This window comes from Bombina bombina, chromosome 2 (assembly GCF_027579735.1).
Source record: "Bombina bombina isolate aBomBom1 chromosome 2, aBomBom1.pri, whole genome shotgun sequence".
Taxonomy (NCBI): Eukaryota; Metazoa; Chordata; class Amphibia; order Anura; family Bombinatoridae; genus Bombina; species Bombina bombina.
The window spans coordinates 141,422,239-141,494,327 of record NC_069500.1 but is presented as its reverse complement, the minus strand read 5'-3'; positions in this window follow the sequence as shown (position 1 = coordinate 141,494,327).

The window sequence follows — 72,089 nt, the reverse complement described above, 5'->3', positions numbered from 1 at the left end:
TAGCCAAAAGCTTAGATTTAGAAGAAATGTCTGCAGACCAAGACTTAAGCCATAGCGCCCTACGCGCTAAAATTGCAAACCCAGATAATTTAGCTCCCAACTTAATGACTTGCAAGGAAGCGTCTGTTATAAAGGAGTTAGCTAATTTGAGAGCCATAATCCTATCTTGAATCTCCTCCAAGGGAGTTTCAGCTTGCAAAGACTCAGACAAAGCATCAAACCAATAGGCTGCAGCACTGGTTACTATAGCAATGCACACCGTCGGTTGCCATTGTAAACAGTGATGAGTATATATTTTCTTTAAAAAAGCCTCCAGCTTTTTATCCATATTATCCTTGAAAGAGCAACTATCCTCAATAGGGATAATAGTTCTCTTAGCCAAAGTGGAAATCGCCCCTTCCACCTTAGGAACCGTCTGCCATGACTCATTGAAGGAGTCAGCTACTGGGAACATCTTCCTAAAGACATGGGTTGGGGAGAAGGGGATTCCTGGTCTCTCCCATTCCCGGGTAATAATCTCCGTGGCACGGTCTGGCACTGGAAACACCTCCCCAGAAGAGAGGACATCAAAGTATCTATTCAACTTGCTAGACTTTTTAGGGTTGATAACATTAGGCATATAGGAGTCGTCCAAGGTAGCTAAAACCTCCTTTAATAATACCCGGAGGTGTTCAAGTTTGAACCTGAAGGATACCACTTCAGCGCCAGATGAAGGAATTACACTATCTGAGTCTGAGATTTCACCCTCACCGAAGTATCTTCCTCCTCGGATTTATGCAAAAGAGGAGCTCAGTCAGCCTGAACAGAATCTGATACCGTATCTGATTCTTTACACTTCCTCTTACATTTCCCCTGCAGCATGGGAATGGCTGCTATAGCCGTAGATACCGCTGAAGATACCTGGGCTGCAATTTCAGCCTTTAAAAATACTCCATCTGGAGATTGTGAGAAACCACAGGGCACTGCATGTGACATAGCTGCAAATTGGGGCATATTAGAGATAGGCTGTGATAACCCCTGCACAGCATCTTCCTGAGGGAATGGTGGCTCAGAATCAAAAAGTTTGTCTTTATATAGGAGAGTTCTCTCTATATAAGAACAGCAAAAAGGTAAAGGGTGTTCTACATGGGCATCCAAACAGAGTCTGCACAGACTGGGAGGATTAAATCTATTTGCACAAAAAAATTATACACAACTCACTGTTTAATTACTATATAATTAACGGTACTGTCTTCTTAAAAAACAAATTTCAAACTTGCTTAAGAATTTCCCTATAACTTTTGCAAACCAACATTTTTTCCTAACAAAAAAATACTTTAAAACGGGACCCCAGCACCTCTACACCTCAGCGGTATGCTGAAGTGCCCACTTGCTCCTCCCAACACGGATTGCAGCTTCCTTCGATCCGCAACTCAGGATGCAGAGAGCGACAGATGCAGGAGCTAACAGCAGAGCAACTGAATCCCTCACAAAATGGCGCCAAGAGAAACGGCGCACAGCAAGTTAGAGACACGCCCCCATAATGGCGTCATGCCAGGAACCGGCTAAGAAACCGAAAAAAAGTTACCTTAACTAACAGCCACCACAAAAGACGACTGCACAATTAAGCAGTCCACTCTGAGCCACCAATAGAGAAAATAAAATGTTTACTATTCCCAAACTCTACCACCACACAGTACCCTGCCCCTGCCACAAAGTAACCCTGATCTCCAGGATTAACCCAATAGAGCAGATATGTGATGAAGTGCCATAACAAATTATAGAATAAAAATGACAGGAGGACAGTTCCCTGGTATGAGAGGAAGCCGCTCCTCACAGAGACCTGGTACAGAAGAAATGAACAGAGTAAACCTACTCTGGAATTCTGATATAGGGCAGCAAGATGTCAGGAAAACACAGTGAGCCCCACCCCACAAGTTCCTAACTGCTTTAAAGATACCACAGCCCTGCTGAAGAGACTAACGTGGAGTACAGCTAAACCCAGCTTGTGAAGGAAGATCAGAGCAAGCCTGCACTGGCTTCAAAAAATAAAAAATAAATCTTGATAGAAGAATTACACAGACACCTATTGCACTGAAGGCAAAGAGAATGACTGGGGGTTGTGGGAAGGGAAGTGATACTTAACAGCTTTGCTGTGGTGCTCTTTGCCTTCTCCTGCTGGTCAGAAGTGGTATTCCCAACAGTAATTGATTATCCGTGGACTCACCGTGTCTTAAGAAAGAAACATAGATACAGTATATAATGAATATAGAAAATCCAGACACAATTCAGAACTTCATAAATAAAATATGAAAGAACAGAATCAAGGTAGGTAACACTATATAGCACCAGTATACTATGGCTTACATGTGCATTTATAGAGCAATGTTGTATTCTTTACATGGTTCTGGAAAAAAGTCAGGCTAAACTCCTACTGAAACCTAGATGGATCTTCGCTAGACTCTGCAATAAAAAAATAAATGGAACGCAACAGAGAAATGTTTCATATCCATTATTATTGAATAACACTTTTCTTAAATATGGCATGCTAGGTTTATACTATTTCCCAGCACTATTGACTTCAGAAAACAATATTACAAACTTCAAACAGTGTTATGGAATTCTGGACATATTCCCAGAAGAAAAACGTGCTTACCTTCTCTTAGAGGTAAACAGAAGCTGTTGAGAGCTGATGGCACTGTGAGATAAGAAAGAGTAAAGCCACAGATGTTTAGTACATATAGTCCTGGATCACGCTGAATAAGAAAAGCAAATAACAAGTTTCAGTAAAATGCATTAAGTGGTGGCATTAAGTGGTGGCATTAGTCTTTTTCTCTTACGTGTGCTCTTTTTTCTATTGTGATTAAATTTAAGACTCAAGAACATTTTAATAAAATGCAAAATTCTACTTTTACTAACTTGGTGACAGTATAATTTAGCATTTATTAAAGACACAGAGAGGGGTATTTTGCTGTTATCTTTCCTTTACTGCTCTATGCAGCTATTATTAGGGCAGAAAATGCATAATAATAAAGTGAATAAATAACCAGCAAAATATAGAGACCAATTAGAGAAGCTGTAGTGACCATAAAGAGTCCAGCAACCCCCAAATGCCCTCTTTTTCTTCTTTTATGCTGAGTAGAGGAATGAAAACTGAAAAAGGAGCCAAAAATGATAATAGGAAGAAAGGATGAACATAAGCCAATAACCCAAGGTAAGAAACATCACAGCGGCCTGAAGAATGGAGAATTTCTAAAGTATTTTAAATTTAAAGTTCATTTTTATACATCCAGAAGGAGAGAAGATGGAAAATTCTTCAAAAATCCAGGAGTAGATTAATATGGTGTTCAAAACACAACATACTATAAGTAAAATATTAAATTAGTGTAATAACAAATCATGGAGGGTGGTAAAATAAAAAAAGAAAGGGAGGGGAAAATATGTGTTTTTAATAAAATCTAGATTATCCTGTTATTGGAATTTTATTACAAGACCAGAGACTCATATCTTGCTAGTTTAAAGGACCAGTCAATACAGTACATTTGCATAATCAACTAATGCATGATAAGAAGACAATGCAATAGCACTTAGTCTGAACTTCAAATGAGTAGTAGATTTTTTTTAAATAAATTGCAAAGTTATGTCTATTTCCACTCCCCTTGTATCATGTGACAGCCATCAGCCAATCACAAATGCATATACGTATATTCTGTGAATTCTTGCACATGCTCAGTAGGAGCTGGTGACTCAAAAAGTGTAAATATAAAAAGACTGTGCATATTTTGTTAATGGAAGTAAATTGTAAAGTTGTTTTAAATTGCAGCTCTATCTGAATAATGAAGTTTAATTTTGACTTGAGTGTCCCTTTAAAGTAAAATTAAATGAGCAATTAAATAGTAGTAGGTTTCTCACAATTATCCGCAGTAGTGAACTCTGTCAGTTCCGCCCTTGACTGGCATGCAACCTCGCATTATACCCAAAAACATCCGGGCAGCTATTAATGTAACACACACATAAAAAGAGAGCAGTATCTGCAGACGAGTACCAAAAATGTACTGAATACTATTTCATACAAGGGGCTAAAATAGTAAAAATATTTATATGTATATCAATATTTTATTGTCAATTAATTAAAACATGTGCAAACTTACAGTTCAGCTGTGGGCCCACTTACCATAACTTGTCAACTGACGCATTTCGCATACGCTTTCTCAAAGTCCTCATATGGAATAGTATTCTGTACTTTTTTGGTATTCCTCTGTGGATACTGCTCTATTTTTATGTCTGTATTATATTTATTTCAATAGCTTAAACATTGGTCACTCTTGAAAAGGAAACATAATTGTGGCGAGTTCTGCTGAGAGTTGTGGTTAAAAGGACAGTTTTTAATAAGTTAAGCACAAAGGATGGGGGAGTGGAGAAGAGGCGCTAAAAATAGCACTAGGGGTAAAGGTACTATGGATATAATAATACCTTCTCAGTCTGTAGAGAGGTATAAGAGACTTATATATCACCTAGATATTGAGTTTTGTCGGTAAAAAGCCAACGCTGGTATTACGAGTTTTCTGAATGGCTGCGTTAGCGTTGAGCCAAATTTAGCTTCACTTCTACTGTCAATACCAGCGTTGCTTACGGTAGCGGTAAGATGGAAAAACGTGCTCGTGCATGATTTCCCCATAGGATACAATGGGGCTGAGCTGGCTGAAAAAAAACCTAACACCTGCAAAAAAGCAGCGTTTAGCTCCTAACGCAGCCCCATTGTTTCCTATGGGGAAACACTTTCTAAGTCTACACCTAACACCCTAACATGAACCCCGAGTCTAAACACCCCTAATCTTACACTTATTAACCCCTAATCTGCCGTCCCCGGCATCGTCGCCACCTGCATTATATTATTAACCCCTAATCTTCCGTTCCGGACACCGCCGCCACCTACATTATCCCTATGAACACCTAATCTGCTGCCCCCAACATCGCAGACACCTATATTATATTTATTAACCCCTAATCTTCCGCCCCCAACATCGCCGCCACCTACCTACACTTATTAACCCCTAATCTGCTGACCAGACATCACCGCCACTATAATAAATGTATTAACCCCTAATCTGCCCTCCCTAATATCGCTGCCACCTACCTACAATTATTAACCCCTAATCTGCGGCCCCCAACGTCGCCGCTACTATAATAAAGTCATTAACCCCTAAACCTAAGTATAACCCTAACCCTAACACCCCCCTAACTTAAATATAATTTAAATAAAACAAAATAAATTTACTATAATTAAATAAATTATTCCTATTTAAAAATAAATACTTACCTATAAAATAAACCCTAATATAGCTATCCTATTTTAGTATTTATATTTATTTTACAGGCAACTTTGTATTTATTTTAACTAGGTACAATAGCTATGAAATAGTTAATAACTATTTAATAGCTACCTAGTTAAAATAATTACAAAATTACCTGTAAAATAAATCCTAACCTAAGTTACAAATACACCTAACACTACACTATCAATAAATTAATTAAATAAATTAACTACAATTATCTAAACTAAAATACAATTAAATAAACTAAACTATAGTACAAAAACAAACAAAAAACACAAAATTACAAAAAATAAAAAAATATTACAAGAATTTTACACCTAATCTAAGCCCCCTAATAAAATAAAAAGCCCCCCAAAATAATCAAATTCCCTACCCTATACTAAATTACAAAAGTAATCAGCTCTTTTACCAGCCCTTAAAAGGGCTTTTTGCAGGGCATTGCCCCAAAGTAATCAGCTCTTTTACCTGTAAAAAAAATACAAGACCCCCCAACATTACAACCCACCACCCACACACCCCTACTCTAAAACCCACCCGATCCCCCCTTAAAAAACCTAACACTACCCCAATGCGAGGTCAATTCTATTGGCTGATCCAATTAGCCAATCGGATTGAACTTCAATCCGATTGGCTGATTAAATCAACCAATCTGATTTTTCCTACCTTAATTCCGATTGGCTGATAGAATCCTATTAGCCAATCGGAATTCGAGGGACACCATCTTGGATGACGTCATTTAAAGGAACCTTCATTCAGTGTTAGCCGTCGTCAGAAGAGGATGCTCTGCGTTGGATGTCTTGAAGATGGACCTGCTCCGCACCGGATGGATGAAGATAGAAGACGCCGCTTGGATGAAGCCTTCTCCCGGTCCGGATGTCCTCTTCTGCCCCGATCGGATGAAGACTTCTGCCGGTCTGGATGTCCTCTTCTGCCCCATCGGATGAAGACTTCTGGACGGATCGGATGACCAGTGGTGCCCGGCTGGGTAAACACGGCTCAAGGTAGGGTGATCTTCAATGGGGTAGTGTTAGGTTTTTTTTAAGGGTGTGTTTTAGAGTAGGGGTGTGTGGGTGGTGGGTTGTAATGTTGGGGGGGTCTTGTATTTTTTTGTTACAGGTAAAAGAGCTGATTACTTTGGGGCAATGCCCCACAAAAAGCCCTTTTAAGGGCTGGTAAAAGAGCTGATTACTTTTGTAATTTAGTATAGGGTAGGGAATTTTATTATTTTGGGGGTCTTTATTTTATTAGGGGGCTTAGATTAGGTGTAATTAGATTAAAATTCTTGTAATATTTTTTTATTTTTTGTAATTTACGCCTAGATTTAGAGTTTTGCGGCCAAAGGGGTGCGTTAGCTACGCATGCTTTTTTCTGGCCGCACCTTTTAAATACCGCTGGTATTTAGAGTTCACAGAAGGGCTGCGTTAGGCTCCAAAAAAGGAGCGTATAGCATATTTACCGCAACTGCAACTCTCAATACCATCGGTGCTTACGGACACGGCCAGCTTCAAAAACGTGCTCGTGCACGATTCCCCCATAGGAAACAATGGGACAGTTTGAGCTGAAAAAAAACCTAACACCTGCAAAAAAGCAGCGTTCAGCTCCTAACGCAGCCCCATTGTTTCCTATGGGGAAACACTTCCTAAGTCTGCACCTAACACCCTAACATGAACCCCGAGTCTAAACACCCCTAACCTTACACTTATTAACCCCTAATCTGCCGCCCCCGCTATCGCTGACCCCTGCATTTTATTATTAACCCCTAATCTGCCGCTGTGTACACCGCCGCAACCTACGTTATCCCTATGTACCCCTAATCTGCTGCCCCTAACACCGCCGACCCCTATATTATATTTATTAACCCCATATCTGCCGCCCCCAACGTCGCCGCTACCTACCTACACTTATTAACCCCTAATCTGCCGACCGCACCTCACCGCTACTATAATAAAGTTATTAACCCCTAATCCGCCTCACTCCCGCCTCAATAACCCTATAAGAAATAGTATTAACCCCTAATCTGCCCTCCCTAACATCGCCGACACCTAACTTAATTGTAACTTAGGTTAGGATTTATTTTACAGGTAATTTTGTTATTATTTTGACTATTTTAGCTATTAAATAGTTCTTAACTATTTAATAGCTATTGTACCTGGTTAAAATAATTACAAAGTTGCCTGTAAAATAAATATTAATCCTAAAATAGCTACAATATAATTATTCATTATATTGTAGCTATATTAGGGTTTATTTTACAGGTAAGTATTTATTTTTAAATAGGAATAATTTATTTAATAAGAGTTAATTTATTTTGTTAGATTTAAATTATATTTAACTTAGGGGGGTGTTAGTGTTAGGGTTAGACTTAGCTTTAGGGGTTAATCCATTTATTAGAGTAGCGGCGAGATCCGGTCGGCAGATTAGGGGTTAATAATTGAAGTTAGGTGTCGGCGATGTTAGGGAGGGCAGATTAGAGGTTAATACTATTTCTTATAGGGTTATTGAGGCGGGAGTGAGGCGGATTAGGGGTTAATAACTTTATTATAGTAGCGGTGAGGTCCGCTCGGCATATTAGGGGTTAATTATTGTAGGTAGCTGGCGGCGACGTTGTGGGGGGCAGATTAGGGGTTAATAAATATAATATAGGGGTCGGCGGTGTTAGGGGCAGCAGATTAGGGGTTCATAGGGATAATGTAGGTGGCGGCGGTGTGCGGTCGGCAGATTAGGGGTTAAAAAAATTTAATAGAGTGGCGGCGATGTGGGGGGACCTCGGTTTAGGGGTACATAGGTAGTTTATGGGTGTTAGTGTACTTTAGAGCACAGTAGTTAAGAGCTTTATGAACCGGCGTTAGCCCAAAAAGCTCTTAACTACTGACTTTTTTCTGCGGCTGGAGTCTTGTCGGTAGAGGGTCTAACGCTCACTTCAGCCACGACTCTAAATACCGGCGTTAGAAAGATCCCATTGAAAAGATAGGATACGCAAATGGCGTAGGGGGATCTGCGGTATGGAAAAGTTGCGGCTGCAAAGTGAGCGTTAGACCCTTTCCTGACTGACTCCAAATACCAGCGGGCGGTAAAAACCAGCGTTAGGAGCCTCTAACGCTGGTTTTGACGGCTAACGCAGAACTCTAAATCTAGGCCTGTGTGTTTGTTTGTTTTTTTGTACTATAGTTTAGTTTATTTAATTGTATTTTAGTTTAGATAATTGTAGTTAATTTATTTAATTAATTTATTGATAGTGTAGTGTTAGGTGTATTTGTAACTTAGGTTAGGATTTATTTTACAGGTAATTTTGTAATTATTTTAACTAGGTAGCTATTAAATAGTTATTAACTATTTAATAGCTATTGTACCTAGTTAAAATAAATACAAAGTTGCCTGTAAAATAAATATAAATCCTAAAATAGCTACAATGTAACTATTAGTTATATTGTAGCTATCTTATGGTTTATTTTATAGGTAAGTATTTAGTTTTAAATAGGATTAATTTATTTAATTATAGTAATTTTAGTTCATTTTATTTAAATTATATTTAACTTAGGGGGTGTTAGGGTTAGGGTTAGACTTAGGTTTAGGGGTTAATAACTTTATTATAGTAGCGGCGACGTTGGGGGCGGGAGATTAGGGGTTAATAATTGTAGGTAGGTGGCGGGGATGTTAGGGAGGGCAGATTAGGGGTTAATAAAATTTATTATAGTGTTTGCGAGGTGGGAGTGCGGCGGTTTAGGGGTTAATACATTTATTATAGTGGCGGCTATGTCCGGTCGGCAGATTAGAGGTTAATAAGTGTAGGTAGGTGGCAGCGACATTGGGGGGGGCAGATTAGGGGTTAATAAATATAATATAGGTGTCGGCGATGTTAGGGACAGCAGATTAGGGGTTCATAGCTATAATGTAGGTGGCGGCGGTGTCCGGTCGACAGATTAGGGGTTAAATAATTTTATTTTAGTGTTTGCGATGTGGGGGGGCCTCGGTTTAGGGGTTTATAGGTAGTTTATGGGTGTTAGTGTACTTTATAGCACTGTAGTTAAGAGCTTTATGTTCCGGCGTTAGCCCATAAAACTCTTAACTACTGACTTTTATACAGTAGGAGTCTTGGTGGTAGAGGCTGTACCGCTCACTTCTTCCAAGACTCGTAATACCAGCGTTAGGCAAATCCCATTAAAAAGATAGGATACACAATTGACGTAAGGGGATTTGCGGTAGCCAAAAGTCACGGAAGAAAAGTGAGCGGTACACCTGTACCTACCATACTTGTAATACGAGCGGGCATTAAAAAGCAGCGTTAGGACCCCTTAACGCTGCTTTTTAAGGCTAACGCAGAACTCAAAATCTAGGCGTATGTTTCTTAATGGATGACAACAGGATGTAGAAAGTGAATAATAATTTAATACACATATACCTCTTTAAATAAAAGCTCACATATCATGTAAAACACACATAAAATTGAGACTATAACTAAGTGTTGCAACACTGAAATAATTATAAAATGCTTCTATACATTAATAAATAAAATTAATTCTCCTAATAAAAACAAATATCACAGGGTTAAATCTTTAACAAATATCACAGGGTTAAATCTTTAACCATATACCTAAGCCTATATCGTAAACAAAATGAGAGAAAGTGCTTAGCACTGAAAACGTCAAGAAGATGTTGGATACAATGTTTTTGCTAATAATGTTATATCCCCATACTGGCTGTATATCGGATTGCAAATGGTAAATGGCAACAATGTGCAGAGCTGCAAATATGCAAAGTAGCTTGTTGGCGTGAATTCAGTCAGTGTTCCGAATGTTCACATAAATATATGAGTATACAGTTCTTAGGAAGATGTTCTTACCCTTATTTCTGGATAAAAAGAGCTGATATTACTCTCGGTGTCCTGTCTGGCTTCTTAATGCTTACCACAGCTTCTCCTCCGTGTTCTCGGTAGATTCCCAAGGAGAGCAGTTCCGGACGGTGAATCACCTTATGACCCCGGTCTCCATCTGATTTTTCTTTGCCCGTTATAGTAAGGGCAAACACTACAAATTGCGAGATGTTCCTTCTCCTAACTTGCGCAAGTTATTTTTTAGGTAGTCCTCAGTTTCAAAATCACCTGCACTTCAGTACTATACGTACGCAGGTAATAGTTGGTTTCCTTCTGGTGTCAGAAATAGATCACATTTCCATCGACACGTTTCGCCAGGTGCTCTGGCTTTTCCAAGATGTAGTGTGAGCTTAGTATACACCTTCACATAGTGACATTTGGGCTTCTATTGGCTTACTTATCACTTCCATTTTCCACTGGGTCTTAAAGCCGTATCATTTGAATATATTTTTTTTCTTTTTCATTGCCATAACATTTTACCCTTTCTTTGTTATTTCCTTGCAGCTTCCTTTATTCCATATAGTTAGCCACTTCAAAAATTTGAGGGTTCTTTTGATAATTTAATTTCGATTTCATATGCTCTTACAAAAGTCCAAATTAACATTCAGTTATTAAACTTTTAAACCATATACAACTATTATATCCTAATAACTTCATCATAAACATTTACAAATAAAAATATTTGAAAACACACAAGGCTTGCAATTTTACTAAATCAGATTAAGATGGAAAAGTACATAAATCTCAGCCTGTACCAATTTCATGTACTTGATTTCGATAGATCTTACATTCAAAGTGGGAGTGTATTAAAGGTACTAAAAAATAGAGTGCATTCAAGATACTAGAAAAAGGGGGGCTATATATACTAAGGGGAGATAAATATTAATAAAACATAAAAGTGATATGTATAAAAATATAAAAATAAATTTATAGCTACATGATGCTCTAGTGAAAAAATTAATTTTAACTTTTTAATACATTATGGTGGGTGTAAAACATATAACGCCCATGATTACTTCATATAAAAATTAATATTTTAATAAGTGTTTAATAAGAGTTCTATCAGCCAATCGAAATCTAAGGGACGCCATCTTGGATGACGTCACTTAAAGGTACCTTCATTCATCTTTAGTCTTCGAATGAAGAGGATGCTCCGCGTCGGATGTCTTGAAGCTGGACCCGCTCCGTGCCGGATGGATGAAGATAGAAGATGTAGTCTGGATGAAGACTTCTACCGGTCTGGAGGACCACTTCGCCCGGCTTGGATGAAGACTTCTCCCGGCTTCGTTGAGGACTTCGGCCCGGCTTGGATGAAGACTTCTCCCCGGTAAGTCGATCTTCAGGGGGTTAGTGTTAGGTATTTTTAAGGGTGTATTGGGTGGGTTTTATTTTTAGGTTAGGGTTTTGGCGGCAAAAGAGCTAACTGCCCTTTTAAGGGCAATGCCCATCCAAATGCCCTTTTCAGGGCAATGGGGAGCTTAGTTTTTTTTTAGATAGTATTTTATTTGGGGGATGGGTTGTGTGGGTGGTGGGTTTTACTGTTGGGGGGTTGTTTGTATTTTTTTTTACAGGTAAAAGAGCTGATTACTTTGGGGCAATGCCCCGCAAAAGGCCCTTTTAATGGCTATCGATAGTTTAGTTTAGGCTAGGTTTTTTTTTTATTTTGGGGGGCTTTTTTATTTTAATAGGGCTATTAGATTAGGTGTAATTAGTTTAAATATCTGTAATTTGTTTATTATTTTCTGTAATTTAGTGGGGGGTTTTTGTACTTTAGCTAATTTAATTTAATTTAGGTAATTGTATTTAATTTAGTTAATTTATTTAATTATATTGTAGTGTTAGGTGTTAGTGTAATTTAGGTTAGGTTTTATTTTACAGGTAAATTTGTCTTTATTTTAGCTAGGTAGTTATTAAATAGTTAATAACTATTCTACCTAGTTAAAATAAAAACAAACTTGCCTGTAAAATAAAAACAAACCCTAAGCTAGATACAATGTAACTATTAGTTATATTGTAGCTAGCTTAGGGTTTATTTTACAGGTAAGTATTTCGTTTTAAATAGGAATAATGTAGTTAATGATAGTAATTTTATTTAGATTTATTTACATTATATTTAAGTTAGGGGGTGTTAGGGTTAGGGTTAGACTTAGGTTTAGGGGTTAATAACTTTAATATAGTGGCGGCGACGTTGGGAGCGGCAGATTAGGGGTTAATAAATGTAGGTAGGTGGCGGCGATGTTAGGAATGGCAGATTAGTGGTTAATAATATTTAACTAATGTTTGCGAGGCTGAAGTGCGGCAGTTTAGGGGTTAATATGTTTATTATAGTGGCGGCGACGTTGGGGGCGGCAGATTAGGGGTTAAAAAGTGTAGGCAGGTTGCGGCGACATTAGGGGCAGCAGATTAGGGGTTAATAAATATAATGTAGGTGTCGGCGATGTTGGGGGCAGCAGATTAGGGGTTCATAAGTATAATGTAGGTGGCGGCAGTGTCCGGAGCGGCAGATTAGGGGTTAATAATTTTATTTTAGTGTTTGCGATGCGGGAGGGCCTCGGTTTAGGGGTTAATAGGTAGTTTATGGGTGTTAGTGTACTTTTTAGCACTTTAGTTATGAGTTTTATGCTACGGCGTTGTACCATAAAACTCATAACTTCTGACTTTTAAATGTGTTAGGACTCTTGACAGGAGAGGGTGTACCGCTCACGTTTTGGCCTCCCAGGACAGACTCGTAATACCGGCGCTATGAAAGTCCCATAGAAAAAAGACTTTACGAAGTTTATGTAAGTCGTTTTGCGGTAAGGCCAAAAAAGTGTGCGGTGACCCTAAACCTTCAAGACTCGTAATACCAGCGGGCGTAAAAAAGCAGCGTTAGGACCTGTTAACGCTGCTTTTTTATCATACCACAAAACTCATAATCTAGCCGATACTTTCTTGGTTTATTAAACAATATACCTCTATATAAAAATATTTTGTTTTTACTTTTTTGTAATGCACACATTTTAAAAACCACAGAAGTGGGTTCTACATAGTAGAGAGTGTCTTATTTGCACCACGTGACACCAGGAAGTGCTCAGGGGATCCCCTTACTGATGACACTATGGCTATTAAGATATCAGTGTGTGTGGGACTGGATTAGCATGTACAGGCAGTTGTAAAGGTAACAGCTTGAGCAGGGACCGAAGGTGTGTATAATAAATAAGGTGTAAGGGAAGCATCCTCAATTCGAAAAATGCCTCCATGAGAAACGACATTAAGTGGAAACACCGGAATAATGAAATATAATAGAGCAGTGGAGAAATATACAAAGGTAATAATAGAAGAATACCTTAGTAAAGGTTAGTATTGAAAAAAATGTTCAATAACAATTGCTGGACTTTTTAAAATCTATTTTTAACCAAAAAGCAATATAATTATACTTTATAATATCAGACCAATATTAACATTGATTTTTTTTTGTTGTTTTTGGATCTTCTTGGCATATCTTTTTTATAAGCTAGCAAATAGTAAGTAATAACCAAGTGTAGAGAACCTTTCTGTAATTTATATGACAAATCTAAGTAAAAAAAGGTGAGATAAATAATTAATAACTTGATTCAAATGAAATGAAAAATATTGGGGTCCCATATTGTTCTGGACCTCTTTAATAGTTCACTTGTTGAAAAATAGAAACATATGATTAGCATATGATCAGCTTCCCCTTGTATATGTGTACTGTATTATCTTATGCACATTGGCTAATATGTATATACATTTCTAGATATTGTATATGTTTATACTTATACGGTTCGCTTGCACAGTGTTGAATGATTAATTTTTTAATTTAATTTTTTCTTTAATCTAGCAATCACTGTTGCAGGAACGGTAACTTTGGTCTGTTGAGCACCATCCCATTAACTAATAGATAGGGATGTGTTGCTTTTGATTATAAGGCAATTACTGTTGCAGAAAGGGTACCCATTGTACAACACACCATTAGTTATTAGTGTTGAGTTTGGAGCCAATCACTTAACGGAACTAGATTTAAACATCGTAGGTATTGTACCTGTACTGTCTATTTCTGTGGGTGTGTACATCTCTGCCATACACCCTATTGCAATTTCCACTACATTATGGGCCTCTCATAGAGTTCTTATACCCTTGGATACTATTTGAAGGCTGTATCATTTGTATACTTGTCTCCGAGGTAAGACTTAGGAAGCCGTCATTATATCATCATTATACACATCACTTGCACTCATTGGCACTTTAGGATTAGTGTTTGTGAATACTTCACACAGCACTCGGTTGAGAGTGCACACTAATACTATATTTCTTTATAATCAGTTTTATTCATTTTAACATTATTGTTTATTTTTTATTTTTAATAATATGAATTTTGTCTTGATATTTAGTGAACCTATATTGTTATATTGAATTATTTAAATTTTTTATGCAGTTTTGGTATTTACATTTTTGCCACTTATTGATTTATGCTGTATATATTCTAATATCCCCTTATCATGTTTTAAATATTTTGATGGATGTTCCGATACATTTATACGACTGTGTATTTTAAATATGTTCTATGTGACTGCGCCTTATCAGTAGATGTGTCCGCTATGGTAGTCCTAACTGCATCACAACACATAGATAGCCATACTAAACAGCGCTAGTGGACTGGCGACCCTAACTGAGAATCATTAACCGATCTCAGTTATATTGAAGTAGTACTTTTGCTCAGCCGTGAATTTGGAGGTACGTCCAGTATACAGCACCTCATTGGTGCTTACTACTCCAATTGGAACTCCAGAATGCGGACACACCTACACGCAAGCGCAGTATGATTTCTAAGATGCCGAACAGGGTGTTATAAGTTTGTGGTTATTGTGTTTTATTTTACATATATGCACCTGAGGAAACGGTCACGTACTGACCAAGAAACGTTGTGCTAAATAAAGTCTTTTTATTGATTTTAGACTTTTGCCACAAACTTTATTTTATCTTTATCAACACGGTAACACTGCCAAACATACACTTTCTCCAGCGTTGGGTATGGATCTGTTTAGAGTGTTCAGTGTGTTTGATCCACTTGTTTGTTGGGTCTGGAGCGTGTTTGCTGGGTCTGGAGCCCTGCCAGATACATCACAAGTTTGGAGTGCGGATTATCATCTAGGAAAACACAGACTGCACACTAAAGAGGACGTCTAGACTACGAAACCAGTATCCACACCACACAGGAGTGGGAGTTAGCTGGACGACTCCAAGAGTCCAGAAGGCGTTCGTGACACTTCTCAAGTGTCTGCTATCTTGTGAGTATAACAACACTTACAGCAGCGGCGTGTCATGCCTTATTGATTTTGCACTATGTTGGCGCCTTCTTTTGTTTCACTCTACCTGTAGATACCTCGTCTTGGGTCACCAACAAGATTTGTTTAAAGAAGCTGCTTGCCATTTGCCATCTGTTATGTCATCCAACTTGATTTGAACTCTCATGTTGACATCTTGTTTCATACGATTGGATATTAAGTACTATCAATGCACTGTATTGTTTTGATTATTCCACTGAATGCACTTTATTTGTGTGGTTATATTGCTCTGGGATCATTGTATATTCACTTTTGAGTAGTCATTTTACTACCAATCAGTAGATTATTATATTTTGAAGGGGATGAGTTCACTTTTGTTACCTATTTATTAGTTATTCGACCTTTGGCGCACTGATTTTATTTTTGTTTTGTAATAATAATTTGACTTCACAAACTATCCTATCAAGACCATCCAGAAATGTAGCATTTGTAGGTGTAATATTACCTGTAGAATTAGTGGAGCATCTTAAGAAATGTTTTTCAGATAACAGAATCCATTGAAATTGTCCAAGTGACTAATTAAAGTAATACTACTGTGCCATTGGAGTCTGACAGAAGATTTAGGAAAAGAGGACGCAATAGAGGACATCTGAAGAAGGGAGTCAAACCAAGTTTGTCAAGGCAAGAAAAGAGCGATCTTAACGGCATTAGGTGGAAATACTAATGTTGCACAACATCTCCAAGCAGGAATTAATGAGTAGCCACGCTTACCTTAAACTCTTACTGGGGTAACACACTGTAACAAAGTAAAAGAGTGGTATGACCAAACTTGCAAGCCAAACTCTCTCAAATGCTTCTACCAAAAACATATAAATCAAAAGAAACTAATAAATGACAAAAAAAGCATCTATAAGACTGTGCAGATTTGCAGATATGCTTTGGGAGAGATATTCCTCTCTAAACTAATGATGAAAGAAGAACCTGGTAATACTGGAAAGGGCCTTTGATTTGGCGCTGCCAAGATGATTGAGTTGTCTTACAGCTGAAATGGATTTTAATAAAATGGTGGCAAAAGAGCCTAACAGGAGTCACATCACTGATAACGGCATTGGGCACCTCAACCTAACCTAATTTGATTCAACTATAATGCCTGAAACATTCCCAAAAATGGTTGTGCCATTCTAAGCTCCATATTGAAAAGCCACCCAAGAGTTCCTATCTCACTTGCACTGCAAGAGATTTTGTGAGATTACATATATCCCCTACAGAGGCTTAAAATATTAAGCCATTGAAGATCCCTGTAGTGAAGAGAGGCAGGAAACATGGCTTGGATTGGAGATAAAAGCAACTTTACAATCAAGCAAAAGTAAAGTAAAGTAACTTTACAATCTAAGCCAATGAATAAAGGGAATATATTTATTTCTTTTTTATATATATATATATATTTTGGATTTTCTATTTTGGGAGACTGGGGGAAGCTGACATGGAATTTATGAGGAAACCTAGGAAAACAAGTTCCTGAGAAGGTGGAAGAATGGATTTGACTTATAATGAAGAATTTGTCCAGATAAATTATTAGGAAATATAAAAAATACTGTTTACATCTGAAAGCCTTTATCCAGTTCTTTACTGAAGCAAATACAATTAAATGTGTACATATATAGTGAAACAAACAAATGAACAGCACAACAGGCTAGACAAACAAGTTTCTGAGTAGGCAGAAGAATGGATTAAACACACATGAGAAACCAGATTTGCAGGCAGAGACAAATGAGAACTCAGGCATATCCCAAGGGAAAGAGAATAGTCATCAAAACCCAGAGTGGCTCACAGAGAACACCAGGGTGTGAGAAAGTAGACCCAGTTTCAAATCCATGCATAAACAAGCCAGTTTAGCTTTTGCTGGACTACAAAATTAAATTGTAACAATCCCCCCCACACACACATACACCACCAAAAACAATTTAATGTTATCTTTTTGTAAATTGAAAAGTTCATGGGATAAGATGGTGCGTTCATTTTTCTAGTTTTGCTCACATGCAATGGTTTTAAGCTTCAGATTTCATTAACAAACAGTTGAAACCAATGATTTAGCTGTTTTTTCATCTGAATGTATGTATATATATATATATTGTGCATATAAATATTTTTATTATTATTATTATTATTTTTATTGAGGTATGAGGTCAGATAATAAAGATAAAATGCATAACATTTGTCCCATACTCATGTAATGACATGAACAAGCAATAATAATGAAAATGTATACTATATTCATGTTTGTAAAGCATCCGTCAGTGTCGCCAGTTGCGCACGCATCATCAAAGGAATGTTCGCAGCGAGAAGCAATCAACAGAATGTTGGCTGTGTGCACAGCCAAAAGAATTCACCTGGATGCAGCAAAGCTGCATCCCGGTGGATTCCGAAAATGGCCGGGTGGTGAAAGAATCCACTTTGGTGGATTCTTTCACCACCCGGCCATTTTCGGAATCCACCGGGATGCAGCGAAGGCAAACGGAGCATTATATAAAAAAAACGCCTGCAATAAGTATTAAAAAAAAAAAACCTAACCGCCCGTAATAAGTAATAAAAAAAAAAACTAACCACCCGTACGAACTATTAAGAAAATAATAAACTAACCGCCCGCACGAAGTATTAAGAAAAAAATAAATAAATACCCAATAAAATTATTAACCCCTAAATCCACCAACCACAACATCGCAAACTACCTAATACATCTATTAACCCCTAATCCGCCAACCCCCCACAACGCATTAAACCTATTTTACCTATTAACTCCTAAACCGCCAAACCCCACAAAGCAAAAAACTAATTTAATGACTAAGCCCCCTAACCTAACACCCCCTAAATTAACCCCTTAGTTACGTAAAAAAATACTACATTATGTACAGGTCAGCCAGAGAGGGAAGTTTGGGTCTGCCTAAGATAGAAACCTATTATCAGGCCACGGGCTTACAGAGAATCATAGAGTGGCACAGAAATAGGGACTCTAAGGCTTGGATTCCAATAGATTCACATATACTTCACTCCCCCTCTCCGGGAGCTTTATGTTGGATAGCAGGGCAGAATCGACCCCCATGGTTGAAGGCATACCCGCTTTTACACCATGTGTTCGAATTATGGGACACTTTGATAAAGAGATTCCCAGGAATATCAACACTCAGATCACCCATGTCCCCAATTTCCCCGAATGCTGAGCTATTAGGGGGGGTAATGTTTGACAGGAATAACCTGAATAATTGGGAGATGGGTTACACGGTTCCCCTATTTAATTTACTCAGTGAGGGCAAACTCAAAAACAGGTCAGACCTTACAGACATCCTAGGTGGAGTTTTTGTTAGGTGGCTAAAATATAACCAAGTTCACCATTTTCTCCATACCCACCCTCTCAAACAGTCACTTACAAGAAATCTCACACCCTTCGAACAGACATGCGCTATGACAAGTTCAGCACATCACACCTTATCGTGGGCTAAGAGACTCCTATTTAATGCACATAGCTCGAAACTTCCTGATTATATAGAACGCTGGCATAGGGAATTGAATAAGACTATCACAGAAGCAGAGTGGGTTAAATTTTTTAATAACACAAGAAAATCTTCATCCTCAGCTAGATTTTTAGAGACAAATTACAAACTCCTGACTAGGTGGTACTTGACACCTACCAGACTTAAATGCATTTTCCCTGCCTCGTCGGACCTTTGTTGGAGGGGTTGTGGGGAAAGGGGGACAATGACACACATATGGTGGGCATGTCCTAAATTGTCACCTTTTTGGGAGGGCTTACAGAATATCCTACAAGTCATAATGGGGCGGGGGATTCCTATCAGCTAGACCCGACAACGGCCCTACTGAACCTATTACCTAGATGTAAATGTAAATTAAGAATACGACTAATTCAGTTGGCATTGAATTCTGCTAGATCCTTAGTCGCTAGGCTCTGGAAATCTCAAATCTGCCCGACCCTAAAGGACTGGCACTCTCACATGACAGATACCTTGAGAATGGAAGAATACGGTTTCTTTAAATCGAATAGGTTAGGATTCTTTCATGATTTAAAATTCATCTGGGATGAAATCCAAAATGATCTGAGGATAGAAGGGGGGAGCTTTACACAAGTTACAGGAGTGACCTAGGAGGAATGACAGGCCTAGTGTTATCTTAGAGGGGTATGGCTGACGTGGGCCCACCCCTGCCTGATACTCTAATAATGACCTTTTTAGCTTAGCACTTCTCTCAAAGGTTGATAGTTAAATACAAAGTCGAGGGATACCACTAGATGTGTAGAATATATACAAAGTGGTCTTAAATTAAGATATATTTCAGCATAGTTTTGTTGTTGTTTGATTTATGTTTTGTACATTGGTGTCATTGTCAATTACCATGCATTTATATGGAGTGGGGCTACTGTTTTCAAATGGACTTATCACGGACAGTCTAGCTCTACTATTTCATTTTACTATACCTTGAGTTAATTCTCCTTTCTTTTGGAGACTGATGGTTTCTCCCTCTTTTGTTTCTGTTTAAACTTTTGTATCAACAATGACATCCTTTTGTACCATGCTGCTAAATAATGATAATAAAAATTAATAAATAAAAAAATAAAAAAATACTACATTACAATAAAAAAAAAAAAAAATTACATTAATCTAAAATTACAGAAAATAAAAAAGGCTAACATTACAAAAAATAATAAACAACACTATACAAAATAAGAAATTAAACCTAATCCCCATAATCTAAGAATAAACTACCAATAGCCCTTAAAAGGGCTTTTTGTAGGGCATTGCCATAAATAAATCAGCTCTTTTACATTAAAAATAAACACAGTCCCCCCTAACATTAAAACCCCCCACCCACCAAACCCCTCAAAATAAGAAAAAACTAACACTAACAAACCTAAACTACCCATTGCCCCTAAAGAGGCATTTGTATGGGCATTGCCCTTAAAAGGGCATTCAGCTCTTTTTCACTGCCCTTAAAAGGGCATTCAGCTATTTTGCAAATTGCCCAATAAACCCTTATCTAAAAAAACAAACAAAAAAAAAATGTAAAAAAAAACTAATACTAAAGCCCCAAATAGGTACTCATGGTTTCAGAAGTCCGACGGAGAAGGACCACTGCTTCATAACTTCTGTTTCCGGCAAGCCTTCAGGGGCATCAAGCTCCATACGGAGCATGATAAATATGCCCCTCTGTGTTGAGAAACTAGTAAGGTATAAAACAGAAAACACTATCAGGTCATTCACATATAATAATGACAGGTTGATATAACACAAGATCTAATTTCTGTTATAAGGCCAAAACATAACATTAACAGTTTATGTAGCCCCTCAACACTCAAATACAATTGCTCAATATTGTAAGTAAGAAGATAACCATGGCTTTCTTAACATATCAAATTAAGCACTAAACTAATAGAGTTGTCTAGAACTCAGAATAAAGAAGTATATATGATGTTATATCTAAAGGTATTAAACACAGAGCTGCCTCTTAGCAATACACAACTATAAATACTATAAATGTATAAATGTAGGCTGATTACACACATTGCTACTACAGAGCTCAATATGCCTTACTGTCATATATAGCAAAATATAGTAATATATATGGTAAGAATATGTAAACATACTCCCACTCTTTATTTTATATAAAATTAATTGTTTTTCCTCCTATAATCCAAAGTCACTCCTGGACCCCTCTTGTACACTTTGTAATACAATATAGGGGAGGAGTCAGGTTGCGTTACAAGGATGTTCGAGGTTCCAAACTGTTTAAAATAACTAATAAGCAAATTACCTGAATTGAAAAACATTATATACAGTGATATCCTAGATGTCCACAAGATTATATATTCACAACTGGTTAATACTGGCAATGGCACACAACATCATGTATAAATGGACTGACCCTATCTGTCCATTAGAAAAAGAAGAGGTCTCAAACATAAACTAGAGAGATAATTCCAGTTGGAGCAGATCAACTCTGATTGCTATGTAAAAATACATTTTAGGAATATTACCTGCTAATAGAGTATTCTCCTATATGAAAAAAATCAGTTACCTCTCTCTCCAGAATCCTGGTACCCACAGGACTTTTGTAGAAGCTCAAATATAAAAGTATAACAAACTACTGTACATAGTTATGCAAGCAAAACTTATTGTTATTGGATACTGCTACTGACTAATATAAAATTATAGAAACAAAAATAGTGTTATTACACTAATTTATATATATATAAAATAATAATAAACTACAGAGAAAGCAAGTGTGTTCAAGCAAAGTCTATTATATTCTGTCTCAAAACATTAAACTGCTAAACTATCTCACGCCATCCTGGCCGCAGACATCATTACAAATGCAAAACACTCAATGTCACAATAAGAATGAGGGCAGTGCACAAGATAAACAATAACCATAATCAAAAGTTCAATCACAATGCACAATTGCAGCCCTAATAGGTACAAGAGTCTATGGGGCAGATTTATCAAGCAGCGGATGCTGCACTCTACTCCCGAAGTTTCAGGTCCGCCTGAAACTTAAGTTAAGAAGCAGCGGTCAATCATCGGATACGATCGGGATGATTGACACCCCCTGCTAGCGGCCGATTGGCCGCTAATGTGCAGGGGCGGCATTGCACAAGCATTTCACCATAAATGCTTGTGCAATGTTAAATGCCGACAGCGTATGCTGTTGGCATTTAGCGATGTTGGACGGACAGGAACCTGCATTAAACTAAAATCAAGAGTTCAAACTCCCAGCAGTCAGCTTCAGAGAAGCGAGATTTGGATGAAGGAAGGGACCCTGAATCAGAAGGTCCTTCCTCTGAGGCAGTCCTCAAGGTGGAAGAAAAAACCTCTCCACTGGGTCTGCATGCTAGATCCTGTGAGGCCATGCAGGAACTATTAGAACGACCAACGCTCTCTCCTGTTGATAAGATCAATGACTCGTGGAAGGAGAGAAAAATGGAGGAACCAGGTAATCCAACCTGAAATCCCAAGGAACAGCCAGGGCATCTAACAGTACGGTCTATGTATCTATAGAATTCAAACCATACCTAGGCAACTAGGTAATTTGCCTAAATGTTGACAAATCCAACTCCGGCACCCCCATTGACGGTTAAGTTGGAAAACACCTCCAGAAGGAGAAACCACTCCCCAGGAGAAAGGTCTGTCTGCTCAAGAAATCTGCTTCCCATAAATCCACTCCTGGAATGTGGATTGCAGATAGACAACAATCGGGAGATTCCGCCTACTGAATCATCCAAGTCACTTCCTTCATGACTAAGGAACTCCGAGTTCGTCCTTGGTGGTTGACTAAAAGCCTTCAAGTGACATTGTCTGACTGGAACACTACCAAGGACAACTGAAGCCATAGAGCATTTTAAATCGCTCCCTATAAGTAAAAGAGGAGAGCCGACACTTCTGAGTCTAAAATCCCAGCCCTTACACAGACCCAGACTGTTTCCCAGCCCAGCATGATGGCATCCGTGGCTCAACACACAGGAATGTCTCTGTAAGCACACGCCCTGAGACAAAAACTCTTGAGAAAACACTACGAGATAGAGACTCTTGTCGACTGACCTAGATCTATCTTCTGAGACAGATCCGAATATACTCCATTCTATGGAAAATAGCACAGGAAATGATGTCCAAGATAACCATCAGACCAATTCCTTTCATACATTGGGTCAGTGAAAAGAGAAGGTAAAAACAACTGCAGCTGGATCCAAACTCCCCACCTTCTGGTTGTCAAAAGGCTAGACTATTTACTGGACCATAAGATCGCTGTTGGCCGGACAGTAGACTGCAGTGAAAAGAAAAAGGAAAGAATAATCTTTGATTATTTGACCTCTGTTAGAATATTCTCCTATGATAGAGAATTTATTAAGGTCCCTAAATACATCACCCTTGTAGGGACAAAGTAACTTTTCTCCAGATTCATTTCCTATCTCAGAGAAAGAAGAATGGACAAAATCTCTTGAAGGAGAGAGCGAGAGCTCTATGATAAGAGCAACCTTGAAATACCTCAAGACCTAAAATCTTTCTAGGATGACAAGACTCAGAAACTCGAGAAGAGGCATAGGAAAAAAAAAAAAAAAAACCTACGTAAGCATTAGTAATAAGCAGGCAGACAGAACAACAACTCCGTTCCGTTCTCATGCCGGAGAACGAGGTGGAGATAGAAAAAAGTGCTCAGCCACCTCTAAAAATGGTGCTGCTCCGATAATGTGAAGAAGGGGGTGTGGCCAAAACTCGGTACAGAATGGGGCTTCATTCAGACGACTAATCTTCCTCTATTATGAGGGATTCCTGTAGGACAAAAGTTGTATGCATAAAATTTTCATACAGTACACTGGCACCCTCGCACAGCTTCTTGTGCTCTAAAAGCAGAGCTGGGGAAAATCAAAGGGTTAACCGCACTGTGTGTTTTGACACAAGTACAGCTACGCTGCACCTTATAAATGGTGCCAATTGCGCTCTCCTAATAGTCCCTATGTCAATCTTCAGACAAACTCAGGAACTTAACCGGGTTGGCACTTTCAACAAGCAGAAAGACAATAATAAATATAGATCTGAGCCCTATAGATAGTTAACCCCTTCCTTGTTGTGAAGGAAGTTAACCCCTAAGTCTCCAAGTCTCATTGCATAAATGTGCCTGCCCACTGCCGCATTCATCCATAAAGGACTTGTCCTATTTAAAAGCAGAAGGTCCTTAACCCCTTCAGTGCCAGCCTTCTAGCCCCAGAAGAACAAAAGGCACTTACCTGCATTCTAGTTGTCCAGCACTCAGACGACTCACAAAGTATGAGAGGATCCACTCCTCACAGAGACATGTGTAAAAAGAAAGACAGAGTAAACCTACTCAGGCTTTCTATACCAGGGCAGCAACATGTTAGGAAAATGCAGCAAAGCACACTTTACAAGTTCCTGACTGCTTAAAAGCTACCACAGCCCTACTGAAGAGACTAACGTGGAGTACAGCTAAACCTAGCTTGTGATGGAAGATCAGAGCAAGCCTGCTCTGGCTTAAAAAAAAAAAAAACTTGAAAGAAGAATCTTATACAGATACTTATTACTTCACCTCCTCCTTGCACTGAAGGCAAAGAGAATGACTGGGGGTTTTGGGAAGGGAATTGATAGTTAACAGCTTTGCTGTGGTGCTCTTTGCCTCCTCCTGCTGGCCAGGAGTGATATTCCCAACAGTAATTGATGATTCCGTGGACTCACCGTGCCTTAAAGGGACAGTCTAGGCCAAAATAAACGTTCATGATTCAGATAGGGCATGTAATTTTAAACAATTTTCCAATTTACTTTTATCACCAATTTTGCTTTGTTCTCTTGGTATTCTTAGTTGAAAGCTTAACCTAGGAGGTTCATATGCTAATTTCTTAGACCTTGAAGGCCAGCTCTTTTCAGAATGTATTTTAACAGTTTTTCACGACTAGAGGGTGTTAGTTCATGTTTTTCGTATAGATAACACTGTGCTCGTGCACGTGAAGTTATCTGGGAGCAGGCACTGATTGGCCAAACTGCAAGTCTGTCAAAAGAACTGAAATAAAGGGGCATTTTGCAGAGGCTTAGATACAAGATAATCACAGAGGTTAAAAGTATATTAATATAACTGTGTTGGTTATGCAAAACTGGGGAATGGGTAATAAAGGGATTATCTATCTTTTAAAACAATAAACATTCTGGTGTAGACTGTCCCTTTAAGAAAGAAATGTACACAGAGGGGCTGATTTATCAAGGGCCAAATGGCCCCTGATGCCCCTGTTTCCGCGCGAGTCTTCAGGCTCACCGGAAACAGAGGTTAAGAAGCAGCGTTCTTAAGACCGCTGCTCCATAACTCGTCCACCTACTCTGAGGCTGCGGACATCAATCCACCCGATCCTATACGATCGGGTTGATTGACACCCCCTGCTAGCGGCCACAAATCTGCAGGGGGAGAGCATTGCACAAGCAGTTCACCATAACTGCTTGTGCAATGCTAAATTCTGATAGCGTTTGCTGTCGGCATTCAGCGATATCTGGCAGACATTATACGCTACAGCGTATCATGTCCGCCAGACATTGGTAAATCGGCCCCATATACTGAAAATTCAACACTAGGTTAAACTCAGGGTTCACAGATTTACCGATAACATTTAAGTTTATGTTTCAATAAAACACTAAACAAAATAGTGTAGGTGCCTTATTTTCATAAAACGTCCAACATAAATTTACAATACAGTAAACCATAAAATAGACTTTCATGATTTAGATACAGCATGCAGTTTTTTTCCTCTCTAATATTTTTATTGAGGTTATGGGGCCTATTTTGTAATGTGCGAGCGGACATGATCCGATATAGCGGATCATGTCCTCCGCACATCGATAAATACTGACAGCATACGCTCTCGGCATTTATCATTGCACCCCCCCTGCATATTAGTGGCCGCCAGCAGGGGCTGTCAATCAACCCGATCGTATTGGATCGTGTTGATTTTCGGCAATGTCTGTCCGCCGCCTCAGAGCAGGCGGACAGGTTATGGAGTAGCGGTCTTTAAACTGCTGCTTCATAACTTGTGTTTCTGGTGAGCCTGAAGGCTAGCCCGAAACACAGGGCATCAAACTCCATACGGAGCTTGATAAATAGGCCCCTTTCACTTAAATCAAGATAAGCAAAGTTTGCATCACTGTTAAACAGGAATACATTTATAAGTATATACATAGAGCTAGATTACAAGTAGCGCGGTATTACACGTTCCAAAAAAAGTATGTTGCGCAAGCGGTAACCTGAATAGCGCAAAAATCCTAACTTAACCCCTTAGTGACCAGACAATTTTTCAATTTTCTGACCGTTAAGGATCAGGGCTATTTTTAAATTTCTGCGATGTTTGTGTTTAGCTGTAATTTTCCTCTTACTCATTTACTGTACCCACACATATTATATACTGTTTTTCTTGCCATTAAATGGACTTTCTAAAGATACCATTATTTTCATCATATCTTATAATTTACTATAAAAACAATTATTAACTATGATGAAAAAATTGAAAAAACACACTTTTCTAACTTTGACCCCCAAAATCTGTTACACATCTACAACCACCAAAAAAATCCCATGCTAAATAGTTTCTGAAATTTGTCCTGAGTTTAGAAATACCCAATGTTTACATGTTCTTTGCAAGTTATAGGACAATAAGTACAAGTAGCACTTTTATATTTTCAAACCATTTGTTTTCAAAATTAGCGCTAGTTACATTGTAACACTGATATCTGTCAGGAATCCCTGACTAACCCTTCATGTATATATTTTTTTTAGTAGACATCCCAAAGCATTGATCTAGGCCCATTTTTGTATATTTCATGCCACCATTTCACCGCCAAATGCGATCAAATAAAAAAAATTGTTAACTTTTACACTAATTCTAGGTTTCTCACTGAAATTATTTACAAACAACTTGTGCAATTATGGCACAAATGATTGTAAATGCTTCTATGGGAACCCCTTTGTTCAGAAATAGCAGACATATATGGCTTTCGCATTGCATTTTGGTAATTAGAAGGCCTCTAAATGCCGATGCGCACCACGCTTGTATTATGCCCAGTAGTAAAGGGGTTAATTAGGTAGTTTGTAGGGTTAATTTTAGCTTTAGTGTAGAGATCAGCCTCCCACCTGACACATCTCACACCCTGACCCCTCTCAAACAGCTATCTTCCCTCCCCCACCTCACAATTGTCACCGCCAACTTAAGTACTTGCAGAAAGTCTGCCAGTACTAAAATAAAAGTTTTGGGTTTTTTAATCTTATTTTTTTTAAATATACAGTATATAATTTCTGTAGTGTAGGTTCTCCCCTAACCCCCCCAACCTCCACGATCTCCCCCAAACAGCTCTTTTAACCTCCCCCTCTTCCTATTTACGGCCATCTTAGGTACTGGCAGCTGTCTGCCAGTACCCACTTTGCACTAAAATTGTGCTGTTTTAATTTTTTTTAAATAATCTCATATTTTCCGTAGTGTAGTTGCCCCCCTCAATACCCTCCCAGAGTCCTTTCCCAATACTTATTCCCTTCTCCTTCTCCCTCCTTCCCTTATACAGTACTAAGTAGCGAGAGCGCTCCCACCCCTCCCGCGCTCCCGACGCCCTCGCGCGCACTGCCGGAACAGGATCCTCGTTCAGAAGAACTGATCCAGCAATGGGCCGCCCACCCACCTCCCACGCCACCAACAATTGGCACCATCGCTGGCTGATGCAGAGAGGGCCACAGAGTGTGTGCTTAAAAAAGGGTATTGCACGATGCCTCAATATTGAGGCATCGCTGCTATACCCTGAAAGCATCTGGAAGTGCAAGGTATGTCCTTGATCATTAACTACCAGTTTTTGTAGGATGTACCCTGCACATCCTTGGTCATTAAGGGGTTAACTTTTCACATGCATGTATTCCCCCATAGAAATCAATGGAGAAAAAAAAGAAGGAGGAAAAAAAACCTGAGATCGCATCGATACATATGTTAGTAAAATAGAAAGGACATAATGATTTCAAAATGAGTATAGAAAAATAGTCATAATTAAATATTTGCCACAATTACCCTATTCCCATTTTAACTCGACAGCTATAATGTCCTCTAATGTGCCATGTCCAAGTGACCATAAACAGAAAGTACTGAGCCTATAGGGGTCCGCAACTTCGTTAGTCCTGTCTCACAGGACCTCAAAACTTATAGGGCACAGCCATGGAGTTAAAAGATGTTTTTTCACAGTTCCTATTGCTACCTGATCTAAGAGCAGAATGCAGAGATCTTTCATCTTCAGTAAGACACCAGCTATATTAACCATCTCAGGAAATATCACATGGGAACCTGGTCCACTAAACTGCCATGTGAAATCATCGGGGTGTAAATACTCTCCAGAAGAGCTCCCATGGGGCGACGTGCCAGTGAGTTCCTTGATGGGCCATAGAGGACAGACAATCTGTGTATAGATCATTAGCCGAGGTTTCAGCTCTCAAATCATCAAACCTCATGGCAGGGCTTGTCACACGTACCTCTGTAATACTGCTCCCATTCAAAAAGCTTACAAAGACCTCCTTATCTGACCATGTAATGCACACACAGCTACCACATGTTGCTTGTAAACTTCAGAGCTAGGCAACAAAAGCCAAAACACCACCACTACTAGTATGCTCATCTGCTAGGCTAGGGTAGGCATCCTGCATGGAGCCATTAACATTGTAAGGGCTAAAGGCGGCATTCGGGGTGTCAAGATATGCGATTTGGTAGCAGTCTAATAGTTAACCAATCTCAGACAATACAAAGAGGCCAATTTATCAAAGGTCTTGCAGTCCTGAATACGCTCTCCGTATTCAGCATTGAACCAGCAGCTCACAAGAGCTGCTGGTGCAACGCCGCCCACTGCAGACTCGCAGCCAATGGGCCGCCAGCAGGGAGGTGTCAATCAACCCGATCGGGTTGAATTGCGGCGATTCCTGTCCACCTCATCAGAGCAGGCGGACAGGGTTATGGAGCAGCAATCTTTAGACTGCTGCTTCATAACTGGTGTTTCTGGCGAGTCTGAAGACTCGCCAGAAACACGACCCTTCAAGCTCCATTCGGAGCTTGATAAATGGGCCTCATAGTGAGTAGTCTCCATAACAAGCACAGACATATATCAATAACAGGCAAGCAAAGCTAAGGTTAAAACAGGAACTATGTAACAACGGAGTTCTGAAACACTCTGCCGGCAGGTTAGAGGAGAGGCCTCAACCTTAGATAGTTTCAAGTATATTGTAGCCAGCTCCAATCTTAAAAATAGCAGCTTTATTCATAAAAGCTTCTTCTATTGAATATATATTAGGCTTGTTATTACTCGATGGGAAGCATAGAAGTAGATTTTAAAAAGATTGATCCAGAAGGCTGGAGAAGCAAACAATAATGCTGTTGAATAAAGTTCCACCTATAGCATACAGTTTAAAAGAAAATCAAATTTACTCATATTATTTAATTTGCTTAATTCTCTTGGTTTCCTTTTTGTTAAAAATCATACCTAGGTAGACTCAGGAGCAGCAACGCACTACTGAGTGGTAGCTGCTGATTGATGGCTGTACATATATGCTTCTTTTCATTAGTTTACCTGATGTGATCAGCTAGCTCCCAGTAGTGCATTTCTGCTTCTTCATCAAAGGATACCATGAGAATTAAGCCAAATTGTTAATAGAAGTAAATTCGAAAATTGTTTGAGGGAAATCTTACGGGCAGTGATCTAGATAGCTGACTTTGAAGCTGAGATCAAGGTGCAGATAAATCCACTGTTTATGTGCAATTTAAGACCCAATCCATTAGTAATCTATTTGGTTTTGAGATACTTCCCCAATTTCAGTCCTAACTACTGGAACGATAAGGCCTCATGGGTGATGAGCGATTGTGGTCTATATATAACCCCCCTGGTAACCCCAGGTAGAGCAGTCATTAAGTGCCAATCTTGAGTAGAGCGAGCCTCACTCTTTCTTTAAGATGTATACGACAGACTCTTCTAGAAGACTATGTAAAGAAATTATGCAAGAGATTTGACAGCCTTATATTATCCCTGCAGGCAGAGGATGCAGTGGAACACAGTTCACTATCAGATACTGAGACAGCAAAAGATGTTGCAGACCTTCAAAGAATATACAGCCAAACATTATGCAGTCACCTACCTCTTTGCTACCAGAGCTACCAGCTGAGACCAAACTTGGCTAAATTTTTGATGAATGGGAAGACCTATTCTAACTATCCTCCTAATTTCAATCCCACAGGCTTATATAAATATATATATAAGATAAATGTATGTAAGATATTAATATAAATTGTTTAATTACATGTATTAAAGCAACTTTGTAATTTACTTTCTTTATTTTTTTTCTCCTTTCCTGTAATTTAGTTATAAATATTGTGGGCTTTCCAATTCTTTTTACACATGGAAGTGCAGACACTGCTATATTCCACACAGTCATTGGTTGCACACTCTAGTACGCCATTTATAACCATTCCTAATTGGCCTCAGCAGGAAAAGTAACCTAAGTTACAATATGGCAGCGCCCACTGTTTTATCTACAGTAACATTAACTAATATAACTAATATCATTTTTAAAAATACATGTACAATTTATTCTCAGGCTAATCTTTGCACTGAATACATCATTCAAGCAATGATTTAGATTAGAGTTTAATGTCCCTTCAATAGAGAAGCCCCTAGGGGAAGGTGGAGAGACCCCTGTTGCTTTCACTGAGTCTGTTAGTGGGAGACTTCCTGACTGATACACATGGTAGTGTGTTCGCCTCCGTGTTGTGTGATCTGGTGGGCCCTCTACAGTACAAAGAGACAACTTATCAAGAGATTCAGATGAGACAGTTCAAGACTGAATCTCAGAGGTTATCGAAGCAGATTGATTTGGGGGACTCTCCTGAGCAATCTGTTGAAAAAGGAGCTGGGAGCCTTTTGTTTCTATGCTCACAGCATTTATTGGAAGCTGCTCTTGGGTGGACAATGCTTGATGGAGAGTAGGGAGCCGATTTATCAATGTCTGGCGGACATGATCCGCTGTAGCGGATCATGTCTGCCAGACATCGCTGAATGCCGTTGTCGGCATTTAACATTGCATAAGCAGTTCTGGTTAACTGCTTGTGCAATGCTGCCCCCTGCAGATTTGCGGCCAATCGGCTGCTAGCAGGGGTTGTCAATCAACCCGATTGTACACGATCGGGCGGATTGCTGTCCACCGCCTCAGAGTAGGTGTCAGGGCCGGTGCTAGGATTTTTGGCCACACAGGCGAGGATGCATTTTGCCACCCCCCTCCCCATGATTACATACTATCCCCTTTGCTAGTTAAAGGTATATGAAACCCATTTTTGTTTTCTTTCATGATTCAGACAAAGCATGCAATTTTAAGCAAATTTCTATTTTACTCCTATTATCAATTTTGTTTCCTTCTCTTGCTATCTGTATTTGAAAAGTAGGAATGTAAGCTTAGGAGCCAGCCGATTTTTGGTTCAGCACCTGAATAGCTCTTGCTAATTGGTGGCTAGATGCAAATTAAACAGTGGTAGAACTACATAACAAATGGTAATGCCACATAACACATCAAACAGTGGTAGCACTGCATAGCAAATCAAACAATGGTTATGCCACATAACAAATCAAACAGTGTTAGCGCTGCATAACAAATCAAACAATGGTAACCCCACATAACACATCAAAAAGTGGTAGTACTGCATAGCAAATAAAACAATGGTTATGCCACATAAGTCAAATTGTGGTAGTGCTGCATAACAATTATATATACAGTATATATACATATATATATATATATATTTATTTATATAGTGTGTGTGTTATATTTTATATATATATATATATATATATATATATATATATATACGCACACACACACACACACACACATATATATATATATATATAGATATATAGATATAAACACATATATGTATATATATATATATATATATATATATACACACATATATATATATATATATATATATATATATATATATATATATATATATATACTGTATACTGTATATATTTATATATACACACACACACACATATATATACAAACACACACACACACATATACAGTATACAGTATATATATATACACACAAACATATATATATATTTATATATATATATATATATATATATATATATATATATATATATATATATATATACTGTATATATATATATATATATATATATATATATATACACACACACACACACACACACACACACATATATATATATGTATATATATATATATATATATATACATACACACACACAGTTACAAATTATCCACAACAGGTTATAGAGACATTTCCTCATACATATACAACTTTTAGATAGGACTAGCAATAATAATAATATGATTGGAACAGCCAATAGGATGAGAGCTGCTCAAATCCTATTGGCTGATTGGAACCTTTCAGCCAATAGGAATGCAAGGTATGCCATCTTGGATGACGTCACTTGCATTCAAGATCCAGTTTATGGCGGAGACCGTATTGAAGAGGAGCTCCTCGTCGGATGTCTTCAGGATGGACCCGCTCCGCGCAGGATGTCTTCAGGATGGAACCGCTCCTCGCCGGATGGATGAAGATAGAAGGAGGCCGCATGGATGAAGACTTCTCCGGCTGGATGAAGATGGAAGAGGCCGCCCGGATGAAGACTTCATGCCGGCTGGATGGATCCTTCAAGCGGAACTTCAAAAACTGTAAGTGGATCGTTGGGGGTTAGTGTTAGGTTTATTTATTTATTTTTTGGGTGGGTTTTATTTTTAGAATAGGGTCTGGTCAGTAAAAGAGCTAAATGCCCTTTTAAGGGCAATGCCCATACAAATGCCCTTTTCAGGGCAATGGGGAGTTTAGGTTTTTTAGATATGGTTTTTATTTGGGGGGGTTGGTTGTGTGGGTGGTAGGTTTTACTGTTGGGGGGTGTTTGTATTTTTTTTACAGGTAAAAGAGCTGATTTCTTTGGGGCAATGACCCGCAAAAGGCTCTTTTAAGGGCCATTGGTAGTTTATTGTACGCTAGGGTTTTTTATTTTGGGGGGGCTATTTAATTTTGATAGGGTTATTAGATTTGGTGTAATTCTTTTTTATTTTTGATACTGTGGTTTTTTATTTTTTGTAACTTAGAGTTTTTTATTTTTTGTAACTTAGCATTTATTTTTTTGTAATTTAGTAATTTTTAATTGTAGATTTAAATAATTTGAGTAGGGTTAGGTTTTTAAATATGTAATATAGTTAATTTAATTGGTAGTTTAATGTGATTTTAGTATAATAGTTAGGGTAGGTTAATTAAGAGTTTAATATAGTTTAATGTAATTTTAGTATAATAGTTAGGGTAGGTTAATTAATAGTTTAATATAGTTTAATTTATTTTAGTATAATAGTTAGGGTAGGTTAATTAATAGTTTAATATAGTTTGATTTAATTCTACAGGTAAGTTAAAATTTATTATAAAATAGAGATGTTGTAATTTTAATGTAAAGTTAGCGGGTTGTTAAGTTAAGGGATTAATAGCTTAATTTAGTTTATGCAGATGTGGGGGGCTGGCGGTTTAGGGGTTAATAGGTTTAGTAAGTGGTAGTGATGTGGGAGGCCAGAGGTTTAGGGGTTAATACATTTATTTAGTTGCAGTGGGGTCCGGGAGCAACAGGGATAGGGGTTAATACTTTTATTTAGTGGTGGTGGGGTCCGGGAGTGGCGGAATAGGGGTTAATACTTTTATTTAGTTGCGGTGGGGTCCGGAAACAGCGGGATAGGGGTTAAACATTTTAGTATAGTGGCAGTGTTTAGTGACAGTGAGTATAAATAAAGTTGGTAAAAAGTCGAATAGCAGCTAGATCGATGACTGCTAGTTAACAACAGTCCGCTGCTCATCGCCCCGTACTTGGTGCGCTGCTTTTTGCTGGCTTTTTTAGTAAATGTGGAGATCGTATTCAGGTCCGCGGCCGCGATGTTAGGCGAGCGTTTTGGTGCCATTGAATGCAAGAAAGTTGACGGCTTGATAGATAGGCCTCTATATTTCTTGTTGTGGAGCGGAGATTGTACTCAAAAGTTCAACCCAGGTGCAATGTCTTGGTGTCACACTGGATTCTGAACACTACTTCACTTATACAAGCACTTACCATGCCCTGCTATGATCGTAAATGCATATATGCAAATCGTCTATAATCTGCTCCTTCCTTACAGAAGACACCATCATAATATTAATTCACTCACTCATTTTATCTTGGATTGACAACTGCAATCTACTCCTGAATGGCTTAACCCTACTCACACCACTTCCAATCTTTCATAAATGCTTTGGATAGACTTAGCCACTTAAAGGGACAGTTTACTCAAAAAAAAGTATCCCCTTTAATTTGTTCCTAATGTTCGACTTTACCTGCTGGGGTGTATTAAATTGTTTACAAGTATTTCCATTAACCTTATATTAACATTTGAATTAGTTTATTTAGCCTGTGGTATCCCCACCCATCCTGAAAGTCTTTGGCCTCGAGGCCAAGCTGTATTATCACAGTCAGTAGAAGAAATTACACTCCCAGTGGGTTATAGAAGAGATAAGGTAATAAAATGTTAATTTTCCATTGTTCTCTCCAAGTATTGGTGATTGGTTTATGGACAGATATAAGATAAAGAAGCATGTATATGTACACAATGTGATAAAGTAATGAGATCTGATTATACCTACAAGCTCAACCCATTTTATTAGGTTGTGGCATCAAAACACAAAATCAGCTGATTCATAAACACAAATAAGCCTTAAAAAAGCAAATCTCATACATTTTGTATTCTGCAGCTGGTAAAAAAAAGTAATTGGAAACACATAAGGGAAAAACAATTTTATAGTATATTGTCCCTTTAAGCCACTATTCCTCACCAGCTACCCTCTCATCCCTGAACAGCCCTCTTTGAGCAACCTCCTCCGTAAGTCTATCTGCTCCTATCATTGCTCCATCTTACTCTCCCCTTCTGTGCTGGTTCTGCTCTCTGGAACTCTCTACCACACTCCATCCGAGTGTCTCCTAACTTGTATTGCATTAAGCACTCTTTAAAACCCACCTATTTAGAAAGCCTTACTACCTCACCTCTGAACGTTCATCCTGACAAAATTAATTCTAAACTGCCTTGTATCACTACAGATAAAATCCACCTTCTGTTTTCTATCCCATCATCCTATAGATTTTCAGCAGTTTCGAGTAGGACCCTCCTCCTCTTGTATTAGTTTTGTTTAGTCTGTTTTATATATTTCTTTTCTTTTTCCCCCATGAATCTGTGTCATGCCATACCCCTCCACCTCCTCATGTACCCAGCACTACAGACTTTGGCAGCTCTTTACAAATACATTAATAATCACAGTTGCTACATGTTGTGTGGCTGGTTTGGCTGGATGCAAAGAGAAATAATGTAGAAACAGACAAATTGTAACCATAAATGTGTAGCTATGGGATTTCTCTAGATAAAGTGCAGTGTATAAACATTAATACCTTTCACAACATAGTCACAGCTACACTAAAGCCCCCTCTAGTAGTGCCGCACTGCAAAAGGATAACCACACCATATAAAATCTTTTGTGATTCAGACACATCATGCAATTTAAAAAAAGTTTCCAATTTACTTCTATTTTCCAATTTGCTTTGTTCCCATGGCATTCTTTGTTGAAGAGTTACCTAGGTAGGGGTCTGGAGCATTATGGCAGGAAATTGTACTGCCATCTAGTTCTCTTGCAAATGAAGAACATTCTTGCAAAACTGCTGCTATATAGTGCTCCAAATACATCTACGCTCCTGATCTTACACCTCTGCTTTTTAACAAAAGATACAAAAGGAACAAAGAATAAAATGGTAATAGAAATAAATTAGAAAGTTGTTTAAAATGTCATCTGAATCATGAAAGACATTATTTTGTTTCATATCCCTTTAAGCACTCTAAGGTGGGATGAAGTTTTGAATATCTCTAATTTACATGCAATGCTTTGAGAAATAGTGTCACGTTACTAAGTTATTTAAAGGGATAGAGAGGTCAAAACTGAAATGTTTATGAGTGCATTTAAATGATAAATAGAAACATTTTTACAATGTACTTCCATTAGCAAAAATGATTCCAGAAAATGTTATTACTGTTTATTAAGTGGCATATGTAAATATGCTGTAAGAGCCCCATGCCCCAGCATTTAAACAGCACATCTCCTTAGAGTGTCAGCAGTGGCTTCTTCACTGATGCAATTACACACCACAAGCAGCTCTGTGAGCAGGCATGATGTTTATATCCTAATCCTCTGGTCATGTGATTAGCCTGAAAATGAAATATTAGATGTTTAAAAATTGAAAAAATAAATCTGACTATAAAGTTTTAGGAGTAGATTTATCAAATGTCGGACGGACATGATCCGCTGTAGCATACGGTGTCGGCATTTATCATTGCACATGCATTTCTGGTGAAATTCTTGTGCAATGCTGCCCCCTGCACATCCGCGGCCAGGGTGTGTCCCTCATTGCAGTCCGCCACCTCCGAGGTGGCAGACGAGTTAAGGAGCAGCGGTCTTACGACAGCTGCTTCTTAACTTATGTTTCTGTCGAGCCTGAAGGCTTGCATGGAAACAGCAGCATACGCTGCATGATAAATCTACCCCTTAGTGTCCATAAAGTTATGTGTGCCCCCATGTTGTAAGTTTCATTCTTTACTGAGGCCAAATATGCACAGTTTTAAATTATTCATTAGTGTGCAACTAATGACTGTATAAAATATAGCACTGTTAAAGGGACATAAAACCCCAAATTGTCTTTCATGTTTCAGAAAGAGCAAACAATTTAACTTTCCAATTACTCCTATAGTCAAATTTGCTTAATTATCTTGGTATCTTTTGTTGAAAGTACAGCAATGCTCTACAGGGAGCTAGCTGAACAGTTTGAGGAAACCAACGAATAAAAGACATATAAGTGCAGCCACCAATCAGTAGCTGGCTCCTAGAGGTCACTTTCGCATTAAGCTTTACTTGTAATACCAGTGCACATTTGCTTGTGCTGGTATTACTGAGTGGAGAGCAAATATCGCTTAAGCGATATTTTGAGCTCCACTCATAATCTGGCCCTAAATATTTTACAGTTAAATATCTGTTTAATATCCCTTTAACACAACAGTGATTGTATTCCTTTAACTTGTTACCTGATGCAGTCATACGAACGCTAGAACATGCTGTTTTACAATATCCCATTATTTTATTGCCTTTTCCAAGCAAAAGACTCCATATACATTAACAAATCCCCATCTTGCACACCAATGGCTGCCCATATTAGGAATTAGCTGCTCCCCTGTGCATGGAAATATATATATAAAAAAAAACATCAAATATATTGTTTAATAGTACTTTTTTTTGCATGTGATTGGTTTTATTTTCTATATTCCCTGTATAAAAATATGCTAAAAAATAAATAAAAATGTAACAATAAACTACATATAAGAGATAAATCCAACATATTGATCAAAACTTAATTTATAATATATGAATAAATGTAATGTGTATGAGTAATTGTAATACTTCTATCCATCTAAGATTTTCAGCAGGCATTACAAATTAGTCTTCAGAGATTATCTGGCCAAACACAGAGGTGCTGGAACCAGATTCAGCGCAGACACTGAAAGGGAACATTTTATAAATGTATTTTGTAGCCAAAAATATGGAGTTACAATGTAAGATTTTTGCTGTGTTAATCAATCAAAGCTCTGTACAGATCAGCCCCAGAAACAGATTATGTAGAGAGTGATACCCTCTCCGGAGGGATTGCCTATGTAAGTGTGCCAAGTTTTTAATATAAATCTTAACTATCACTTTCATGCTGAGCCAACACCAGCAGAAAGTGAGGTCAATAAAGGTAAACTTAGACAGGGTTTTAATGAATGTACTTACATTTGAAACATTAAATGATTTGAAGTTTTTTTTTCTTCTGTTCACCAAAGCAACTGACAAGGGTTACGGTCTTATGATTCATTATACGTACAATTCAATGCTGCACAAAATTGTATGTGAAGATTAGAATAGATTCACTAAGAATGAAGAATTACATCAATTTATGTAAAGTTATAGACATTTTCTCACTAAAGTCTCTAGGTTTATTGCATCTAGTTCAATGCACAACATTTAGCAAAACGGAAGTGAGATTCACACTTATTTGAATGAATGAAAAAATGACTTACAAACTAATCACCTTAAAGAGACATGGATGTCAGAATTAACCTCTCATGAGTCAGATATAGCATAAAAACTTTAAAAAACAAAAACATAAACAAACTTTCTTTAAAGAGAACAGTAAACACCTTGAGAAGGGCTAGTTTATAAGTGGCAATAAAATATATTGTGCCCGTGCTAACTTGCACTCATATTACAAGTTGAATGTAAACACGACTGCATAAGTGCAAACTTGCGTAAATAGAGCTAAAAATAAAGTTGCACAAAACACAACATATACAGTATACATTAAAATAAAGTGTTTCATTCATACATACACTATCTAATATAAATTATTCAAATAAATCTTTAAAAAAAGTTATAGGGTATATGGTATATAACAAGGCATTTGAATGGAAAGGGCTATATTGTATATAGAAACATAGAAACATAGAATTTGACGGTAGATAAGAACCAAAAAGGCCCATCAAGTCTACCCATATTACATGTTACTTTTTCCTTAGGATAGCCTTATGCATGTCCCAGGCATTTTTAAATTCCTTTACAGTCTTTGTGTTTACCACCTCAAATGGAAGTTCATTCCATGAATCCACCACCCTTTCTGTAAAAAAATGCTTCCTTAAATTTCTCCTGAATCTGCTGCCCTCTAACTTTAGATTGTGACTCCTTGTTTTGGCATTTTTTTTTGTGAAAAATGCTTTCAGCTTCTATTTTATTAAGTCCCTTTATATATTTGAAGGTTTCTATCATGTCACCTCTTTCCCTTCTATCCTCTAAACTATACATATTTAGATCACAGAGTCTTTCTTTGTACGTTTTATATTTTAGACCATGTACCATTTTAGTAGCCCTCCTTTGGACAGCTTCTAGTTTATTTATATCTTTCTGAAGATATGGTCTCCAGAACTGTACACAGTATTCCAGATTTGGTCTAACTAATGATCTGTAAAGTGGCATAAGAACCTTGCTATTTCTGCTACTAAAACCTCTTCCAATGCAACCAAGCATTTGAGTGGCCTTGCTGGCTGCACTGCGGCATTGTGTACCAAATTTTAAATCATCTGAAATAATAATTCCCAAATCCCTTTCTTCTTTAATTACAGTCAGTAATGTACCATTGAGACTATAAATGGCCTTTGGGTTTTTGGATTCTATATGCATAATTTTGCTCTTGGTAATATTAAATTTCAGATCCCATTTATTTGACCAGTCCTCTAGTTTATTAATATCACAGTTCATTTGATCAACTCCTCCTGGAACATCTACCCTGTTACAAATTTTTGTATCGTCAGCAAACAAGCAAACCTTCCCCTTAAGCCCACTTCCAATATCACTTATGAATATGTTAAACAAAACGGGCCCAAGAACTGACCCTTGGGGAACACCACTAGTAACTGATGCCTCATTTGAATGTACTCCATTAATTGAAACCCTCTGTCGTCTATCTTTAAACCAGCATTCTACCCACTTAACAATCTTAGCATCTATTCCAAGGCAATACATTTTGTGAATAAGTTTGTTGTGTGGGACAGTGTCAAATGCTTTGCTTAAGTCTAGATATGCAACATCTACGGCTCCTCCCTGGTCTATTATTTTAGTTACATGGTCAAAGAAATCAATTAGATTAGTCAGGCATGATCTTCCAGCAGTGAAACCATGCTGTCCTTTGTCTTCTAAGTTGTTTGTCTGAATGAAAGATACAAGTCTTTCCTTTAAAAGAGTTTCCATTAATTTCCCTGCAATTGAGGTCAAACTGACTGGCCTATAGTTAGCAGAATCTTCCCTACTACCCTTTTTATGAAGAGGGACTACATTGGCAATTTTCCAGTCTTTTGGAACAACTCCTGTTAGAAGTGACTGATTAAATAAATCAGCTAATGGAGTAGCTATTATGGATCAAAGTTCTCTTAGAACCCTTGGATGAATATTATCTGGACCCACAGACTTATTAACTTTTATTTTTGTGTATGTGTATTATTTTTGTTTATTTTTGTGTAATATGTGTATGTATGTATACACTATATACACGTGTATATATGTGTATATGTGTGTATTTATGTTTATATATGCATATATATATATATAGGGCGCAATCAAATATACAGTGCAGGTTTCGGCGCAAGCGTGGGAACCTGCGCCGTCCGTAATTTTACCTCGCACATCGGGGTATTACATAAACCCTGACGGCAGTTCATAAAGTGCCGTAAGTCTGATAAACTAGCGATGTCCAGAAATGAGCGTAAATACAAATTTCTGGAGTCGCTAGTGACTTACGGCACTTTAGAAACTGCCGGCAACTAAGAAAAGTAAAGCAAATAACAAATCTCCCGTAAAAGTCTAACACGCCTCCCAAAAATAAGCCGACACGTAAAACCCCTATATCCGCAATCCCCCTCTCTCATTACTAATATTAAATGTATTAACCCCAAGACTGACAACCCCCCATAACGCAATATGCCTATTTAAACTATTAACCCCTATATCCGCATTCAGCTCTTTTGCTGCCCACCCTATCTAAATAAAATAAATCCCCCCAAAAAACCCTTAAAAAACACTGTCTAACCCCCAAGTGGTCCTCACCTGTCCTGAAGTTCAGTGGAGAAGGTCCTGTTCCAGGCGGTGAAGTCTTCTTCCAAGCGGCAACCTCTTCTTTCTTCTTCCAGGAACCAGCCGGCTCGGAGCGGAGGGCGGAGTTGAAGACCGGCGACTCTGGAACTGAAGACCGACGACCGCGGAGCCATGGAGCGTGGAGGATCCTCTTCATACGATCTCCGCCGTACACTGAATAGGAATTCAAGGTACGCAATTAAAAATGGCGTCCCTTGAATTCCTATTGGCTGATTTGAGCCTTCAAATTCAAATCTGGTAGGGGGGACTGTGTGTATTTTTTTTGCAAAAGAGCTGATTATCTTGGGGCAATGCCCTGCAAAAAGTCCTTTTAAGAGCTACTGGTAGTTGATTAGATTAGGGGGTGCTTTTATTTTGGGGGGGCTTTTTTATTTTCATAGGGATTAGGTGTAATTTATTTAAAATTTCGTAATTTTATTTTTTATTTTCTGTAATGTTAGATTTTTTATTTTCTGTAATTCTTGCTTAAAGGGACAGTCTACTCCTGAATTTTGATTAGACTGCCCCTTTAATTTATACTTAGTTTATTTGTATTTTATAAGTAGTGTAATTTTTTTTATATTTAATATTAACTTTAGTATTTTGTAAATTAGGTCATTTTAGTTTATTTAGGGGGGGTTAGGTTAGGGGGGTTAGGGGTTAGGTTTATTGCGTTGTGGGCTATGGAGGTTTAGGGGTTAATACTTGATTAGGTTTATTACGTTGTGGGCTATGGCGGTTTAGGGTTAATAGACTTTATTAGTTATTGTGGTGGGGGATTGCGGTTGACAGGTAGATAGACATTGCGCATGCGTTAGGTGTTAGTTTATTTTTGCAGGCATTTTTGGGAGTTACGGTGCTCCCATACTCAGCGCAAGGCCTGCTACGGCTGCCTTTTAAGGCGAGGTAAAAATGGAGTAAGATTTCTCCATTTTTGCCACGTAAGTCCTTGCGCTGGATATTGTATATCGATTTGCGACGCGGCTCTATGTTAGCCTATGGGAGTAATAATTGCGAGCAACGGGTGAAATATACGCGTAACTTGTATGCTATGCTGTATATGTAATACCAAAATCGCGTAAAATCTGGCGGCAGAGGATTTTGTGGGCGACGCTGCATATGTAATGGAGGCCATAGAGAGAGAGAGAGAGATAGATTGATAGATAGAAATACAGTTGTATGCAAAAGTTTAGGCACCCCAGACAATTTCCATGATTTTCATTTATAAATAATTGGGTGTTTGGATCAGCAATTTTCATTTTGATCTATCAAATAACTGAAGGACACAGTAATATTTCAGTAGTGAAATGAGGTTTATTGGAAATGTGCAATATGAATGAGGCATCAAAATTTAGTTGAATTGAATACCTGTAACTACCTAGCACTGATTAACTGGAACACACAATTGGTTTGGTGAGCCCATTAAGCCTTGAACTTCATAGACAGGTTCATCCAATCATGAGAATGGCCAATTGCAAGTTGTTGTTCTCTTTGACTCTCCTCTGAAGAGTGGCAATATTGGGGCCTCAAAACCACTCTCAAATGACCCGAAAACAAAGATTGTTGGTTTAGAGGAAGGCTACAAAAAGCTATTGCAGAGATTTAAGTTGTTAGTGTCCACTGTGAGGGACATAGTGAGGAAATGGAAGACACAGGCACAGTTCTTGTTAAGACCAGAAGTGGCAGGCCAAGTAAAATATCAGAGATGCAAAGGCAAAGAATTGTGAGAATGGTTGAAAACAGCCCGCAGACCCCCTCCAAAGACCTACAAAATCATCTTGCTGCAGATGATGTCATTGTGCATCGTTCAACAATTTTAGCGCACTTTGCACAAGTAGAAGCTGTATGGGAGAGTGATGCGGAAGAAGCCTTTTCTGCACACACGCCACAAACAGAGTCATTTGAGGTATGGACAAGCCAGCTTCATTTTGGAAGAAGGTGCTGTGGACTGATGGAACAAAGATTGAGTTATTTGGTCATAACAAGGGGCGTTATGCATGGCGACAAAAGAACACAGCGTTCTAAGACAAACACTTGCTACCCACAGTAAAATTTGGTGGATGTTCCATCATGCTGTGTGGCTGTGTGGCCAGTGCCGGTACTGGGAATCTTGTTAAAGTTGAGGGTTGCATGGATTCCACTCAATATCAGCAGATACTTGAGAATAATGTTGAGAAATCAGAAACAAAGTTGAAGTTACGCCAGGGGTGGATATTTTAACAAAACAACAACCCAAAACACTGCTCAGAATCTACTCTGACATTTATGCAGAGGAACAAGTACAATGTTCTGGAATGGCCATCCCAGTCCCCAGACCTAAATATCATTGAAAATCTGTGGGGTGATTTGAAGCGGACTGTCCATGCTCGGCAACCATCAAACCTAACTGAACTGGAGATGTTTTGCAAGGAGGAATGGTCCAAAATACCTTCATCCAGATCAAGAATCCAGACACTCATTACAGGCTATAGGAAGCGTCTAGAGGCTGTTAATTCTGCTAAAGGAGGCTCTACTAAATATTGATGCAATATTTCTGTTGGGGTGCCCAAATTTATGCAACTGTCTAATTTTTTTTTGATGCATATTACACATTTTCTGTTAATCCATCTCATTTCACTACTGAAATATTAATGTGTCCTTCAGTTATTTGATATTACTGATCCAAACACTCAATTATTTATAAATGCAAATGATGTAAATTGTCAGGGGTGCCTAAACTTTTGCATACGTTTGTATATACACATATAAACACATATATAGATATACTTTGTAGCCCTTTCCACTCAAATACCTGAAAAAAAGAAAAATCATTTTTAATATATTTTAATATTTAAAGTGATAGTAAACACCAAAGATGTTATTGTTTTAAAAGATAGATCATCCCTTTATTTACCATTCTCCAGTATTGCATAACCAACACTGACTCAAATAATTCCACATGTGTGAGCACAATGTTATTTATTTGAAACACATGAACTAATGCCCTCTATCTGTGAAAAACTGTCAACTGCATTCAAATAAGAGGCAGGCATTCAAGGTCTTAGAAATTAGCATATGAGCCTAACTAGGTTTAGCTTTCAACTAAAAATACCAAGAGAACAAAGCAAATTTGATAATAAAAGTAAATTAGAAAGTTGTTTAAATGTACATGTCCTACCTGAATCATGAAAGTTTAATTTGGACTCTACTATCCTCTTAATAATCTGTTTTATTGTGTATGTACTGAAAATATTTTACATTCTAATGTTCTTCACATAGTGGAAAATGTTCTATATATTATTAACTATATATTTCTATATATGTATACAGTATGCAACAGAACTGAGTACACCCTCCCCAGTGCAATATCACTTAAATGTCAAATGATTCAAAATTGTATAACCTAACAGTAACTGCATTACGTCTAAGTTTTACAGTAGGGTATTTGCTCTTATGTAAAATTAACAGTTTAGATTTTACTATATTAAAAATACCGTCCCCAAGCAGGAAATCAATGCAACTAAACTCATTGCACCTTTCATTACTGAGATTCAAATCTTTAATTTTTTTCAATACTTTGCATGTCCACCTTTATTTTTGATGACATACTCAATCCTCCTTGGCATGGAGGAAACCAGTATCACACAAATTTCTGGAGAGCTGTTCTGCCTATCTTCAGAGATAATTTTTTTCAGCTGCTCTTTGCTGGAGGGGTTGGGTTGCTCTACCATTCTCTTTAAAATACCCCAAAGGTGGTCTACTGGATTCAAGTCAGGTGACATAGGTGGCCAGGTCATAGTTTTCACTTGTTCTCCTTTAGAAACTCCTTTGTGTTTTTGGCAGTGTGCTTTGAATTGTTATCATGCTGCAATATTCGTCCTCTGCCAAACTTCTTGTCAGCCAGTATTTTGGTATATCCCAGGCATTCATGGTGCCATCTATAAATGTCATCTCCCCAACACCTTTTGCAGTCATGCAGCCCCGTATCGTCACACTCCCACCTCCATGATTCACTGTTGGGACAATGCATTCACTATAATAATCCTGACCAGGTTCACACCAAACATGCTGCACCTCATCTGAGCCGAAAAATGGTATCTTGGTCTTGGCCATCTTACCAAATAATGTGCTCCCAGTATTCATCAGACTTTTCATGTTGTTTAGCAAAGTTTAATCTTGCAGTTTTGTGTCGAAGAGCAAGCAAATGTTTTTCCTTGGATGCTGTCCATAGAAGTTGACATTATGCAATGCCATTAGCACTGTCTGAGCCGTCACAGAAACTCCAAGTTCTATCGATAATCCCTGAGCCAAATCTGAAGCACTTGCCTTGATGCAAAGCTGAAGCACTTGCCTGTTGCCTGTTTTTTAGAGCTAGATTGTGCAAGTAGCGCACTGTCCATGACGTAATTTTAGGGGGACAGTGATTTTTGGCACTGTGTATCGATCTATACCTCCCGATTACTGCTGCAACTGAGTTTTGACTGATATTTAGTTGGTTACCAATCTTCCTGTATTCTTTTCCATCTTTGTGAAGTCTCACAATCAGATTTTTAAATTCCTCTGGCAATTCTTTTCCATGTGGAGACATGATGCAAGCTTGCAAATAGACACAGCCCATTGGTCAAAAAATTAGACTGTTTTGGTAACTATGCTCATGCAATTAGGCTAATTGGAAATCATAGGTGTACTCAATTTTGTTTTAGTGATCTAACTTGTGTGTCAATGATCACAGGTGTATTCACTTTTGTTGCATTAAGTTTCTACTTTGTATTTTCAGTATAATCTTTCTAAATTATTTGTTTTTGATTGTATATAATAGGAAATACTCTACTTGTCAACTTAGAAATAAAACAATTATTGAGAGATGATACAATTTTGAATAATTTGATATTTTAATGATATTGCCCAGGGGTGTACTCACTTCTGTTGTATACTGTACCTATATATATATATAGTATCCCACAAAAGTGAGTACACCCTTCACATTTTTTGTAAATATTTTATTATATCTTTTCATGTGTCAACACTGAAGAAATTACATTTTGCTACAATGTAAAAAGACTCAACACACAGCTGTTAATGTCTAAACCATTGGCAACAAAAGTGAGTACACCCCTAAGTGGAAATGTCCAAATTGGGCCCAATTAGCCATTTTCTCTCCCTGGTGTTATGTGACTCGTTAGTGTTACAAAGTATCAGGTGTCAATGGGGAGTAGGTGTGTTAAATTTGGTGTTATACTCTCTCATACTGGTCACTGGAAGATGAATATGGTACCTCTGAGGGTCTGAAAAAAAGAATTGCTGCTCTACTTAAAGATGGCCTAGGCTATAAGAAGATTGCCAAGACCCTGAAACTGAGCTGCAGCACGGTGGGCAAGACCATACAGCGGTTTCACAGGACAGGTTCCACTCAGAACAGGCCTCGCCATGGTCGACCAAAGAAGTTGAGTGAACATGTTCAGCGTCCTATCCAGAGGTTGTCTTTGGGAAATATATGTATGAGTACTGACAGCATTGCTGCAGAGGTTGAAGGGGTGGGGGGTCAGCCTGTCAATGCTCAGACCATATGCCGCACACTGCATCAAATTGGTCTGCATGGCTGTCGTCCCAGCAGGAAGCCTCTTCTAAAGAAGATGCACAAGAAATCCAGCAAACAGTTTGCTGAAGACAAGCAGACTAAGGACATGGACTACTGGAAACCATGTCCTGTGGACCGATGAGACCAAGATAAACTTATTTGGTTCAGACGGTGTCAAGCATATGTGGCGGCAACCAGATGAGGAGTACAAAGACAAGGGTGTCTTGCCTACAGTCAAGCATGGTGTTGGGAGTGTCATGGTCTGGGCCTGCATGAGTGCTGCCGGCACTTGCCAACATGTACTGTGACATACTGAAGCAGAGCATGATCCCCTCCCTTCAGAGACTGGGCCGCAGGGCAGTATTCCAACATGATAATGACCCCAAACACACCTCCAAGATGACCACGGCCTTGCTAAAGAAGCTGAGGGTAAAGGTGGACTGGCCAAGCATGTCTCCAGACCTAAACCCTATTGAGCATCTGTGGGGAATCCTCAAATGGAAGGTAGGGGAGCGCAAGGTCTCTAACATTCACCAGCTCCGTGATGTCGTCATGGAGGAGTGGAAGAGGACTCCAGTGGCAACCTGTGAAACTCTGGTGAACTCCATGCCCAAATGGGTTAAGGCAGTGCTGGAAAATAATGGTGGCCACACAAAATATTGACACTTTTTGGACATTTCCACTTAGGGGTGTACTCACTTTTGTTGCCAATGGTTTAGACATTAATGGCTGTGTGTTAAGTTATTTTGAGGGGACAGCAAATTTACACAGTTATACAGGCTGTACACTACTTTACATTGTAGCAAAGTGTCATTTCTTCAGTGTTGTCACATGAAAAGATATAAGAAAATATTTACAAAAATGTGAGGGGTGTACTCACTTTTGTGGGATAATATATATATATATATATATATATATATATATATATATATATATATATATATATATATATATATATATATATATATATATATATATATATTCTTTGTTTTAGTTTATTAATTGTCAGGTATCCAAACTCACACTGAATTGTCATAAACCTGCAAACACATACACAACATACACAGATCCTTGAAAAATGTACGCTAGATCTATTGAAGGAGTGTAACATTGCAAGGAGGGTCCACAGGGGACCTCAACCAGCCACAAAACGACAACATGGTGGATATTGGCGTTCTCACCAAAGGCCTGATATTCAAAAGCTCGCTGGTTAGGAGAGAATCATACAAAACCTTTGGGATATTTATTAAGATTTCTTAAGACAAGACGTCTTAGATAATCTCACCTGAGTAGCGAGCTTTTTAATATCAGACTCCAAGTAACTGATAACTTGCAAAGACACGATAACGAATTGTTTATCCTTGTGTGTTGGCAGTCAGTATTGTGTTTACATTTATCTCCTGTGTTTTTATAACAGTTTTCATAAATGTTTTAAGAAGCGAAGAGTTTCATTTTTGCCGTGTTTTATGTTAACCATGCTCTATACTTAAAGGGATATGAAACCCCAAAATGTTCTTTTGTGATTCAGACAGAACATACAATTTTTTAAAAGTTTCCAATTTACTTCTATTATCAAATTTGCTTCAATTCCATGATATTCTGTGTTGAAGAGATACCTACGGCTAGATTTAGAGTTTGGCGTTAGCCGTCAAAACCAGCGTTAGAGGCTCCTAACGCTGGTTTTGGGCTACCGCTGGTATTTAGAGTCAGTCAGGAAAGGGTCTAACGCTCACTTTCCAGCCGCGACTTTTCCATACCGCAGATCCCCTTACGCCAATTGCGTACCCTATCTTTCAATGGGATCTTTCTAACGCCGGTATTTAGAGTCTTGGCTGAAGTGAGCGTTAGAAATCTAACGACAAAACTCCAGCCGCAGAAAAAGTCAGTAGTTAAGAGCTTTTTGGGCTAACGCACACACACTTTTGCTCTAACGTACACTAACACCCATAAACTACCTATGTACCCCTAAACCGAGGCCCCCCCACATCGCCGCCACTCTATTAAAAAAATTTTAACCCCTAATCTGCCGCTCCGTACACCGCTGCAACCTACGTTATCCCTATGAACCTCTAATCTGCTGCCCCTAACACCGCCGACCCCTATATTATATTTATTAACCCCTAATCTGCCGCCCCCAACGTCGCCTCCACCTACCTACAATTATTAACCCCTAATCTGCCGACCGGACCTCACCGCTAATATAATAAATGTATTAACCCTTAATCCGCCTCACTCCCGCCTCAATAACCGTATAATAAATAGTATTAACCCCTAATCTGCCCTCCCTAACATCGCCGACACCTAACTTCAAGTATTAACCCCTAATCTGCCGACCGGACCTCACCGCTACTCTAATACATTTATTAAACCTTAAAGCTAAGTCTAATCTTAACCCTAACACCCCCCTAAATTAAATATAATTTAAATCTAACGAAATAAATTAACTCTTATTAAATAAATTATTCCTATTTAAAGCTAAATACTTACCTGTAAAATAAACCCTAATATATCTACAATATAAATTATAATTTTAGGATTAATATTTATTTTACAGGCAACTTTGTATTTATTTTAACCAGGTACAATAGCTATTAAATAGTTAATAACTATTTAATAGCTACCTAGTTAAAATAATTACAAAATTACCTGTAAAATAAATCCTAACCTAAGTTACAATTAAACCTAACACTACACTATCAATAAATAAATTAAATAAAATACCTACAAGTATCTACAATTAAACCTAACACTATCAATAAATTAATTAAATACAATACCTACAAATAAATACAATTAAATAAACTAACTAAAGTACAAAAAATAAAAAAGAACTAAGTTACAAAAAATAAAAAAATATTTACAAACATTAGAAAAATATTACAACAATTTTAAACTAATTACACCTACTCTAAGCCCCCTAATAAAATAACAAAGACCCCCAAAATAAAAAAATGCCCTACCCTATTATAAAATTAAAATAGAAAAGCTCTTTTACCTTACCAGACCTGAAAAGGGCCTTTTGTGGGGCATGCCCCAAAGAATTCAGCTCTTTTGCCTGTAAAAAAAAACCCATACAATACCCCCCCCCAACATTACAACCCACCACCCACATACCCCTAATCTAACCCAAACCCCCCTTAAATAAACCTAACACTAAGCCCCTGAAGATCTCCCTACCTTGTCTTCACCACACCGGGTATCACCGATCAGTCCTGAGGAGCCTCCGAAGTCTTCATCCAAGCCCAAGCGGGGGGCTGAAGATGTCCATGATCCGGCTGAAGTCTTGATCCAAGCGGGAGCTGAAGAGGTCCATGATCCGACTGAAGTCTTCATCCAAGCGGGAGCTGAAGAGGTCCATGATCCGGCTGAAGTCTTCTATTAAGCGGCATCTTTAATCTTCTTTCTTCCGGATCCATGTTCATCCCGCCGACGCGGAACATCCATCTTCACCGACGACTTCCCGACGAATGACGGTTCCCTTAAGGGACGTCATCCAAGATGGCGTCCCTCGAATTCCGATTGGCTGATAGGATTCTATCAGCCAATCGGAATTAAGGTAGGAAAATTCTGATTGGCTGATGGAATCAGCCAATCAGATCCAAGTTCAATCCGATTGGCTGATCCAATCAGCCAATCAGATTGAGCTTGCATTCTAAAGGAACCGTCATTCGTCGGGAAGTCGTCGGTGAAGATGGATGCTCCGCATCGGCGGGATGAACATGGATCCGGAAGAAAGAAGATTGAAGATGCCGCTTGATAGAAGACTTCAGCCTGATCATGGACCTCTTCAGCTCCCGCTTGGATGAAGACTTCAGCCGGATCATGGACATCTTCAGCCCCCCGCTTGGGCTTGGATGAAGACTTCGGAGGCTCCTCAGGACCGATCGGTGAACCCGGTGTGGTGAAGACAAGGTAGGGAGATCTTCAGGGGCTTAGTGTTAGGTTTATTTAAGGGGGTCTGGGTTAGATTAGGGGTATGTGGGTGGTGGGTTGTAATGTTGGGGGGGGGGTATTGTATGGTTTTTTTTTACAGGCAAAAGAGCTGAATTCTTTGGGGCATGCCCCGCAAAAGGCCCTTTTCAGGGCTGGTAAGGTAAAAGAGCTTTTCTATTTTAATTTTAGAATAGGGTAGGGCATTTTTTTATTTTGGGGGTCTTTGTTATTTTATTAGGGGGCTTAGAGTAGGTGTAATTAGTTTAAAATTGTTGTAATATTTTTCTAATGTTTGTAAATATTTTTTTATTTTTTGTAACTTAGTTCTTTTTTATTTTTTTGTACTTTAGTTAGTGTATTTATTTGTATTTATTTGTAGGTATTTGTATTTAATTTATTTAATGATAGTGTAGTGTTAGGTTTAATTGTAGATACTTGTAGGTATTTAATTTAATTTATTTATTGATAGTGTAGTGTTAGGTTTAATTGTAACTTAGGTTAGGATTTATTTTACAGGTAATTTTGTAATTATTTTAACTAGGTAACTATTAAATAGTTATTAACTATTTAATAGCTATTGTATCTAGTTAAAATAATTACAAAGTTGCCTGTAAAATAAATATAAATCCTAAAATAGCTACAATATAATTATAATTTATATTGTAGCTATATTAGGATTTATTTTACAGGTAAGTATTTAGCTATAAATAGGATTAATTTATTTAATAAGAGTTAATTTATTTTGTTAGATTTAAATTATATTGAAATTAGGGGGGTGTTAGTGTTAGGGTTAGACTTAGCTTTAGGGGTTAATACATTTATTAGAGTAGCGGTGAGGTCCGGTCGGCAGATTAGGGGTTAATAATTGTAGGTAGCTGGCGGCGACGTTGTGGGGGGCAGATTAGGGGTTAATAAATATAATATAGGGGTCGGTGGTGTTAGGGGCAGCAGATTAGGGGTACATAGGTATAATGTAGGTTGCGGCGGTGTACGGAGCGGCAGATTAGGGGTTAAAAAAAATATGCAGGTGTCAGCGATAGCGGGGTCGGCAGATTAGGGGTTAATAAGTGTAAGGTTAGGGGTGTTTAGACTCGGGGTACATGTTAGGGTGTTAGGTGCAGACTTAGGAAGTTTTTCCCCATAGGATACAATGGGGCTGCGTTAGGAGCTGAACGCTGCTTTTTTGCAGGTGTTTGTTTTTTTTTCAGCTCAAACTGCCCCATTGTTTCCTATGGGGGAATCGTGCACAAGCACGTTTTTGAAGCTGGCCGCGTCCGTAAGCACCGCTGGTATTGAGAGTTGCAGTGGCGGTAAATATACCTGTACGCTCCCTTTTTGGAGCCTAACGCAGCCATTCTGTGAACTCTAAATACCAGCGGTATTTAAAAGGTGCGGGAGAAAAAAAGCCAGCGATAGCTACGCGGGTCGTTACCGACAAAACTCTAAATCTAGGCGCTAAGTAGGCATCTGGAGCACTAAATGGCAGGAAATAGTGCTTCCATCTTGTGCTCTTGCAAATGGATAACATTCTTACAAAACTGCTGCCATATAGTGATCCAGAAATGGGCCAGCTCTTAAGCATACGTCTCTACTTTTTGGCCAAAGATAACAAGAGAACAAAGCCAAATTGATAATAGAAGTATACTAGAAAGTTGTTTAAAATTGCACGCTCTATCTGAACCATGAAAGAAACATTTTGGGGTTTATATCCCTTTAACTGTGTTACAATATAAATGTTCTGCTTTGTCTTGTTCCAAGGAAACAAGTTTGAACAATAAAGAGGATTCATTTTTCCAGATTACAATTTTATTTGGTGACATTTTATATGTTGAGTGCACAGTGTTATAATGATCACATTTGTTATTAGTACATACTGTACACAGTATATGTTTGAGACTGAATATTTATGATATCTTGCAATAAATCAAACTATTAGGTGAGTGTGAAAAAAATAATGAAGTAACCCAATCTTTGCTGCAAATAATTTTCAGTAGCAGTTTTATTAGCATTGCTTGCTTTGTTTTGCAGTTACTTATCTGATAATCTCCGCTTTGGCCAAATAGGGACGTATATGTAGCAGGGTTAGGCTTGTGGAGCCTGTCGTATGCACGTCTAACCCTCAGAAAACTTAAAGGGACATGAAAACAAAAAAATGTTTCTTTCATGATTCAGATAGAACATACAATTTTAAACAACTTTCCAATTTACTTCTATTATCTAAGCTGCTTCATTCTCTTGGTATCCTATGTTGAAGGAACAGCAATGCACTACTGGTAGCTATCTGAAAGCCAATCACAAGAGGCATATATGTGCAGCCACCAATCAGCAGCTTCTGAGGCTACCTAGGTATACATTTAAACAAAGGATACAAAGAGAACAAAACTAATTAGATAATAGAAATGGAAAGTTATGTAAAATTACATGCCTTATCTGAAAAAATATGGGTTTCATATCTCTTTAATTTTAAAAGGTAAATTACAGGGGGGGGGGAATAAACAATAAAGTTGTTTTACTGCAGATAAACATTATAACAATTTCAATGTGTTTACTGTCTCTTTACATTTCTACAAACTTTTATTGTTGATAAATCTGATTGTTATGGGTGCAGCACCTAATGTGAAAAGTTTGGGAGAGAAAGAGAGAGGATAGAGAAAGAGAGAGGGGAGAGAAAGAGAGAAAGACAGAGGGGAGAGAAAGAGAGAAAGACAGAGGGGAGAGAAAGAGAGAAAGAGAGAGGGGAGAGAAAGAGAGAAAGAGAGAGGGGAGAGAAAGGGAGAGAAAGAGAGAAAGAGAGAGGGGAGACAAAGAGAAAGAGGGGAGAGAGAGGGGGAGAGAGAGAGGGGGGAGAGAGAGGGGGGAGAAAGAGAGAGGGGGGGGGAGAGACAGAGGGGGAGAGAGACAGAGGGGAGAGAGAGAGAGAGAGAGAGAGAGAGAGAGAGAGAGAGAGAGAGAGAGAGAGAGAGAGAGAGAGAGAGAGAGAGAGAGAGAGAGAGAGAGAGAGAGAGAGAAAGAGAGAGAAAGCAAGAGGGGAGAGAAAGAGAGAGGGGGGAGAGAGAGAGGGCAGAGAAAGAGAGAGGGGAGAGAAAGAGAGAGGGGAGAGAAAGAGAGAGGGGAGAGAAAGAGAGAGGGAAGAGAAAGAGAGAAAGAGAGAGGGGAGAGAAAGAGAGAGGGGAGAGAAAGAGAGAAAGAGAGAGGGGAGAGAAAGAGAAAGAAAGAGAAAGAGGGGAGAGAGAGAGGGGGGGAGAGAGGGGGGGGGGAGAGAGACAGAGGGGGGAGAGAGACAGAGGGGGGAGAGAGAGAGAAAGAGAGAGAAAGAGAGAGAGAAAGAGAGAGAGAAAGAGAAAGAGAGAGAGAAAGAGAGAGAGAAAGAGAGAGAGAAAGAGAGAGAAAAAGAGAAAGAAAAAGAGAGAGAGAAAAAAAGAGAGAGAGAGAGAAAGAGAGAGAAAGAGAAAGAGAGAGAAAGAGAGCGAGAGCAAAAGAGAGGGGAGAGAGAGCAAAAGAGAGGGGGGAGAGAGAGCAATAGAGAGGGGGAGAGAGAGCAAAAGAGAAGGATGGAGAGAGAGAGGGGGGAGAGCGCAAAAGAGAGGGGGGAGAGAGAGCGCAAAAGAGAGGGGGGAGAGAGAGCACAAAAGAGAGGTGGGAGAGAGAGCGCAAAAAAACTGGGGGAGAGAGAGCGCAAAAGAGAGGGGGGAGAGAGAGAGAGTGCAAAAGAGAGGGGGGAGAGAGAGCGCAAAAGAGAGGGGGAGAGAGACAGCGCAAAAGAGAGGGGGAGAGAGACAGCGCAAAAGAGAGGGGGGAGAGAGAGAGCACAAAAGAGAGGGGGAGAGAGAGAGCGCAAAAGAGAGGGGGGGGAGAGAGAGCAAAAGAGAGGGGGAGGGAGAAAAAATGGCCCATGTGAACGGGCTTTAGGACTAGTCCTATATTATAAAAGGCCAAGTATGTTTGTCCAATGCAGTCATGCACAGTAGAGACTGCACAAGACAAACATAACTGGCCTTAACCCCTTAAGACCAGGGCCGATGCGCCGTAGAGACTGCATGAGACAAGCGGGAGGGTGGCGCTGGTCGTGAAGGTGGGTGGGCGGCCCATTCCTGGAGGGGAGCGGGTGGGTACCGCTACACTGCAGAAAAAAAATGTTGAGAGCGGCAGGGAGGGGGAAGGAGGGAGGGGGGATGAGGGAGAGGAGATCTGGTTGGATGGGGGAATCAGAGGGTAGGGAAAGGTTCTTGGAGGGAGAGGTGGGTAAATGGGGGGGGGGGTTGGACACATTTTGGCCCGTATACACAGGTTTTAACACTAGTTAATTAGATTTGAGGTACCTATCAAGCACATTCACTCTTTCGGAGTAAGAAGAACTTAAACAGTAAACACCTTAAGATTTGTGTATTTAAGGCTATATAAGTGGAGCGCTAAATTATCACGCACCCGCAAACGGGCAAATTTGCCCGCTTACGGGTGCGCGATAATTAACCAGCCATTACAAGTGCCTGGTTATTGCTACCATGAGCTTGCGGTACCAATTAGCGCTTATAAAATCAGATCAGATCTCTGGTTAATTTTATAAATCTTTCCCAAATGCCCCCAAAATACAGCCTAGTGTATTTTATAAAAAATAAAGATAGCATCTTTATTTTTTAATAAAATTACTGCAGTATTTTAGAGCTAAAGAAAAAAACGGCACTGAAAAGTGCCTTTACATTATGGTCTATCGGAACTGTGTGTTCCCAATAAATATATATGTAAATGCTTAGATACATATAAATTTATATTTGCTGCTATAGCTGCACTACTTACCCCCTTCGCTGCGCTGAAGTTCTGATGCCGTCTCTGACGGCATCAGAACAAGGCTCCCATAGGAGCCTATGGAAGCGCGCTCTCGTGAGAGCAATGCTTTCTAGCAATGCAAGGTCACGTTGGCATTGATGAAAACTTGTAATACCAGCGCACATTTTATGAAAGCGATATTTAGTTCTCCAACTTTTCAGTATATTTTAATCATTTATTTTTTCGCTTTTTATCTTATTTAGCTCTGAACATTGAGCAATTTCTAATTCTCAGAACTTGAAAAACGCCCACTGACTTATCAAGGCTAACTCTGCTACATATATTCCATAATTGGCTTTATTAGAAAGCAACTGAAAAACATTTTGCGCACAAGCTATAAAGGGATTATAGCGAGTGTTTGCGCTCATTGGACTTTTTGCTGGTATTAAAAGTTGAAATAAATGTGTTCACTGAGGCACAATCGAGATTTACACTAGAATGATTACCGCAATGTTTATGTATGTAAAAATATGTGTATATATGTGTACATTTAAACACATAAATACAAATGTATACATATATACACATATTTTTACATACATATACATTGCGGTAATCATTCTAGTGTAAATCTCGATTGTGCTTCAGTGAACACATTTACTTTCAACTTGTAATACCAGCGATAAGTCCAATGTGCGCAAGCACCCCACACAATGAGCCAGACAGATAGCTTATCGTGCTAATGCACTGTTAAAGAGATCTGTGGCAACCCAAGGGTTGCAGGTTTGATCCCGGCAAGGTCCACTCAGCCTTTCATCCTTCTGAGGTTGGTAAAATGAGTACCATTAAGTTGGGTAATAATAATACCTGTTATCAGTGCCACAAGTCGTTTGAGGTTGTGCGCTATACAAGTATCCAATTATTATATATAAGAGCGTTGGTGCCTTTTGCAGTTAAGTAGAGGAAAACATGTAAAATCATATTTATGCAATATTCATATTTAATACAGGTTTTAACTATGTATTTACTGTAAATACATCACATTCCAATGTTGTGCACATAGCATAATATGTTCTAAGTATTTTAAATAGATATGCATATATATAGATAGATACTATATATATATATATATATATATATATATATTTATATATATATATATATATATATGTATATATCTACACCTATATATAATCATGTATATATATATATATATATATACAGTATATATATATATATATATATACAGTATATATAGGTATAGATATATATAGTATATATAGGTATAGATATATATTGTACTAAAATACCATCAGATTTATGTAGAAATATTTATTTTTTAATTAATAGAACATATTATGCTATGTGCACAATATTGGAATGTGAAATATTCATATTTTCATGTCAGGTTAGAGCACATGAGAATATGCGATCAGGTTTGCGTGAGACTGAGGTTTTTCCCCCACTTTTTTCTCCATTGACTTCTATGGGGGAATATGTGAACGCGCATGCAATATTGTAAGTTCATCTTTTTGCGCTCATCGTGTTAGCGCGTGAGTGAAAACAGTTTACTTTTAACTCATAATACGAACACACAAAAAGCTTACTTGTAGCGCAATTTACGCTTGAGCAGGAGCGCTAATTAGCGCTCCACTTGTAATGAGCTAATTAGCACTCCACTTGCTCTCTGCAAACAGACTGAATTTTAAGTGTATCTGTCCCAGTATTCCAAGAGAATCACAGACCTGAATATCTCAGCTGTAACATTGCTCTCTGCAAACAGGTAGCCTTTGGAAGATAGTTTAATATTGATTGGCTGAATCCAAAAAATAATAGTTGTTGCTCTGTGTTTAAGTCTTTGCAGCTAGCGCAATTAATCTCCTCCCCAACTCGCATAAACATCAAAAGCCATAATCACACCCTGCTCGATTGGATTCTCTTCACCTCTCCCGACCGAATCCAGGAGGCAGGTGTTCTCCCTAACAATTTCAGAGACCACTGCTTAGTGTACTGTGTGCGCAAAATAAAGGCAACTAAAACCTCTCCCAAGGTTAAAATCACCAGGTCCTTCAAAAAATTTCATCTTCAATCATTTCTAAATTACATCAAGAACCTCCCCTGGCACAGATTAAACCTAATCCCAGATCTTGACTCTGCAGTTGAATTCTTTCAGTCCCAACTCCTACAAGTTTGGAATTTACATGCTCCGCTGCGTAAGGTGAGAGTAAAAGGAGCACACTTGAATTGGATCACAGCTGACCTCATTCAAATGTACCAGTTTTGGGATTCATTGTGGTCAAAGTTCAAGCATACTGGCTCTATGAACGATCACTGTGTATATAGACAATGGTGAAATATATGCACTAAACAAACAAAATTGGCCAAGGCCCAATATTTCTGTGAAAATCTGAACAATAACATATCAAACCCTAGAAAGTTTTGGAAACTCATAAATAACTTATAAACTCCACCAATCCACTCCCAAACCCTACACTGTCAATGTGGACAACCAAACCCTGCAACTCCCCTTAGAAGTAGCAAATGCCTTTAACAATTATTTTGTTGGATGCTCCACCACCCTGATTGACAAACTAATAAATGACACGCATCCTGAAGCTACAAATGTGGATCAGGCCCCACTAAATCAGGAAAGACCCAATATAGAGAAGTTCAATTTTAGACGTGTACCCATCAATGTCATTAAGAAACACCTTAATAACCTAAAAATGAAAAACCAGTCTGGGCCTGATCAAATCCCAGCAATGCTGTTGAAGCTTAGTGCGCCAGCAATTGCTAAACCTGTCACAACCCTAATTAACGAATCCTTGGTGTCTGGATACATACCCAAACTTTGGAAGACTGCAAGAGTAGTGCCTATCCATAAAAGTGGGGAGATAACCTTGGTTTCTAACTATCGCCCAATATCATTGCTCCCAGTATTGTCAAAAATCTTACAAAAATGCGTCAATACGCAATTATGTGAATATTACCAACAATCTAACTATCTGACCCCTGATCAATAAGGTTTTCGTACAAATCACTCCACTACAACTGCCCTCCTAAAAGTTTGCAACGACATCCAAACTGGAATGGAACAAGGAGACCTAACTGGAGCTATTTTCCTTGATTTGGCAAAGGCCTTTGACACAGTAGACCACGACATACTACTGCTCAAATTAAAACATTCAGGTATTAGTGATCATCCGCTAACCTGGTTTCGATCATATGTATCGGATCGATCACAATATGTCTCCATTTCTGACAGCGACTCCCTCCCTCTCCCAGTCACGTGTGGTGTTCCCCAAGGTTCCATTCTTGGCCCCCTACTATTCACATTATTTATAAATGATCTGCCTAATGTCTGCAAATCTTCAACTGTACACATGTATGCAGATGACACAGTAATCTATGCAAACAATTCTGATCTGCCACAGCTTGAAACAGTTCTCAAAGACCAGTTCACAGAGGTAGAAAAGTGGATCTCAAAAAACAAACTCTTCCTAAACACTGATAAAACTGTCACAATGATCTTTGGAACGGGACCTAAACTACACAAACTACAAAATTCTATGCATCAAAACAAAATCAAATTGCACACTGAGCGCAGTCCACTCTTTTAAATACTTGGGTATGTTAGACCCCAATCTATCTTTTGTCCTCCATATAGAAAAACTGGCATCTAAACTTTATCCAAAACTAGGTGCCCTGTACAGAAACAAATCCTGTGTCAGCCCTACTGTAAAGGAAAAGATTGTACAGAAAATGATGATGCCTAGCATGGATTATGGGGTGTAGTATATGCACCTGCACCACAAACTCACCTTAATAAACTTAATACACTGTATAACTAATTCTGCCGCTTTGTGCTACAATGTAACTACAGGACCCACCATTGTGACATGCTAAAAGAACTAAACTGGACGCTGGAATCCAGACTCACCCTCCATCTTTCCTGCCTTGTGTTTAAAAGCTTTTCAGGGAAGCTCCAACCCTACCTGAGCAGAATGCTCTGACCGGTTATTCCCACCTCCTATAACCTCCGATCCAGTAGCAGCACATTATTTAGCGTGCCTCAATACAAAAAGAAAGCAGCTCGATCCTCCTTTTCCTAAAGAGCACCACAATTATGGAATGACCTCCCGCACACTTTCAAACCTTCCCCAAGCCTAATATCCTTTAAGAGATCCCTCTCTACATATCTCAAAACAGAATGCACCTGTCATGGTTGATTATATATTTCCTACCTGTGCTATGTTAATTGTTTGCATATATTGTGTATTATTATTGTTTTTGTATTTAATTTTACCCATTGTATCAATGCAATGTTTTGTGTACCCCGGACATACTTGAAAATGAGAGAAATCTCAATGTATCTTTCCTGGTAAAATATTTTATAAATACATTTTATAAATAAATAGTTAATGTACCAATTGGAAACTAAAGAGAGAACTGCTGGTACAGAGTGAAACTGCTGTGGACCCAATCAGCAGCAGTCTCACATTTGGGTTGCGTGACTACTGCTGTTGTGTCTGCTCTGGGCCAACAGGGGTTAAACACGTAGACTTACAGCATTGCTAGAGCTAAAATTAAATGTTCTGATGAGTTAGAGCATGAACTTTTTGCACTAGAATACCCTTTAAAGGGACACTAGAGTCTTATTTTAAGGGACAAAAACTCAACATTTTTATTTTAAGATTTCGAAAAAGATACAATTTAAAAAAAAAAAAAAAAAACTTTCCAGTTTTCTTTCATTATCATTTGTTTTTATTCTCTTGGTATCCATTGTTCAAGCAGCTGCAATGCACTACTGAGAGCTGCTCAATACATTTGGTAAGCCAATGATAAGAGGCATAGGTGAGCAGTCACCAATCAGCTGCTAGCTCACAATAGTGCATTGCTGTTCTTTCAACAAAGGATACCAAGAGAAAGAAGATTTCTTCAGTTATCAAATTTGCTTTGTTCTCTTGGTATTCTTTGAGGAACAGTAAACTTAGGCAAACACATAGGAGCTCAGGAGAGTGCACGTGTCCCAGGAGCAGTCTATGGGACCCATTTATTTAGCTGCAGATGCAACTTCAGGGCCTTTGTAATATAGGCTCTCTGCAAGTTGTCTACATAGCTACATAGTGTTGCAAATTTCAATCATCCGGATCCGATCCAATCATGATGATTGACAGCCTCTGCTCAGGAAGCCAGGCGGATGAGGTTCCTGATATCAAACCTCGTCCCAAATGATAAGGGCCCTATGGCAGCATTGTTTGCAACACTGTATAACTCTGCTACAAACATTGTTGCAAACACTGCTGCTATGCTATATAGTGCTACAGTTGCGTGCACCCTCCTGAGCACCTATGAGCCTGCCTAGGTTTGCTCTTCGACAAAGAATACCAAGAGAACAAAGCAAATTTATATAAAAGAACAATTTGAGTTTTTTTTTATTGCATGCTTTGTCTGAATCATCAAAGTTGAATTTTGACTTTAAAATGCCCCTTTAAATACAAAATGGAAGGTAAATTTGTTCTACACAAGAAAGCAAGAAGACTAGATTGAGAACACAGGCGTAAAAAAAGTTGTTTTGGTTGCTGAAATTCTGACATTTAATTGCACTCATCATGAGAAACTATATGTTATTGGGCTGTTTATATTTATAATCTGACATTGCGGATATAAACCATTTTTCAAATCACTGAATTGGGATCTGTCCAACATCTGCATGCTTAGGTGTGACATTCTTTGAAGTTCTAGTGTATTGTTTGTCTAGATCCAGCTTTCCGTTAAACAGGTATAAATAACTCCCGGCATAGTTTTGTTAATATGTCAGAGGAATAAACAAAAACAGGCATGTTTCACAGAGAGACAAGTTATATTTTCAAAGTTGAAGAAACAATGAAAGGCACAGAAATAGAATCTTAGGACTGGAATGTGTATTTTATTCGTTTGGTTTCCCATGAGTTTCACATAAGAAAAATTGTCATCTAGGTTACACGAAAAGTGGAAATTATTAATTCCAGCAAAGCTAAGAAAGGAAAATAGAAAAGCGTTTCAGGCACGCACACAAATTAAATGGTTAGTGTACTGTAAATTAGTTTTTCTCACTTAAAGGGACAGTAATGTCAAAATTGTAAACAACTTTCGAAATCACTTCTTTTATCAAATTTGCTTTGTTCTCTTGGCATCTTTGATTGAAGAGTAAAACTAGGTAGGCACATAAGAGCTCAGGAGTGTGCACGTGTCTTTAGTAGTCTATAGCAGCAGTGTTTTGCAACATTGTATAACAAAGCTACAAATAGTGTTGCAAAACACTGCTGCCATAGAGTACTAAAGACACTTGCACACTCCTGAGCTCTTATGCGCCTACCTAGTTTTACTCTTCAATAAAAGATACCAAGAGAACAAAGCACATTTGATAACAGAAGTAAATTGGCAAGTGGTTTAGAAATGCATGATCCGAATAATAAAAGATAAATTTTGACTTTACTGTCCCTTTAATGTGTTTCCAATGACTTGTAATATCAGCTGCCAAGAATACAATGTATGGGAAATTGCTACTTTAGGTTTACTTTTGTATATGAAATTACAGTTTTTGCTTTTTTAAAACATGACCCATTTAAATGGGCTAAGCTTGCAGGGAAACAGATTGCATTTTATCACTCTATATAAACACAAAGGATTCCATATTGTATCTATGTTGGAGATAATAACTGAAAAGGAACACAAGGAGTGTGATTTCTCATGCTGCTTCTTGCTTACTAACGGCTAGATTTAGTAAGCAAGGTGCAGCAGATTAGGGGTACATAAGTATAACGTAGGTGGCGGTCGGCAGATTAGGGGTTAAAAAAATGTAATCGAGTGGCGGCGATGTGGGGGGACCTCGGTTTAGGGGTACATAGGTAGTTTATGGGTGTTAGTGTACTTTAGAGTACAGTAGTTAAGAGCTTTATAAACCGGCGTTAGCCCAGAAAGCTCTTAACTACTGACTTTTTTCCTGCGGCTGGAGTTTTGTCGTTAGATGTCTAACGCTCACTTCAGACACGACTCTAAATACCGGAGTTAGAAAAATCCCATTGAAAAGATAGGATACGCAATTTACGTAAAGGGATCTGCGGTATGGAAAAGTCGCGGCTGAAAAGTGAGCGTTAGACCCTTTTTTTAATGACTCCAAATACCGGAGGTAGCCTAAAACCAGCGTTAGGAGCCTCTAACACTGGTTTTCACGGCTAACGCCAAACTCTAAATCTAGGCCATAGCTTTTCTGTACTTTTTAACTACAGTATTGCAATTTTTAGTATATGTGAATATTTCAATAGGCAAAATAAGCTATTTCACATGACAAAATAAAGGTAAATTAAATATTTAATACACTGCAACAGGTAAAATGGATCACAGGAAACACATTAAAGCAGATACAATTTTACAGTATACTGTCCCTTTATTGTTAGTAAAGACCTGTTCTTTTTCCTAAGCAATTTACATGCAGAATTGTGGTACAGTGGGTAAGATCCCTTTCCATTTCACAGGAGAAACAATTAAAAAAAGTGAAGTGACCAGTGACAATTCTAGGGGTGTACTGGGGGCAAAAGATGCCCCCCGTGCCCTCAATTATTGTTGTAACAGACTTCATTTTCAAAACTGCCAGGTGCAATATATTTACAAGGCTTTATTTTCTTTAGCAGGACAAAAGGGAAGAGCAAATGGGGCAAATTGAAGATTTAAACAAGAAAATCAGGGATTAACCATATAAAATGATTAATTGGTGCCGATTTACCATCTGTGGGATGGACATGATATGCTGCAGCAATCATGTCCGCCCGACATCGTTGAATGCCAACAGCATATGCTGTCGCCATTTATCATTGCACAACCAGTTCTGGTAAACTGTTTGTGCAATGTTGCCCCCTGCAGATTCACAGCCAATCGGCCGCCAGCAGGGGGTGTTAATCAAACCCAATCGTATAGCAGGCGGACAAGTTAAGGAGCAGCAGTCTTAAGACCGCTGCTTCTTAACTCCTGAAGGCTTGCGCGGAAACAAGGGCAACAGGGGCCATTCAGCTCTCGTTAAATTGGCCCCATTGTCCGGGACCTGTATATGTAACTCTTTGTGCTAGAGACAAACAAGTGAATTTGCAATTTGAAAGAATTAAAGGAGTCACTTGTCCCCTAGATCAGTGATTTTTAACCTTTTTTTTGCCGTGGCACACTTTTTAACATTAAAAAATCCTGTGGCACACCACCATCTCAAAATGTAAAAAAAAATCACACATTGTAGCCTAATACAGCATATATATACACATACACACAAACACACACATACTGTATGTATTGTGTTGTTATGCCATGCCTCCTACAAACTACCCCTGCACTGGGAGTAAAAAACAAGCAAAGTTTAAAAAATATGTCACACTGTTGTCAGTCTGCCGTGGCACACCTGAGGATCTCTCATGGCACACTAGTGTGCCACGGCACACTGGTTGAAAAACACTGCCCTAGATTATTTGTCTCACTAGAAATTGAAAATCTATCAGGCATAAATCTCCCCCTGTGATTTAACTAGAGGGTTTTGAAACCTGTAATGTGAAAGAGTAAACTCACCTCTTTTAAATGATGGGTCACACCAACTCTCATTGTTAGGTAATCAGCATGGTAATCCAGTCATGAAGAGGAGGAGGCAGTTTTAGAGCCCTTATGCCCCCCTATAAAACACAGGGGGGTAGCAGACCCTAATTTGGAAAGACTGGATCCCCCAACTTCCAATGAGGGGTTTCATAAACCTATCATTAGTCAGTGATTGTCATAAAATGGCTTTCACCTACCCTTTGCATTTAAAGTATAGATAGTCAGCAGCTACAAATGATACCATTTTCCCTAAAGACAGTATACAAAATAAACACATAATACTTCTCCCATGAAAGAGAGTATTAGCCAATTTCAAATGAGATTTGTCACTCCCATTTAGGTAGCAAGTGATTGCCATAGAAATTGCTTTTTATGGTACTTGAAAAGGGACACTAGCACCTCTAAATAAGCACTACAGTGGGACAAGTGACCCCTCATGTAAAAAAGGGAATTCCCCTTTTCTGACGTTAGTAAAACTGAGTTAGCTACAGGGAAAATTAGATTTTTAGGGGGGTTTTAAGTAACAAGTCAACTTTGTGTCTACAAATCCATTTTCACGCCATTTCTATTATCTCTGTCAGAGTCAGAGTGGGGTAGATACAAGAGCAAAGTAGCTGTAGCAGTTTTAAATAATATTCGCCTAGATTACGAGTTTTGCGGTAACAGGGGTGCGGTGCTAACGAGACGTTTTTTCCCACCGCTCCCTTAAGACAATGCTGGTATTACAGGTTTTTTTAAACCTGTCGTTAGCCGCAAAAAGGTGAGCGTAGAGCAGAATTTAGCTCCACATCTCACCTCAATACCAGCGTTGCTTAAGTCAGCGGTGAGCTGGCTAAATGTGCTCGTGCACGATTTCCCCATAGGAAACAATGGGGCTGAGCTGGCTGAAAAAAAACCTAACACCTGCAAAAAAGCAGCGTTCAGCTCCTAACGCAGCCCCATTGTTTCCTATGGGGAAATAAAATTTATGTCTACACCTAACACCCTAACATGAACCCCGAGTCTAAACACCCCTAATCTTACACTTATTAACCCCTAATCTGCCGCCCCCGCTATCACTGACACCTACATTATATTATTAACCCCTAATCTGCCGGTCCGGACACCTCCGCCACCTACATTATAATAATGAACCCCTAATCTACTGCCCCCAACATCGCCGACACCTACATTATAGTTATTAACCCCTAATCTGCCCCCCCAACATCGCTGCAACTATATTAAATTTATTAACCCCTAATTTGCCGCCACCAACGTCGCCGCCACTATTATAAATTTATTAACCCCTAAGTCTAACCTTAACCCTAACACCCCCCTAACTTAAATATAATTTAAATTAAACTAAATAAATTTACCATAATTAAATAAATTAATCCTATTTAAAACTAAATACTTACCTATAAAATAAACCCTAAGCTAGCTACAATATAACTAATAGTTACATTGTAGCTAGCTTAGGATTTATATTTATTTTACAGGCAACTTTGTTTTTATTTTAACTAGGTACAATAGTTATTAAATAGTTAATAACTATTTGATAACTACCTAGTTAAAATAAATACAAATATACCTGTAAAATAAATCCTAACCTAAGTTACAATTACACCTAACACTACATTATCATTAAATATATTACCTAAACTACTTACAATTAATTACAATTAAATTAAATAAACTAAATTACGAAAAAAACAAAACACTAAATTAATGGAAAAAAAAGAATTACAAGAATTTTAAACTAATTACACCTAATCTAATCCCCCTAATAAAATAAAAAAGCCCCCCAAAATAATAAAATTCCCTACCCTATACAAAATTACAAATAGCCCTTAAAAGGGCCTTTTTGAGGGGCATTGCCCCAAAGTAATCAGCTCTTTCACCTGTAAAAAAAATACAATACCCCCCCAACATTAAAACCCACCACCCACACACCATCCCTACTCTAAAACTCACCCAATCCCCCCTTAAAAAAACCTAACACTATCCCCCTGAAGATCTCCCTACCTTGAGCCGTCTTCACCCAGCCGGGCACAAGTGGACCTCCAGAGGGGCAGAAGTCTTCATCCGATCCGGGCAGAAGAGGTCCTCCAAGCAGCAGAAATCTTCATCCAGGCGGCATCTTCTATCTTCATCCATCCTGAGTGGAGCGGGTCAATCCTATTGGCTGATTGGATCAGCCAATAGGATGTTTCCTACCTTAATTCCGATTGGCTGATAGAATCCTATCAGCCAATCGGAATTCAAGGGACGCCATCTTGGATGACGTCATTTAAAGGAACCTTCATTCAGTGTTAGGACGTCGTTTGAAGAGGATGGCTCTGCGTCGGCTGGCTTGAAGATGGATCCGTTCCGGATGGATGAAGATAGAAGATGCCGCCTGGATGAAGACTTCTGCCGCTTGGAGGACCTCTTCTGCCCGGATCGGATGAAGACTTCTGCCCCTCTGGAGGTCCACTTGTGCCCGGCTGGGTGAAGATGGCTCAAGGTAGGGAGATCTTTAGGGGGGTAGTGTTAGGTTTTTTTAAGGGGGGATTGGGTGAGTTTTAGAGTAGGGATGGTGTGTGGGTGGTGGGTTTTAATGTTGGGGGGTATTGTATTTTTTTTACAGGTGAAAGAACTGATTACTTTGGGGCAATGCCCCGCAAAAGGCCATTTGTAATTTAGTATAGGGTAGGGAATTTTATTATTTTGGGGGGCTTTTTTATTTTATTAGGGGGATTAGATTAGGTGTAATTAGTTTAAAATTCTTGTAATTCTTTTTTTTCAGTAATTTAGTGGGGGTTTTTTTTCTCGTAATTTAGTTTATTTAATTTAATTGTAATTAATTGTAGGTTGGTAGTTTAGGTAATGTATTTAATGATAGTGTAGTGTTAGGTTAGTTAGCTATATTGTAGCTAGCTTAGGGTTTATTTTATATTTAAGTATTTAGTTTTAAATAGGATTAATTTATTTAATTGTAGTAATTTTATTTAGATTATTTAAAATTATATTTAAATTAGGGGGGGTTAGGGTTAGGTTTAGACTTAGGTTTAGGGGTTAATACCTTTAATATAGTAGGGGGTGGCAGATTAGGGGTTAATAAATGTAGGTAGGTGTCGGCGATGTTAGGGACGGCAGATTAGGGGTTAATAAAATGTAACTAGTGTTTGCGAGGCGGGAGTGCGGCGGTTTAGGGGTTAATATATTTATTACAGTGGCGGCGATGTCCGGTCGGCAGATTAGGGGTTAAATAATTTTATTATAGTGTTTGCAATGTGGGGGGCGGCCTCGGTTTAGGGGTTAATAGATAGTTTATGGGTGTTAGTGTACTTTTTAGCACTTTAGTTAAGAGTTTTATGTTACGGAGTTAGCCCATAAAACTCTTAACTACTGACTTTTAAATGCGGTAGGAGTCTTGACAGGAGAGGCTGTACCACTCACTTCTTCCAAGACTCGTAATACCAGCATTAGGCAAATCCCATTGAAAAGATAGGATACGCAATTGACGTAAGGGGATTTGCGGTATGCTCGAGTCGCGGAAGAAAAGTGAGCGGTGCACCTGTACCTGCAGACTCGTAATACCAGCGGGCGTTAAAAAGCAGTGTTGGGACCTCTCAACGCTGCTTTTTAAAGCTAACGCCAAACTCTTAATCTAGCCGATTGTTTTTTCCTTGTTTTTTTGTAAGTTACAAGAAATAATGAAAGTATTTCTATTTATAAAACAAAAGAACAGTTACATTTGCAATAGCATCTTATTATATAATAAATACAATTTTCATAATTTTAAAAATCTTAAAAAAATTAACAAACAGACTTTAAGTGGCGTGCTAAATTTCTCAAATTTAAAAATGAGCGCGGCCGCATTAGCGAGCATATTACACGCTGAAAGAAAAAAGTTAGCATGCAAGCAAAAGGCCGAGGTGCGCACATTTAAGGACTTTGGATATTGTGACTGAGCTAACTTCTTTGCCCCATAGACTTCAAAGAGAAGAACATAGGAATTTAAGTATTTCTAATAAACACATAAAAAAAATAAACATTAATAAAAATTATATTGTATGTTTAAAGATACGTGCATATGTATCCACATATCACACACATATTTATTAGAGTACATTTAAAGAGTACATTGCAAAGATTACTATTCATATATTGTATTATTTTAAAACCATTGGTATACTAACTCCATTATAGTATACATCTATTAAAGGGACAGTTACCATTGTTTAAAAAGATAGATAATCCATTTATTATCCATTCCCCAGTTTTGCATAACCAACACTGTTAAATTAAAGTGAATGTCAAGTTAAGCTGACTCGGTTACGCCGTTGGATACTTTATTAAAAATTAGCATTACTTTAATTCATAATTTTTTTTAATGATGAACATCAAATGCTGTTTTTTACCTTTAAAACAGCCTCTGATCCACTTCTTTCCTCCGCCCGACATTTTGTAAAATTAATTGACAGGCGAGTCCTATTTAATACACCAAGTTCCCCCCCCCCCCTTCCCGGGCGTTCAGTCCCTTTTGGTCAACGTCACGCTATTGTTATGCATTGGTGTATTAAATAGGACTCGCCTGTCAATCAATTGGACAAAATGTAGGGTGGAGGAAACAGCATTCTATGTTCATCATTAAAAAAATTATGAATTAAAGTACCGCTAATTTTTAATAATGTTTTCAACGGCGTGACCGACGCTACTTCATAAATAACTCCACAGGAGTGAGCACAATTTTATCCATATGGCACACATGAACTAGCACGGTCTAGCTCTAAAACAAAGCTGATAAAATGCACTGAGATAAGAGGCGGTCTGAAGACGCCTAGAAACAGTCAGAAGTTTTGAAGTTTAAAGGTAGTAATGTCGCGAACCTAAAAATTTGCATTCGCGAACGGCGGACACGAACTTCCGCAACTGTTCGCGAACGGTCGAACCGGGTGAACCACCATAGACTTCAATAGGCAGGCGAATTTTAAAACCCACAGGGACTCTTTCTGGCCACAATAGTGATGGAAAAGTTGTTTCAAGGGTACTAACACCTGGACTGTGGCATGCCGGAGGGGGATCCATGGCAAAACTCCCATGGAAAATGAAATAGTTGATGCAGAGTCTGGTTTTAAGCCATAAAGGGCATAAATCAACTAACATTGCTAAATTGTTTGGAATAACGTGCTTTAAAACATCAGGTATGATGTTGTATCAATCAGGTAGTGTAAGGGTTACGCCCGCTTCACAGTGACAGACCAAACTCCCCGTTTAAAGGGACAGTCTACACCAGAATTTTTATTGTTTTAAAAGATAGATAATCCCTTTATTACCCATTTCCCAGTTTTTCATAACTAACACATTTATAATAATATACTTTTAACCTCTATGATTATCTTGTATCTAAGCCTCTGCAAACTCCCCCTTTTTTCAGTTCTTTTGACAGACTTGCAGTCTAGCCAATCAGTGCCTGCTCCCAGATAACTTCTCGTGCACGAGCACAGTGTTATCTATATGAAATACGTGAACTAACACCCTCTAGTGGTGAAAAACTGTTGAAATGCAATCTGAAAGAGGTGGGCTTTAAGGTCTAAGAAATTAGCATATGAACCTCCTAGGTTAAGCTTTCAACTAAGAATACCAAGAGAACAAAGCAAAATTGGTGATAAAAGTAAATTGGAAAATTGTTTAAAATTACATGCTTTATCTGAATCATGAAAGTTTATTTTGGCCTAGACTGTCCCTTTAACGCACCGCAAACAACCGCAAACAGTCCATTTGCACAACCGCAAACTCCCCATTTGCACAAGGTTGGATACCAAGCTAGCCATGTCCCGTTCCTTGTCCTCACTGATGTCATTGAAGGTCTCTTCCTCCACCCAGCCACGTACTACACCAAGGGTCCCCGAAAGGTAACAACAAGCCCCCTGGGACGCCTGCTGTGTTTGGTCTTCCACCTCTTCAAAGCCACCTTCCTCCTCTGACTCCTCTTCTTCAGACTCCTCTCTCTGCGTTGCCCCTCTCTGCGTTATTATAAGGTGTGTTAAGTAGTACTATTCCTATCAGTGTAATCCCTGTTAGGTCCCCTATCAGGGGACTTGTATATGGCATGGATTTTAGGAACCGGGAGATGGAAAAAGATGCTTGGTCGGTCCTCCTACTTCAAATTTGTGGCACTGTGCATGCAATCTACTGTGCCACCAGACATGAGTGGTGTGTTAAGTAGTACTATTCTGATCAGTTTAATCCCTGTTACGTCCCCTATCAGGGGACGTGTATATGGCATGGATATGTATATGGCATGGCCAAAACACAAGTGGCTGTCAGATAACAGTCCGGCCACGAGATAGATAGATTTGATAGATAGATACATAGATTAGATAGATAGATCAATAGATGCAATAGATACATTTGATAGATACGATAGATAGATTTGATAGATAAATAGATAGATTTGATAGATAGGTAGATAATTTCCAAGACAGAGAATTACAAGACGTGCGGTCTGGGACCCATGGTAAGGTTCCCAGAGGCAGTTGCGGCACCCGAGGCTCTGATTAGAACAGAGCACTCTGGAACGTATCTGCCCTCGGCCAAAATCGGAACATTCTTTAGCTTTCTGTCTGTCGGCCAAATGTCCGTCTGCCAAATGTCCGTCTGCTAAATGTCCGTCTGCCAAATGTCCGTCTGCCAAATGTCCTTCTGCATTTTGTCAGCGCACCGCGTGCAATCTACTGTGCCACCAGATATGAGTGGTGTGTAAAGAAGTACTATTCTGATCAGTTTAATCCCTGTTACATCCCCTATCAGGGGATGTGTATATGGCATGGATTTTAGGAACCGGGAGATGGAAAAAGATGCTTGGTCAGTCCTCCTACTTCAAATTTGGGGCACTGCGTGTGCAATCTACTGTGCCACCAGATATGCGTGGTGTGTTAAGTAGTACTATTCTGATCAGTTTAATCCCTGTTACGTCCCCTATCAGTGGACATGTATATGGCATGGCCGAAACACAAGTCTTGTAATTCTCTGTCTTGGAAATTATCTATCTATCAAATCTATCTATTTATCTATCAAATCTATCTATCTATCGTATCTATCAAATGTATCTATTGCATCTATTGATCTATCTATCTAATCTATGTATCTATCTATCAAATCTATCTATCTCGGGCCGAACTGTTATCTGACAGCCACTTGTGTTTCGGCCATGCCATATACATATCCATGCCATATACACGTCCCCTGATAGGGGACGTAACAGGGATTAAACTGATCAGAATAGTACTACTTAACACACCACTCAACCACTCATATCTGGTGGCACAGTAGATTGCACGCGCAGTGCCCCAAATTTGAAGTAGGAGGACCGACCCAGCATCTTTTTCCATCTCCCGGTTCCTAAAATCCATGCCATACAAGACGTGTGGTCTGGGACCCATGGTAAGGTTCCCAGAGGCAGTTGTGGCGCCCGAAGCTCTGATTAGAACAGAGCACTCTGGAAAGTATCTGCCCTCGGCCGAAATCAGATCAGACATTCTTTAGCTTTCTGTCTGCCAAATGTCCGTCTGCCAAATGACCTTCTGCATTTTGTCAGAGCACCGCGTGCAATCTACTGTGCCACCAGATATGAGTGGTGTGTTAAGTAGTACTATTCTGATCAGTTTAATCCCTGTTACGTCCCCTATCAGGGGACGTGTATATGGCATAGATTTTAGGAACTGGGAGATGGAAAAAGATGCTTGGTCGGTCCTCCTACTTCAAATTTGGGGCACTGCGCGTGCAATCTACTGTGCCACCAGATATGAGTGGTGTGGTTTTTGAAGCCACAGTGCAGCACCAGAGGCCAGAAAAATTTGGCATGTACACATGCCTGAAAAATTAGGTATTGTTGCAGCCGCTGCTGTAGCAGCGGCCAGAAAAATTGATGTTTGTTTCCCAGGCAGAAAGTGCCCTAAAACATTGTGGCTTGAACCGTAGTTGGTGGCGGATAAGTCACGCAAGTCATCCGGCATTCGAAGATAAAATACAGCAGCGTGTGGACCATTTTTAGCCCAAGGCAGCTCATCTCATCAGGCCTTTTTTAACTCGAATGTATCGCCCAATGTCAGTCCCTTTGGGATCCATCCCTCATTCATCTTAATAAAGGTGAGGTAATCTAGACTTTTTTGACCTAGGCGACTTCTCTTCTCAGTGACAATACCTCCTGCTGCACTTAAGGTCCTTTCTGACAGGACACTTGATGCGGGGCAGGCCAGAAGTACTATCGCAAATTGGGATAGCTCAGGCCACAGGTCAAGCCTGCACACCCAGTAGTCAAGGGGTTCATCGCTCCTCAGAGTGTCGAGATCTGCAGTTAAGGTGAGGTAGTCTGCTACCTGTCGGTCGAGTCGTTCTCTGAGGGTGGACCCCG